This window comes from Peromyscus maniculatus, chromosome 12 (assembly GCF_049852395.1).
Source record: "Peromyscus maniculatus bairdii isolate BWxNUB_F1_BW_parent chromosome 12, HU_Pman_BW_mat_3.1, whole genome shotgun sequence".
In the NCBI taxonomy this organism is placed as follows: Eukaryota; Metazoa; Chordata; class Mammalia; order Rodentia; family Cricetidae; genus Peromyscus; species Peromyscus maniculatus.
Window position 1 is genome coordinate 25,123,844 of NC_134863.1, and position 70,818 is coordinate 25,194,661.

At 47.9% G+C, this 70,818-nt stretch overlaps 2 protein-coding genes across 5 annotated transcripts in view; both read left to right on the plus strand.

Annotated features, from left to right (window-relative positions):
- The first annotated feature begins 12,326 nt into the window (after positions 1-12,326).
- Muc13 (mucin 13, cell surface associated) lies at positions 12,327-36,385 on the plus strand. 3 transcript variants are annotated; one of them, XM_076548754.1, is made up of 12 exons: positions 12,327-12,716; positions 15,832-16,413; positions 19,006-19,128; positions 20,488-20,594; positions 23,087-23,148; positions 25,848-26,014; positions 29,461-29,580; positions 30,460-30,583; positions 31,180-31,217; positions 33,958-34,042; positions 35,366-35,576; positions 36,182-36,385. In XM_076548754.1, the coding sequence occupies exons 1-11, from the start codon at positions 12,668-12,670 to the stop codon at positions 35,574-35,576; spliced, it is 1,668 nt and encodes a 555-aa protein (XP_076404869.1). In that variant the 5' UTR covers positions 12,327-12,667; the 3' UTR covers positions 36,182-36,385. The 3 variants fall into 3 exon arrangements, with proteins under 3 accessions (XP_076404869.1, XP_076404870.1, XP_042115572.2); XM_076548755.1 differs by having other exon boundaries at positions 12,554-12,716; positions 15,835-16,413; XM_042259638.2 differs by lacking the exon at positions 12,327-12,716 and having other exon boundaries at positions 15,765-16,413.
- A 16,185-nt stretch (positions 36,386-52,570) lies between these two features.
- Positions 52,571-70,818, plus strand: part of Itgb5 (integrin subunit beta 5) — a 118,949-nt gene continuing 100,701 nt past the window's right edge. The window contains exons 1-2 of one of the 2 annotated variants that reach the window (XM_006974543.4): positions 52,571-52,930; positions 68,503-68,588. In XM_006974543.4, coding sequence (XP_006974605.2) covers positions 52,861-52,930; positions 68,503-68,588 — 156 coding nt within the window. In that variant the 5' untranslated portion in view covers positions 52,571-52,860. The remainder of the gene's footprint in view (positions 52,931-68,502; positions 68,589-70,818) is intronic. The other variant, XM_006974544.4, reaches the window with a different exon arrangement.

Sequence of the window (70,818 nt, forward strand, 5' to 3'; positions counted from 1 at the left end):
CTCTGTGGACCTGGGGATCGAACTTATGCAGTCAGGTTTTGCAGCAGTCACCTTTCCTGCTGAGCCACCTTGCCAGCCCCAACAGTTAGCTCAAATCACCCACAAAGAAAGAGGTTCCCAAGAAAGTTAAATCGAAGACGTCCATTTGGAAGAGACTTTTCATAGATGACTTGGAATAACAATCTAAGAAGTCTAGTTAAGGATTAGTGGAGTGCTGGAGAGATGGCTCAGTGGTTAACAGCACTGGCTGCTCTTCCAGAGGTCCTGGGTTCAATTCCCAGCACCCACGTGGCAGCTCACAGCCATCTATAACTAGCCCCATGGGATCCAATGCCTTCTTCCTGTGTGCAAATATACATTCAGAAAAAATACCCATGTACATTAAAAAAAAGATGAGTGGGACAGTTGTCCTTTGAGTTCAAGCTTTGAGTGTCTTTTTATGTCTCATTTTGTCATCCCAGGACACACGGCTGCAGGTAGTCGTGAGCTGGGTCGTAAGCATGGAAACGCGTGGGAGAGGACAGTCAAGTTCAGCTCAGCCCTTGGGCAGCTGCCTCTTTTACTGGTGTGAGGGGACATTTTTCTCTGGTGGTTTCCCTGTGGGATAGAGGGCCTCATCCCTGCCGCCCTCCCTACAAAGTGCCCTGGATCAGAGCTTCCCAACTTCAGGAAACTGTATTCTACCATCGGGATTCTTTATTTGGTTTTAGTTTTGTTTTAATTTTTATTCTACGTGCATTGGTGTTTCACCTGCATGCATATCCGATCACTTGGAACTGGATTACAGACAGTTGTGAGCTGCCATGTGGGTGCCGGGAATTGAACCCAGGACCTCTGGAAGAGCAGCCAGTGCTCTTAACCCCTGAGCCATCTCTCCAGCCCCTGGTTTTAATTTTTTTGAGACAGGGTCTTACTGCATGGCCCTGACTGGTCTTGAACTCATAGAAATTCCCCTGCCTCTGCCTCTGGAGTGCTGAGACTAATGGCATGTACCACCATATTTGGTTAACCTCAGGGTTCTTGACAAACTATGAATCATCTCTACACTCTGTTACATAATATTTTCCTTGAAATTCATTTGCAGTTTTAAAGAGCTAACTGAATTTTCTTATGATTTTTAACATAAATTACTTCGTGGGTATGCATGTATGAATGGATGGATATATGCATGTGTGCATGCATATCACAGCACATGTATGGAAGTCAGAGGACAACTTGCAGGAATCAGCTCTTTTCTTCTACCAAACTCAGATCACCAAGCTTGGCCGCAAGCTCCTTTGCTGGCTGAGCCATCTTGCTGGTCCCGTGAACTACTTTTAAAGTTTACATCACAACCACACATAGAAAAGAACTACTTTTCTCGTCCATAAATAGAAAGTGATTATAAAATAAAAATAATAAAAATAAAGTATTGAGTCTAGTCTTTTGACAGCCAAAGGCCCTGCCTGAGGCCAGATCTCTTATGAAGGGAACCACATCTGCATTCAAGATATACTTGTGTAGTCAGAAAAACTAAAATGAATTCAGAGGCATAGCTTCACACACAGACACATACACATATATACACATGACACAGACACACACGCACAAAGACACACACTCATGACACAGACATACTTACAGACACACGCACAAAGACACACATACACACTCATGACACATACACACACACATACACACTCACAGACACATGCACACACGCACACACGCACACGCACACTCTGAATCTATGTGACCCACTGCGGTGTGTACAGAGACACCTGAAAGTCACTGGGCGGGCAGTGCCGTGTGCCTCAGCTCTGGCTGGCACACAGACCAATCCTACTTTTCCAGGGTGGCTGGACTGGGCAAAGTGGACAGGAACAAACCAGAATGCCTATGAACCCTAAAAAGTACAAACGGCCTTCCATTTGTGATTTATCAACTTTCCTCCAGGGCCAGGCTGCACCCCAGCACAGGTTTTCATCCCTAGAACCACTCACTTCCTAAACTCCCCTCTCCCCTCACCTCTCCATACTCCCCTCTCCCCTCTGGCAGACAGCTTTTTTTTTTTTTTTTTTTTTTTTTTTAATATCTCAGTCAAGCTTCTCATAATTCCAGTTGGCAAGTGGAAGAGGAAGTAGTGAAAAACCAAACAGCTTCCTGGGGGAAGCCCCTTTACGGAACTTCTAGAAAGTTCCATTCTAGAAGATAGATAATAAGATGTAATTAAGTAGGGCATTGAGTCATTCACGGCGTGATAACAGTTTTTAAGAGCTGACTGACTCAGTAGGGTGCATAGATAAAATATATAGGCCAAACCCCTGCCCCCCTGGAAGGCCGAGGAACTGGGACACACAGCCAGGGGACAAGCCCCATCTGTTGACAGGTGCAGTAGATCACACCTATAAGACACACAAGTTTGGGGCCAGCCTAGGCTGAAGAATGGGTTCCAGGCTAACCTGGGCTACAGAGTAAGCTCCTGTCTCAACAAAGCAAAGCAAAGGGAAACAAAAACCCCACAGACTGGTGTCTGAGTCTCCCTCTAGACCTGTTAATCCCATGTGAGCAGACAAAAGCCACCATGAGCAAACTTAACGGGTCTTGCTGCTCCACAAGCCATATGTGGTGTCCATGCTTCCTTCCAGCATGTTCTGTCCATGCGCTGCTCTAGTACAACAGCACTGGCCACCCCTCCCACTAAGGGAAGGCTATTTCCTGGCAAAGAAAGGCTGTTTTTTTGTTTTTTTTTTTTAATAAGGGTTGAGGTCGAGGGTTTAGCGCAGTGTGGAGTATTTGCAGAACAAGGGCAAGGCTCTGGGTTCAAGCCTCAGCGCAGGAGGGGGAGGGGCGAATGCAGGGCTATTTTATACCATTTCTTGAATTCTCTTGAATCTGCTGTTGCGTGGGTTTTCATCAAAAGAATGTGAGCCGCCGAGTTGTGTCTCCTACCCTGGGTGGAGTCGGTTCGAAGATCATTAGGTTATCATCTAGCAGGAGGCGTGCCGGCAAAACAGTAAGAACAAACCCTTGTCCTCACCCTTGAAAGTTCATCCATGGACAAGCAAGATGGCCCAGGGTGGGCAAAGGGGCTTGTGGCCAAGGCTGTCAACCTGAGTTTGATCCCTGGGACCCACACGGCGAAAGGAGAGAACCGGTTCTCCAAAGTTGTCCTCTAGGTGTGTCCCCTCCCCCTGCCACCGCCACCAGTAAATGCAATTTTAAAAAGCTAGTCCATCTAAATGGGGCCGGGCCTGTGGTCCCAGCAATCCAGAGACAGAGGTGGGATCCTTGGGAGTTTGAAGTCAATGGGTCGACATAGAAAGTTCCAGGCCAGTGAGGGTTGCATTGTAAAACACACAAACACATACACACACACACACACACACACACACACACACACACACACACGGGCACAGGCACACATAATAACAAGTAACAATGGAGTCATATTTTATTCTTCTTTTAGCATTTGCATGCCTTTAAAATTTGTGGCTCCTCGGCTTGGCCGGTCGGTGGTGGCACACGCCTTTAATCCCAGCACTCGGGAGGCAGAGGCAGGCGGATCTCTGTGAGTTCGAGGCCAGCCTGGGCTACCAAGTGAGTCCCAGGAAAGGTACAAAGCTACACAGAGAAACCCTGTCTCAAAAATAAATAAATAAATAAATAAATAAATAAATAAATAAATAAATAAATAAATAAATATAAAAATAAAATAAAATAAAAACAAAAAAAATTTGTGAAAAGTTGGCTATTTCTCCCACCTGTTCACTCACTGACTGCATTTTCTCTTTTGTGAATTATTTGAGGGTAACAACCCCCTTTTGGAGAACATCACCCAAACGCCCAGGGAGCCCCAGCCTCTGCTCCTGGCCTTGCTCGCTTTGCATTCCTGCTCCCTGCACCCAGAACAAAGCCCACAGCATTCATCCACCCATTCTTTCATTTTCATAAATATTTACTGAGCGAATCCTGCCTGCCAGCTGTTCTGAGGGATGGAGATGGGGTGGGGGGTGAACAGGGCAGGAGCCACAGTCAACTAAACCAATAGAGAGAAAAGGCTACTGGATAGAGTCCACCGGGTGCAGCTAATCCTTTAGATAAGGCGGCATAGAAGACCTCTGCCATCCTCGAGCTGAGATACCAGTGACTCCTTAGACTGCAGAAGGCTGAAGTCCACCCAGCTCGCCCTGCAGGATCAGACCCAACCTGCCTCTGACATCACCTCTCCCGGTCCCCTAAACCTCCACAGGCCTCCTCAAACCCAGCAGCTCTGCTCTAGACTCCTGACCTTTGTACTGGCTGTTGCATCAGCCTGGAATGTTCTTCTGTTTCTCCTAAGGCCTCTTGAGTAGCAGGTCTAGCCTGCTATCAGTTCCTGTAAGAAGATCCCGCCGACCTTTCCACATAAGACAGCACTCCCGTCCCACACACCACTACCCCGTTGTGTGTCTTATTTCCTTCACAGCACGTAGCACTTGGAAATTCCTTCATTTCATTGCTTGTGTACTGCTGGTCCCCTCCCCTCCAGGGAGGCGGAGGTCTTGTTTATCGCTTAGTCTTGTACAGAGATGCTTTCAGTACCTGCTGGGAGCCAGGCATGTGGTGCGTGCCGCAATCCGAGCACTTGAGAGGTAGGGAAACAAGAGAAAGGTGAATGCATGGCCAGCTGCAGTAAATAGTAAATCCAAGGCCAGCCTGGGCTACATGAGGCCCTGTCTCCAAAAATGAAACAAGGGGCTGGAGAGATAGCTGTCTGTAAAGTGTTTGCCCTGTAAACATAAGGACCTGCTGCATGCACACACACACACATACATATACACATACACATATATACACACATACACATACCAACATACACATATATACACACATACACACACAACATACACACACACATACACACACACCATACACACACACACCAACATACATCATATACACACATACATATACACATATACACATATATACACACATACACATACCAACATACACACACACATACACACACATACAACATACACACACACACCAACATACATCATATACACACATACATACACACACATACATATACACATACACACACATACATACACACACATATACACACATACACACATAAAACCATCTCTTTTTCCTGTCTGGGTTCTAATTATGTGAGAAGACAAAAAGCACGGCAGAATGGCAGAGTAAGATATCATTTTTATTTAGTTGCTTCTTTTGAGCCCAGTGTGGTGGTGCACACCTATAGTCCCAGCAATCAGGAGACTGAGACAGGGGGATCATCAGCAGTTCAAGGCCAGCCTGGGCTACATAATGAAGACAAGACAACACAGCGAAAATAAGTAAACACAAACAGAGAAGTAGAGGGTCGGGGAACGGCTGAGTGGGTGAAGCATTTGCCCTGAACCCACGTACGAGCCAGTAGGCGCCGTGAACACCTACAATCCCAGCACTGGGGAGAGACGGGGACTGATCCCCCCCCACACACACCCTGGCAATCTGCCTAGCTAGACTAACCAGAATTGGCAAACTCTGGGCCCAGTGAGAGACTGACTCAGGAAATAAAACAAAGAATGATCAATGTAGACATCTACTGTTAACTTTATTCCTGTGCGTGAGCTCACAAGCAACACAACCCACATTCACACACATACACACATTCACACACACCCACATTCACACACACACACACACACACACACACATATACACACACATACACACACACATACATACATACACACCCACATTCACACACACCCACACTCACACACACACACTTTCACACACACATTCTCACACACCCACCCACACACACACATACACACACACATTCTCACACACCCACATACACACACACACACACACACACACACACACACACACACACACGCCTCTTCTTCCCCTCTTTCTTTTCTTCTTTTGATACGAAGTCTCACTGTGCAGGCCAGGCTGGCCCCCAGCGCCTAGCCCTTGGCTGGACTTCCCCATACTGAATTTTTACCGTCCTAGAACCGCAGTCCAGAACCCAGGGTCTGTCCCCACGGGGAAATGCGGGATCTGAGGTGAGTTTGCCCTTCTGAAACCACTTAGGGTAAAGTTAATAAAGAAATGCAGGAATCTGGGAGCCTAGTAGGAAGTGAGCCTCCTCCACATGGAAGAAGCAGCAACAGAAAGAATATTCCCCCCAGTGAGGGGTTCCGTAACTGTGGGATGTTGAAGTCTGGACTGTGTCCAGCTAGAAGGGGGCAGAAGACAAAGTGATCGCCAGTTCCCACTTTCAGGGCTTCATGGATTCCTCTGCTTTTCTTTTCGCAGGAGGGGGGTTGATTTTCATGACAGGGTCTCATTATCATAGCCCTGGCTGTCCTGGATCTCCCTCTGTAGCCCAGGCTGGCCTCGAACTCACAGAGATCCACCTGCCTCTGCCTCCCGAGTGCTGAGATTAAAGGCGTGCACCACCATGCCCAGCCTGCCCGATTGTCTTGTCTGTGTTTTTCCAAATAAAGTGAGGGAAGAGCCAGGGGACGGGTACTTGGCAGTCCTCCATCCTACCTGGTCATATTCTTTGTTCAGTGGCCGCAGAAATGAAAGAGAGGGTTATAGTAAACATTCCCACTGAGCAATATGGCGGCGGCATCAGACTCTGGCGCGGGAGTGTTGCAGGCTCCACTCCTTGGTAGCTTTTTGTTAACTATTTTTTTTAAGATTTATTGTTTTATTTGATGTGTATGAGTGTTTGCCTGTGTGTGTGTGTGTGTGTGTGTGTGTGTGTGTGTGTGTGTGTGTGTGTATGTATCACATGTGTGCTCTTTTTTAAAACTTATCTTCAATTTTTATTTTTTATTTTTAGGTGTGTGTTTTGTGTACATGTTGTGTATGTGTGTGGTATATAGGTATATATACCACAAATAGGTATGTTACATGCATGTGAGTTTGTGGGCACATGTGCCCCTGTGGGCACAGGCAGAGGCCAAATGTTGGGAGGAGAATGTTGAGTCTCTTCCTCTATTGCCCTCTGCCATGGTCCCTTGAGGCAGAGTCTCACTGAACCAGAAGCTTACGTTCTGGCTAGCCTGGCTGGTGGGCTACAAGCTCTTGTCTCTGCCCTCCAAAGCTGGGGTTACAGGCATGTGTGGCCATGCCCAGATTTTTACATGCATGTTGGAAATTTGAACTCAGATTCTCGTGCTTGCTATATAGTGAGACCCAATCTGATACAGACAGGGGTGGGGGTGGGGAGACATTAATGAGCTCTTGGGACTCCAAAACAAGAAGACAACAATTTTTGTTTGTTTGTTTTTGTATTTGTTTTTCGAGACAGGGTTTCTCTGTGTAGCTTTGTGCTTTTCCTGGAACTCACTCGGTAGCCCAGGCTGGCCTTGAACTCACAGAAATCCACCTGGCTCTGCCTCCCACCACCCAGCAATAATTAATTTAAAATAGGAAAATTTGGACTTGGATGTAGCTCAGTTGGTAGAGCCCTTGGCTAGCACACGTGAAACCCTGGGTTCAGTCCCAGACGCTGGATTAAACTAGACATGACGGCATGGTGATACACGCCTGTGGCCCCAGCACTTGGGAGATAGAGATAGGAAAATCAAAAGTTTAAGCCACATAGAGAATTCTAGACCAGCCTGTCTGGTGTGTGTGTGTGTGTGTGTGTGTGTGTGTGTGTGTGTGTGTGTGTGTGTGTTAAGTAAATAAAAATAGACAAATTATTGGAACAGATAGCTTAGAGAGGGAGAAGTAAATGCCTAATAAGCACATGGAAAAATGTTCAATATCCTTTATCACCCGGAGATACAAACTAAAACCAGAAAGGCTACCTACCAGTTAGAACATCTAGTACAGAAACCGACAGTATCAAGTGTTGGCAAGGACGGAGACCAACTGTAGTCCTCATATACTGCCAGTGGAAGTGTGAAATGGTACAAGTTAGAGCATCCTATTTATTAAAAATGAAAACAAGAAAACCCAGCCTAGAAACTACTCCAACAAGAAGAAAGGAGTTTATTTTGAAGACTGTGGCTTAGGGCTTTTTCTCATTAAAAAATAAAATAAAATAAAATAAACCATAGTGAATTCATAGCCTAGAATCCTCTACAGAATGTGGAACTATTGACAGACACTATATAAATGATTCTCAAAAGGAGTGTGCTGAAAGGCCAAAAGGAAAAAAATACATACAGCACGTGGGTAGGATACCATTTACGGAAAACTCTAGAAAATGCAAGTGACAGAAATGGGTCAGTGGCCTGGGGTTGGGGTGGAGGGGGGAACCAGAGTCTCTTGGTTGTATATCTGCAGAATTCATATGTCTACCCAGTGATCAAAACTCCCTTGTACAAATGAACTGGACAGAATCTAATGTTATAAATCAGATCCCAATAAAGTTCATCTGTAAAAAAGAGATAAAATTAAAAAAGAAAGGAGACAGCCGGGCAGTGGTGGTGTATGTCTTAAATCCCAGCACTCAGGAGATAGAGGCAGGTGGATCTCTATGAGTTTGAGGCCAGCCTGGTCTGCAGAGTGAGTTCCAGGGCAGCCAGGGCTACACAGAGGCACCCTGTCTTTAAAAAAACAAACAAACAAACAAACAAACAAACAAACCAAACAAACAGAAAAGAAAAGAAAAGGAAAGGAAGGAAGGAAGGAAGGAAAAAAGGAAGGAAGGAAAGAAGGAAGAAAAAAGAAAAGAAAGAAGGAGAACATGGAAAAAGGATGAAAAGGTGTTTTTTAACTCTGGTGCCATTCAAGCTGAGGATAACGGGCACAACATGGTGAGCCTTGGGTATCGGTGGCTATCAGGGTCTGATGCGCACTTGTTGAGAGTTCCAGGTCTTGTGTCCATGAACTGAACAGGAACACTCAGTCGCAGCAGACACCGAGTGACGTGAGATGGGTTAGCCACTCAGCCACACTGCTGTGCAAAGCATAGGGTCCTGTGTAACATAGGCAGGCAGGCTAGGTCATTGGATAGTGCAGGGTTTCTCGAACATGCTCTGTCTGATACGTGTAGTTCTACATGCAACTTCATACGTCCCATGTCTGATTAGCATTTGAATCTCCACGCAGGGGTGTGCTTTTTGGTATTGTTAACATGCTTTAGGCCCCCTTTAGACACTCTGGTGTGCTCTGTGCCTGAGCCAGTGGCCCCAGAATTTCTAGACAGCCCTGCTGGAGATGGAAGGGGTACGGGGGTGACTCCAGACTTCCTCTCCAACAGATGGCTTTTTCATGTCAATTTTGTAAGGCCTCCTGGACCTCACTCCCAACCCCAGGGTTTTACTTCACCTTGGGTGTAGAAAAACATTGTAAGGGCTGGAGAGATGGCTCAGCAGCTAAGAGAACTTCCTGCTCTTCCAGGGGACCCAGGTTTGGTTCCCAGTGTCCAGGTCAAGCAGCTCATAACCGCCTGTAAGTCCAGCACCAGGGCATCCTCTGAGGCTCCCCTGCTTATGTTTTGAGACAGGGTCTCTCACTGAACCTGGAGCTCGCCTTTTTGGCTAGGCTAGCTGGTCCTGAGTGATCCCCGGAAAGCCCAGGATCTGTGCCCCCACCCCCACACTGGGGTTATAAACCTGCACCCATGTGTCGTCTTTTAACGTGGATTCTGGGGTCTTGACTCAGGTCCTCATGCTGCTGACTAAGCCCTCTCCCCAGCCTCCTTATCATATTCTTTTTATTTTTATTTAATTAAATTAAATGAATTTATTCATTATTTTTGGTTTTTCGAGACAGGGTTTCTCCGTGTAGTTTTGGTGCCTGTCCTGGATCTCGCTCTGTAGCCCAGGCTGACCTCGAACTCACAGGGATCCACCTGGCTCTGCCTTTCTGAGTGCTGGGATTAAAGGTGTGTGCCACTGTCGCCCGGCTCTTCTTTATATTTTATATATATATATATTTTAAGGGCGTGTGTGTATGCCCACACATGAATGCAGGTGCCCACCGAGGCCAGAGGCATGGATTCCCCGGGGACTGGAGTTACAGGATCAGTTGAGAGCCACCTGACCTGCACACTGAGAACGGAACTCCAGTCATCGGCAAAAACAGGAAGTCCTTTTTTAAACCTCTAAATCATCTCTGCAGCCCCCTTTGTCATACTCTTGAGTGGAGACTTTGGGGACAATAGGAGCTTCTGGGTGTTAATATAAGTTTTAAATTGAGGACAGAGTTAAGATCCAGGTTAAAAACCCTGAGGATGGCTGGTGTGTCTTCTTCTGGGTGGGGCTGGAAATAAAGAAAGGATGGGATTAAGAAAGCCTAATCAGGTGACAGAGGTGACTCCGGGACTCAGGGGCTGGAGAGCAAAGGGTGGAGGAAGCCCATGGGGTGACAGGTGAGCACGCTCTGGTAGAGGTCTTTTCCTCTTCTGTGACCTGTCACCCAGCCGCCTTCCTGCCGTGGGTTTGAATGCTAGATCTGACGCCCTGAGTGGGATGTCGCTCTAGCCTCCTCTCGGCTCCCTGTCCCCCAGTTGTCTATGAAGGAACTGGGATAGACGAAGCCTAGTGTAGAAGACAGTCAATTTACTCTTGAGGAAACCGGTGCGCTCTCAGGGAAGAGAGTGGACAATGGCCACAGTGGTCACCGAGGCCATTGCCACCAGATATACACGAGGTGACAGTAATAACAACCGAGGGACCCACTGGGCCAACTCGTGTTGAGGAGGGCTTTTCTGAGGGTCAGTGTCCTACCCAGGTGGTCAACGGGACCATTAGGATTAAGTCTTTTATTTTAATTAATCAATTATGTATTTATGTATTTATTTATTTTTTATGGTAGGGTTTTGAGACAGGGTTTCTCTGTGTAGCCCTGGCTGTCCTGGAACCCACTCTGTAGACCAGGCTGGCCTCAAACTCACAGAGATCCATCCACCTGCCTCTGCTTCCTGGGTGCTAGGATTAAAGGTGGCGGCGTGTGCCACCACTGCCTGGCCCCACGTGGATTCAGTCTTAAGAGCAGGAACGCTCGTGTACCTGCGTTTCTTCTCTGGGAAGCCGTGTTTCTACCCAGGGCCAGAGACACAACCCAGAGCCGAGCACATGAAAAAGAGTGATCTGGCTGTCACAACAGCCGTGCTTTGCCAGGAGGAAGCGGCCTTTCCTTAACGGGCCTCAGCCAAGCTGCTACTCCCCTCCCTGTTTTTAATAGCAAGGAAGGAGTCCTTTTTATTTAGTGAGTTTAGTGATATAATGTTGTGTGTGTGTGAGAAAGAGACGGTGCCTTGAACTTCTGATCCCAATTACTGGAATTACAGTCCTGTGCCACCATGCCTAGTCCATGCCGGCAAGCCTTCTATTAATTGAGCCATATCTCCAGCTCCTCTCTTTCACATGCTACTTTAAATAGTAAGGAAAAGAGACTATGACGTTTTCTCCCCCTTTCACATGGTGGTTGTTCTGTTTCTGGTTTTGTTTGTTTGCTTTGTTTGTATGTGGGTGTTCCCCCACCCCCCACCCCCAAGACAGGGTTTCTCCATGTAGCTTTGGAGCCTGTCCCGGAACTCGCTCTGTAGACCAGGCTGGCCTCGACCTCACAGAGATCTGCCTGGCCCTGCCTCCCGAGTGCTGGGACTAAAGGCGTGCGCCACCACCGCCCAGCTGGTTTTTGTTGTTTTTAGAGACAGTCTCATTATGTAGCCCTGGATGGCCTGAAACTCTCTAGGTAGCCCAGGCTGGCCTCCAACTCACAGAGATCTGTCTGCCTCTTCTGCCTCCCAAGTCTTCTCTTTGCATGTGGGATTTCGAAGGAGAGGCAATTGTGATACTTTCCCCTTGTTAAAATCGGGAACACCTCAGATGGGGGCCCAAGCTGATTGTGGGAGAGGGAGTCCATCCCTCAGGGACCTTCAAGCTGCTTCTAATAGGAGCATGGCATATTGGGGTCTCTGTCCAGGTGAAGTGACTTGTGAGAGCCATGGAAGCTTAGAGGTGTGATTATAAAGTTTCTAGAGGAAACTGAAGGAAGCCCAGAGCGGGAGCCCACAGCAAAAGATAACAGAAGTCAAATCACAGACAGTTTGGGGAAACACCAAAGTACTTATCAGGGATGCTTGGAACCCCAGGGGGAGAAAACTGAGTTCCTTGTAGTCAACGGGGGTGGGGTGGGTGAGGGCCGAGGGGATGACGCGGTGGCAAAGGCAATTGCCACCAAGCCTGATGACCTGAGCTCCATCCCTTGAACCCACATGGGAAAGGTCAAGAACCGACCCCACACGCTGTCCTCTGACATCCATATGAGCACCATGGTGTGCACACACAAAATTGTAGTCTTCAAACAATTAAAAGGGGGTCGGAGGTGAGACCATCATTTACGTCTAGATAAGTGCTTAAAGGGACAGTGGGCTTGGTGATAGGTCAGCCATGCCCAAGATACGAGGGGATTAACTGATCGCACTCACCTCTCACCTTGCCAAGATTTCTAAATAGATCTCAGAAGTCCTGAGTTGTTCTGGACTTTGTGTCAAGGAAATCATCTTGAAGTTGGGTTCGGGTCATCCACCTCTGAGGCTGGAAGCAGCCTGTGGTATATGACCAGATTCTAACAGCAAATTGCCTTTGCCTGTATTGACGTCAGTTAATGACTGGACTTTGGACCCAAAAGACAGTTAAAACTCCAGCAGCCAAGGAGAGGACCCATTTCCTCCTTGGATTATCCAGCAAGAACAGCCACCATGAAAGCCTCCCTGCTTCTCTCTCTTGGTCTCCTTTTGGTGCTCTTGGGTAAGAAACCTTTTTTTTGTTTCTGTAACTTGATTACTTCAGGTGGCTTTGTGGTTTCTGAAACAAGGCAAGCAGGCTCAAGCCTGCCAGTTCTTGAATCTGCTGGCGGTCCTGACTTGGGACCATTTGGTAAAGGAAATTTCTTGTCCAGCTCAGCTCAAAGACGCTGGCATTTTTCGTTTGTGACCGAAAAGACAGAAGTAGCAAAAGACATCTAAGAGTGACTTTGGGACACAGCAGGGCGGAGGTTTGTCTGAGGTTGGCTAAAGATGACTCAGTATTTCAAGGGTCAGATATCTTACAATGGCAAGCTGGGACTATTCCTGGGATCATCAGAGAGCCAGGCCCAGGGGGAAGATACCTTTGTTGTCACCCTGGCTTGAAATTGGAGATCACTGGCCAAAAAGAGCAATCCCGGTGTGGGTTGGACCTCATACAGGTGCTCCTCTTCCGGACTGGGGAGTTATTTGGGTGTGAGTGGGTGAGGAATTTGCCCACCTGTCTGAGAGAGGACTCCAGATCCAGAAGCCAAATGCAAAAAAGGAATAAGGCATTTGACACAGTGGAAAGGGGAAGAGAAACTGAGCTTAGAGGGCCGTTTGTTTCGATTCCAGGCTGCCAAGGCTGACTGAGCTGTCTATATATCAGACCAACTTCAGCTTCTGGTTCATCTGGTTTGGAGTGCTGGGTTCTAGGCATGAGCCTACGTGCATGGCAAGATGTGGCTTTTTTAAAAAGTCATTTATTTACCTACGGGTGCCTGTGTGTGGAGGTCAGAGGACAGAAGTGGGTTCTTTCCTCTCACCGTTCGAGGGGGATTGAACTCGGGCTGTCAGCCTTGGCAGCGAGCTCTTTTTCTTCACTTATTGAGCTATTTCTCTGGCCCGAGATACGATTTTTTTTTTTTTTTTTTTGAGAGCTAGTTTCAATCTTGGGGTTGGGGAGTTGTCCTAACAGGAGGGCAGGCCTCACTAGATCTCCCCTGCCAAGCCTGCTCCAGCAGGCCCTGTGGCCAAACCTTCAGGCCCCAACAAGAACTGGCCAGATCTACATGGCTTCCAGGAGTCCACCATGCAGAAGGAATGCCTGCCTTCTTGTAAGACATAAGAACGGGATACTGAGAAGGGAATGCTTTTCTGGGAGGGCTTGGGGGAGTGGCTGGACGTCAGAGGATCCATTGTCATTGATCTCAAGATACCCTATACGTATAGTAAGGAGTCTTGGCCCAGAGAAGTCCCCCCAGCAGGGAACAGGAGCAGAGTCCACACATCAGAGGAAGGCAGGCAGGGATCCAAACACTGTGTAGTGAATGACGGGCTGCGGTTTCTTCCTGTGTGATCATAGAGGAGGCAGCCCTATCCTGAAGAGTGGCCGTCATGGCGAGAAACCGATAGATAGTGACCTTGGCGCTTAGTGTCATATCTGCCCTTGTATCCAATTTGTTGTTGTTGTTTTGTTTTGTTTTTCAAGACAGGGTTTCTCTGTGTAACAATCCTGGCTGTCCTGGAACTTTCTTTGTAGACCAGGTTGGCATCGAACTCACAGAGATCCACCTGCCTCAGCCTCCCGAGTGCTGGGATTGAAGGCTGCCACTCCTGGCCCTTGTGTCCAATTTTTAAACATTTGTGTTTTGCTCTTGTTTAAAAGTTGTCTTGGTGATGTAGACTGGCTGTAAGACGCTCAGGCCGCCCGGAAGTGTATGAAACGAAGCAAGTACCTGCCCTACCCTGCGTTGACCTGCCCCACCCAAGCATCCCACTGCCTAATAGACTACAGTGGACAGGCTTGATTTTGAAAATGAAAAATTTTTTTCATTCCTATGGAATCTTGAGAATTTGTCTAGTGTGTGGATGCATGAGTTCAGTGTCAGTCTTAGCGGCCAAGGACAGGAAGTGGTTTTGTGTGCACCTTCTATCTCGCCTACTTAAAAGTATCCTAAGTACTTACTGGACAATGAAGACGTTCTCACATGATTTCCTAAGTCCCTTCAGGAGGCACCGTTTGCCAGTGTTTTGCTTTCTCTGAGCTCTATGGCTGCTCTTTCCCACGGCATCTAGTGGGAACTAACATTTCTTACTATTGAAGGACTTCTGCCTGGCAGAGGCATGTTGTGGCTCCCAGCTAACATTAGCTATGATATGCCCTGGACAGTGTTGGTCCTGGAGTGTTCTGGAAAAGAGCCCATCCAGGGGATATTTTTATTAAGCCAATAGTTGGCACCCTATAGGTGCTCTGGAAGAAGTTTAATCAGGATTTAATGAAGTATTTTTATGTAATCTATGTAATTATTCTTTAAATACTTCCTTCTTAATTTCCCCTTCTATAGTCTATCAACAGAGAAAACTACCCCACAAAGGAGAACTGGGGCAATTACCTTAAAATATAGAAAGCCACAATAAATAAATAAATAAACAAACAAACAAATAAATAAATAGGCTCCTCTTCCTGGTAAGAGCAGCACCACCTGGTGGCACTTTCGATTGTCTTCTTCTGAATTGTCTGGGAATTTATTAAACACAGATTGGCAGTTTCCCAACTATAGATATAAATTTTGTTATTACCTGATACTAATCTCTTTTTTTTTTAATTGAGATAGAGTCTTCTTGTAGCTCAAGCTAGCCCTGAACTTTATAGATAGCAAAAGATAACCTTGAAGTCCAGAGCCTCTTCCCTCTGTCTCCAAAGTTCAAGGACTTACCTCAGTGTTCTTCGTTTTTGTTTTCATTTTTGAGACATGGTCTCATGTAGCCCAGGCTGGCCTCCACAGGCATATACCATCTCTCCTGACTTTGTACTCTTCATAATAAATGTTATCACACCAACTCCACACTAAGTTCTCCATACCTATCGTTAAGCTACATTATTAGTAAGTGTCACAGTTTTCAGTAACATTTTCCATTTTTGTCCGTTTAATTTTATTTATTTTTTAGAAGTGTTTAGAAGTAGTGATGTGTTTCCATTTTAACATAATCATATATATATATATATATATATATTCATTTTTCCAGAAAACTCTAAGTTGAGTGCTGATTAGAATTGACAGTAATTACCATTGTTTATCCAATGCACTGTCTTCTGACACTTGTCTTCTTTGTTCCTGCAACCAAAATCACAGCAGCTTCTGCCTCAAGTGTTCTGTCCTCTACGGCAACTCAGTCTACCAGTCCTGCAGCTCAGACCCCTACAACAACTGAGCCTACCAATACTACAGCTCAGACCCCTACAACAACTGAGCCTACCAATACTACAGCTCAGACCCCTACAGCAACTGAATCTACCAATACTACAGCTCAGACCCCTACAGCAACTGAATCTACCAATACTACAGCTCAGACCCCTACAGCAACTGAATCTACCAATACTACAGCTCAGACCCCTACAGCAACTGAGCCTACCAATACTACAGCTCAGACCCCTACAGCAACTGAATCTACCAATACTACAGCTCAGACCCCTACAGCAACTGAATCTACCAATACTACAGCTCAGACCCCTACAGCAACTGAATCTACCAATACTACAGCTCAGACCCCTACAGCAACTGAATCTACCAATACTACAGCTCAGACCCCTACAGCAACTGAGTCTGACAATAATTCAACTCTGACCCCTACAACAACTGAGTCTGACAATAATTCAACTCTGACCTCTGGGACAACTCAGTCTCCTAGTGTCTCCTCACAGACTACCACTCCAGGTAAGAGTGATCCCTAAAAATCTCCCCACTGGGGTGCACAGCACTGGGGCTGTGATGTGACATTGTGTTCTGGAGAGGAAGGGAAATAGCTAGGGAAAAACCTCAAACTTCCGTCATGGCAGAAGAGGCCCAAGGTGAGCAGTCAGTCACATTCTTTCCTTCCTGCTGCTCAAGCTCCATGCCGGCGGTGGAGTGTGTTTTTATGAGTTTGGTCTTTGTGAAGCTACCCATAGGAGAGTTGGAAGTAGCTTCAGGTTCTCTCAAAAGACTGGGTTTGACTAAGCGCTGGCTCATTGGCCACATTCGTCTTTAAGGAAGAAGTCAGCTCTACCCTGGAGTCAGTCAAGATGGCGGCTGATCACAATTTGGAAACTGAGTTTGAGTTTGAGCCCCAGGGTTAAGGAGCCAAACAATGGCTGTCCTCAAACAGTCGCTGGCTGACCAGGGCCCAAGCACAGCCACTTGTGTGGAATTGGCCATAAGCCAATGTTACTAAAAGAGAAACCACTTGGCTCATGTCTCCAAGCTTGATCTAGAGTATCGAAGTTTATCAGTGACAAACAGTATGTATTTTAGGCTGTGTGGACAACACAGGGTCTCTGTTAAAACTGTTAACTTCTGACATTTTAACATAAAAGCAGCCATGTCAATGTAAAAATGAGTGAACTTGGCTATATCCCAATAAAACTTTATTTATAAAAATAAAGGGTTGGTTAGTTATGGCTCATGAGCCATAATTTACCAACTTTGCCTAGAGGACTCCTCAGACTTCACAGTTGAGAGTTCAAATATACCGTGCCATTCTCAGAGAAGGAAAATGAGACTCCAAGGAAACAGCGACCTGCCCAAAGAGAGTGCGTTTGTGTCTCCCTATACTTTTGATCATTTTCCAAGTTTTCCTTGATAGAGCTAAGAAAACAGAACTCAGCCTGTCTATGACACTGCCTCCCCAATCTTCTAGGTAGAGCAGGGCAGGGGGTCACAGCCATGCGGACAGCTGTGGCGGACTCTGGCATGGGAGCTTCTCCAGGCCGCTCCTGCTTCCTCCACAGCAGCCCTGTGTGAGCTGCTGATGCTGGCTGGCACGAGGCAGATCGCTTCTCTGGGCTTCAGTGGAATCACTTAAGACTTTGTAATGAATGCCGGGCGGCGGTGGCTCATGCCTTAATCCCAACACTCAGGAAGCAGAGGCAGGTGGATCTCTGTGAGTTCGAGGCCAGCCTGGTCTACAGAGCGAGTTCCAGGACAGCCAGGGCTACACAGAGAAACCCTGTCTCAAAAAAAACAAAAGAAAAGACAAAAAAAAAAAAAAAAAAAAACGCTTTTTGAAAAATCTTCAGAATCTATGGAGATGAAGAAAATGGCAACCTATGGCTGAGTTCATAGGTTCAGTGGTAAAGCACTTGTCTAGGATGTATGAGGTCTGGTTTCAGTCCTCAGTACTGGAAAAAGAAAGGGGAGGGGAGGGGAAGGGAGGAAGGAAGGCAGGCCAACCAAGATCACCATTTGCTCACCTACAGAACATCCTCCTCCAATCTCACCCGCTCTCTGGAAGGAGGGCCTGAGACACATGTGCCTGGCCCAGAACCTAGGCCAAGGTTCAGGAGCCATCTATTATTTCTTTATGCTGCGTCCTCGCTCACAGAGCCAAGGGTGTAGAGCATCCTAGTTTCTCCTCTTAGAAAGCTCACTGGGTTGCCCAGGCCAGTCCACCCTGACTTGAAGCTGATCTTGGGAGAAGCTAAGCAGGGTGAGATTTGGTTCATACTTCAACAGGAGGAAGTTCACTGGTGAATCTGCATTGTCTCTCCCTTATTGTTCCCTTCCTCCCTCCGTTTCTTCTTTTTGAAGAAAAAGTCTTCTGTATACCAGGCTGGCCTCAAACTGCCAGAGATCCTGTGTCTACCTCGTAAGGGCTGGGATTAAACACATATGCCACCATGCCTGGCTTTCTTCATGAGTGTGTGCCGGCTCTGCTTATCAGAACAAGACATCTGGTTTCCCTTGGGAACTTCCTGCTGTCCTGCCCTGTATGGTGATGGCCACACCATTCTGTAAAAAGTGGCTTTGTTTTAAGAAGGTTTGGGGGAGCCCTACTCAGTGGCAGAGAAGCGGGTACTGAGTGTCCTTGAGCACTGGAGAGTTCTGAAGATCTTCCACTCCTTAGGATTGGAAAGCTGCCTTTCTTCACAAAGCAGGGCTCTGCCCACCAATCTCTAATCTCCACTGTCAGCGAGCACTCAGCTCCGAAACCACAACGCTGGGCTTCCCCAGAGACCGAAGCCAGCAGTCTGTTCCCAGCCCTTCTAAGAACGTATGCTAGAGTCATACAAAAAGGGTATGGAGGCCAGGCGGTGGTGACGCACACCTTTAGTCCCAGCACTGGGGAGGCAGAGGCAGGCAGATCTTGGTGAGTTCAAGGCCAGCCTGGTCAACATAGCAAGTTCCAGGACAGCCAGGGCTGCACAGTGAGACCGTGTCTTTAAAGAAAAACAAGTGTGTCTAGAGGGAGGGTGTGAAGAGCAGACATGAGTCACCAGGAGTTATTTGCTGAGTTTTATGGATTTATAATGTCTTCCTCCTCCGTCTAAGGTCCCCGTGATCCTTGTGTGATTGACCCCTGTAAAGGAACTGCTTCTTGTGTTAACCTGCATTCTGAGCGTGTCTGCTTGTGTTTAGAAGGCTATTACTATAAAACTTCATCGTGTGAGAAAGGTAAGTTACAAGAGATGAACACAGCAGAGCCCTGAATCTCATAACTAAAGCGGGCTTTAGGGGAATCTCAAAATGGTAGGAAAAGGGGCAGAGGAAAAATTGAAAGCAAAGAAGAGTGGCCAGGGAAGGCTTTTGTCCCAGCCAACCCTGGGGAGTAGAGATCGAGTAAGGCCGATTTGCAAGCAAGCTAGGTCTGGTATGGGCAGAACCTTCCCTCTGCTGCTCTGGAATGCACTAGATGCAAAATAAGAGCAAGTGTTGGCCGGGCGGTGGTGGCACACGCCTTTAATCCCAGCACTCGGGAGGCAGAGCCAGGCGGATCTCTGTGAGTTCGAGGCCAGCCTGGGCTACCAAGTGAGTTCCAGGAAAGGCGCAAAGCTACACAGAGAAACCCTGTCTCGAAAAACCAAAAAAAAAAAAAGCAAGTGTTGCCAGGGCCCCTGAAAACTGACTCCATGACGACGAGATTGTCCACGGTGTACCGTTACAACGCCAGGACACTGAGGCAGAAGAGGGTAGCAGGCTGGGCCCTGATCTGAGCTGTCCCAGCTCCAGACACGGACTTTGCATGCACCTCAGTACAGGCCGGCATAGGTCACCCGGTTCTGTGGAGCCCTGGCTGCCTGTCCAAACCAGCAGTTCTCCACCTTCCTGATGCTGTGACTCTTTCACAGTGCCTCATGTTGTGGGGGCCACCACCCGTAAAGTTATTTTCATTGCTACTTCATAACTGTCATTTTGTCATTGTTATGAATTGTAATGTAAATATCCTTAGGAGAGCCCTATGAAAGGGTCATTTGACCCCCAAAGGGTTCACCTCTCACAGGTTGAAAACCACTGGTCTAAATGACTCCTTTTTGTTCTGCGTCATGAATAAGAAATGACTTTTCTTGCTGGAGCAGGTCAGTGGTATAGTAAGTGAATGTCCTATGTTGCCCATAACAGTTAGAGATATGCCCCCAAAGTTTGTATTTTTAACACTAATTTCTGGGGATCTACTCTATATAAATGATACCCCCCCCCAAAAAAAAACCCTTTCTATTTTAAATAATGAGCGACAAGTTCAAGAATTAAAATTTAAAAAAAAAAAAAAAGCCACACATGGTAGCACATGTCTTAAATTCCAGCACTTGGGAAACAGACAAGGCAGTTCTCTGTAAGTTCGAGGGCAGCCTGGTCTACAAATGGAGTTCCAGACCAGCCAGTAGCCAGGACTACACAGTGAGACCATGTCTAAAGGGGGAAAAGGAAAAGAAAGAGAAAAAAGAGAGAAGAAAAGTAGCTTATGTTTTAAACACAGAATCGAAGGGGGTGCTGTTAACATTAAATGGTTCAGATAGGGTCTGCCTGTTTTTTCAGGAAAGACATTCCCTGGAGAGCTTACAGTGAAGGCGCCTGAATCATCTGACTTGGAAGATAAAAACTCGAAAGGCTATCAAGACTTTCATAACTACATTGTCAGCTTTGTAAGTGTCTCCCCACTTTCCCACCTGCGAAGCAGCTCCCTTCTCACCTGGGTCTGCAGGGGTGGGGGGTGGGGGTGGGGTGGGACCGGTCTTCACGCGGCCACAGGGCACAGTCGTCTGTTGTTGACCAAGTGAAATGTACCTCCTCCGGGTGGGCATGTAGGTCCCCTGGGATTCTTGGGCCTCCGAAGGATTGTGCAGCTGAGACAGAGCACCCAGCAGAGCCCAGCCTCCAGAAGCGGTGTTGAGACACTGTGCTGGGCTTCCCTGTTAGCAAAGCTATCCGTGTGGTTTTGAATAGACAAGAGCTCTCACAGTGTCTTAAGTTATTTCAGAGCAGGCTGGGGCTATGGCTTAGTGACAGAGTGCTTTTCCAGCATGAGAAAGGCCTCGGGTTTTACCCCATAGCAATAACAACTTAATTAGGAATTCATTATTTCAGACTAGGGAATATAGCTCAGTGGTAGACATTTTTCTTTTTCCTATGTTCAGATTTGCATAAATTTCCATACCAACATGGCTTATTTTTTACCTGTAATAGAGAAACTTTATCAGATACTTTCTCCTCTCCATTTTCAAAAACCATGACAAAAACATTTCACTTCATTTCTATTCTTGAGAGCGAGTGTGTTGGCAGGCAAGAGGTAAAGTTTGGAAAGACATTCTGGAGCCCATGGTTGCCAGGCCTGGGAAACTCTCCATAGCATTTAGCCAGCCAGTGTTTAGATACCTGAGATCAGCTAGGGCTGGGTTTTTCTGGGGGAGCCAGGGAGGTAGGAAGCATTCATATGGTTTCAAAGAGTGTTTTTGTTTATGTGCTTTTAGGGAGGGTTTTTGTGTTTGCTCTTTTAAAAATATTTTATTTGTTGTATGTGTGTGCATGCACACGGGCGTATGTCATAGTGTCTGTATCAGAGGACAACATTCAGGAGTTGGCCCTCCTTGCTGAGGTATGGTCTCTTGTTTCTGCCACACTTCGTTTTCCAGGCTAGCTAGCCTTTCCAAGAGGATCTCCTTCCTCTGCCTCCCATCTCACCATAAGAATGCTGGGATTCATTTGTGGTGATGGTCTTTAAGCCTAGCACTCGGGATGCAGAGACAGGCTGATTTCTCTGAGTGAGTTCCAGAGCAGGACAGCCAGGGCTGCTGTACAAAGAAACCCTGTCTCCAAAAACAAAGAAAAAAAAGAAAAAGAAAGCTGGGATTACAGATGTACACCACTGCATCCATCTTTCATTTTATAAGATTAATTTATTCATGTATTTTATGTACATGAGTGCTCTGTCTTCATGCATATCAGAAGAGGGCATCAGATCTCATTACAGGTGGTTTTGAGCCCCCATGTGGTTGCTGGGAATTGAACTCAGGACCTCTGGAAGAGCAGCCAGTGCTCTTAACCTCTGAGCCATCTCTCCAGCTCCTGCATCTGTCTATAATGTGGGTCCTAGGGGTTCAACTCAGATTTGTGAGGCGAGCACTTCGACCCGTTTTAGTATTTTGAGACAAGGTCTCACACTGAATTCCAGACTGGCCTGGAACTCACTATATAACTGGGGATGCCCTCAAATGATGAGTCCTCCTGTCTCAGCCTTTTGAATGCTAGCATTATAGGCATGAGGCACCATGCCTGGTGTCAATGATATTTTTAATTCAAAGGGGATATTTCAGAACCCCTTGGCATTCTCTGGAGCATAGTTAGGAAATCAGAGACCTTCTCCTTCTCAACAGACCTTGTGTGCCAGTCCCAGCTCAAGCCATGAGACCTCTCCCAGGGTCTATCCAGTTTGATCTAATTGGACTTTGCATAGAGATTATCTCTTCTGCACTGTGCCTGGGATACTAAGCTCAATGTTTCTATTTCTGTAAATAAGCTGAGGTTTAGGGACATAGACCTGTGATCCCAGCTACTTAGGAAGCTGAGGCAGGAGGATTACAAGTTCAAGGTTTGCCTGGACTGAAGAGTGAATTCCAAGCCAACCTAATCAACATATATTTTAGAAAGAGTTGGATTGGGCATATGGCTCAGTGGTATAACACTTGCCTAGCATGTACAGGGTCCTGGGTTCAGTTCCTAGAACCACAAAATAAACAGATACATAAATATATAATTGTAAAATGAAAAGGGCTCAACAGTGGAGTAGTTGCCTAATGTGAGTGTGGCTTGGCCGTTAGAATGCTCGCCTCTAGGTTTAATATCCAGCAGTGTTCCCTCTGGGTGTGGTGGTACATGCCTGGAATCCCAGCACTTCAGAGGTGGAGGCAGAGGAGGATCAGGAGTTTAAGGCCATCCTTGACTACATACTAAGTTGGAGGCCAACCTGGGCTACATGAAACCCTGTCTCAGGAAGGAAGAAAGGGTGGAGGGAGGAAAGAGGGAAAGGTGGGGGAAGAGGGAAGGGAAGGAGGGAGCCAAGAAGGAAATCAATGTTGAAGCCTAGAACATAATTTTTTAATTTTTTTCATCTTGTGATTACATCTATTCTCCTCCACAGCTTAAAAATACATTTAATAAGCCTGGTGATGGTTATGGACAGACTATAATTCTTAAAGTGAGGTAAGTTTGTGCGCCGGGCCAGTGAGCTACTTTGGAGGCAGCATTATCTCTGCCTCACTTCTCCTCCCCTCTCAAGGTCATGAGTCATCTTGTGTCGAGTCACAAGTCACGAAGAGGTGGCCGTGGGGGTGAGGAGATGGCCCAGTTGGTAAAGTGCTTGCCCTACAAGCACAAGGTGCTCAGTTCGGATCCCCAGGACCCACGTAAAAAGCCTCACTCAGTGGCCCATGTTTGGGAAGCTCCTCCGTGCTTGGGGAGCGGAGACAAATGTATCCCTGGAGCTCCTTGGCCATCAGCCTAGCCAAATTGGTGAGCTCCAGGTCCAGTGAGACTCTGTCTCCTAAGGTGGACTGTCCCTACCCCTTCACTGGCCGGCCTGCGGGTCTGTATAGAGCCGTGGCATTACAGGATGGGTTTGCTAAAGTCACCAAGGATAAAGGGTACTTTAGGAGACCACATGAGAATTTAGGGGGCAATGAGAGGGTAACACTGGCTACCACGTTCAGGAACGTTTGGTGATCCAGGACAAAAAAAAACGAGTACAGCACACCCAAATATGGGAGACAGCTCACGTAGCTGTCAGGGACGTCACCTTTCAGATTGCTTATGGTGAATGGAAGGGGTGTAACAGCCTGTGTCCATGAGCCACCAAGACACTGTGTGAAAGCCATAGGCTCAGGACTTGTCTGCTGCTGGCCCACAGGCTTCCCAGCAGGTTTGGCATGGCCAGGGCCCACAAAGGCAAGTGGGGGTATTTGTAGGGGAACACATTGTAGAAAGCGCTGGTGGCCAGCAGAGGCCTTCCCTGGCTGTTGGATTCTACTTGCCAGAATGGCAACTGGTAATAAAGTTCTGGGGCCCAGAAAGGAGCTGTGGATAGAGGCTTATCGGTCCATGGCAGTTCCAGATGACTCCTTGGTCATGATACAGTGAGGTACCTCGTGGGACAGACAGAATGTTGCAGATTACACGAGGGAGGAAGATGAAGATGTAAGAAACAGTTCTTGGGCCAGCGAGATGGCTTAGGGGGTAAAAGCACTTGCCGCCAACCTTGATGACCTGGGTTAGATCCCCAGAATTCTAGAAAGTTGTCCTCTGACCTCTATCTGTGTGCTGCAGCACTCATGGACACACACACACACACACACACACACACACACACACACACACACACACAAATAAATGTAAGTTATAAAAAATTATGTAAAGAACAATGTAACTCCAAATATGAAGGAAAATATGAATAAGAAAACTCATGCTACTATGAAAGAGAATCCAGTCTATGAACTGGCAGTGGTGGCGCACGCTTTTAAGCCCAGCACTTGTGAAGCAGAGGCAGGTGGATCTCTGTGAGTTCAAGGCCAGCCTGGTTTACAAAGTGAGTTCCAGGACAGCCAGGACTACACAGAGAAACCCTATCTAAAAACCCAAAAGAGAGAGAGGGGGGGAGGGAGGGAGGAGAGAGAGAGAGAGAGAGAGAGAGAGAGAGAGAGAGAGAGAGAGAGAAATGTGAAAGAGAGAGAGAATCCAGTCTATGAGAAAGAGCCCAAGAGAGAAGTTACAAAAGAAATGTGGGCTGGAGAGATGGGATCGGTGGTTATAATCACTGGCGGCTCTTCCAGAGGACCTGGGTTTGATTCCCCGCACCCATGTGGTGGCTCACTCCGGTTTCAGGGTATCTAATGCCCTCTTCTGGCCTCTGTGGACACCAGCCATGAGTGAAGCACACAGACATACGTGCAGGCAAAAGATACACACAAAATATAAAATAAAACTTATTGTAAAGAAAATGTACTGACCCCTCCCCCCCCAAAAAAAAAGAAATGCAATGACCCCCAAATGTCCCATGCCCAGAAAAAGATTGGGTAGTTCAAAATAAGGCAAGCTTCCTCAGAGCTTGGGAACAGCCTGCTAAGAGCTAAAGTAGTTTTATGATTTTTTTTCTCATAAACTTATTGACCAAGCAACTAAAAATGACAATATTAATGTGGAGAGCAAATGACAGTTGATGTCAGTCTCTGGCTTCCATGTGCATGCACACACGAACACACACATACACACACATACATATATACACACACATAAACACACACACACACACACACACACACGAACTCATACACACACACACACAACCATACACACAGGAACACATACATACACAAACACACACATACACACAAACACACAACACATACATACACACACATAAACACACACACACACAAGAACACACACACACACACACACACACACGAAGAGGTGGCTAGCCAGAGCACTACAGAAGGAACTGTGTGCCTCAATGGTGCCTCTAATATCATACGGACTCAGGCCGGCGTGAGCAGGGTGTGTCCTGGAGAAGGAAGGCTGTTGGTGGTTGCCCGGCATCTTGTTCACGTGGATCAAGTTTGTTCACATGAACTAGTCTGGTCGGATCCTTTGGTTACAAATCATACCTCTGTCAGTCCCTGACTTGAGGACTCCAAGTACCCTCCAATAGACTGCTGTTCTCATTGTAGCTTCTCTGAACACATGTCAAACAGAAGCCACCAGGCTGAAAATGCCACGCTGTATCACCCGGGCCTGCATATGTGGTCCACGGTTGTGGAGCCAGGCCAAGAACTCGGGAGATTTGGACATCGGGGAGGTTCACATACTGTGTATTGACTCATCATGGACATCTTTATTTCATTTTTTAGTGACTCCTCTTCACTGTCAGCAAGATCTGCAATGCGTGCTGCTCAAAAGACAGTCTACGTATCAGTAGTGAACATGTTTGAAGAAAGCACAACTCAAAATGAAAGTACTGTAGCTGCTGCCATTGACAGGGCAGTTCAGAGCAATGGAAACATGACAGGCTACACTAGTAAGTCCTGAAACTTGACTTCAAGTTTGCCTAAAGATCTCACCTTCTGCTAATCTTTCCATTATATGTGAGAAGGGAGCAGGCCAAGAGATGGAGTGCTGTCTCCAAATTTTCCTTTTTTTCTCTTTCTTTTCTTTTTTCTTTTTTCTTTCTCTCTCTTTCTCTCTTTCTCTCTTTCTCTCTTTCTCTTTCTCTCTCTCTCTCTTTCTTTCTTTCTTTCTTTCTTTCTTTCTTTCTTTCTTCCTTTCTTTCTTTCTTTCTTTCTTTCTCTCTTTTTAAACAAGGTTTTCTCTGTATAGCTCTGGCTGTCCTGGAACTCACTCTGTAGAACAGGCTGGCCTTGAACTCAGATCTCCACCTGCCTCTGCCTCCTGAGGGCTGGGATTAAAGGCATGACCTGCCACCACCCAGCTCTAAATTTCCTTTTTAAAAAGATTTTATTTAGTTAGTTATTTTTAATTGCATGTGTAGGCCTGTACACATGAGTGCAGATGCCCAAAGAGGCCAGAAGTGTCTGATCCCATGGGGTAACTAACAGATTATTGATGTGAGTGCTGAGAACTAAACTCCAGGCCTCTGGAAGAGCATCAAGTGCTCTTAACTGCTGAGCCCTCCCTACAGCCTCACAGTTTTGCTTTTTACTGACTAGAACCTCTCTGAGTTAGTTTGCAAAGCTAATCTCAATCTCTCTCTCTCTCTCTCTCTCTCTCTCTCTCTCTCTCTCTCTCTCTCTCTCTCTCTCTGTGTGTGTGTGTGTGTGTGTGTGTGTGTGTGTGTGTGTGTGTGTAAGGGGGGGGCTTGTATCTGGAAATCAACCCAGGTATTGTCTCTCAGGAGACATCCACCGTGAGTTCTGGCCATCCCCCTAGTGCTGGAGATTTAACTTAGAACCTCCTGGATGCTAGTCAGGTGTTCCACCACTGAGCTACTCCCAGAAGTCTACTTTTTTATTTATTTATTTTTCTAAAGATTTATTTATTTATTATGTATACAGTGTTCTGCCGGCATGCATGCCTACAGGCCAGAAGAGGGCACCAGATCTCATTATAGATGGTTTTGAACCACCACATGGTTGCTGGGAATTGAACTCGGGACCTCCAGAAGAGCAGCCAGTGCTCTTAACCTCTGAGCCATCTCTCCAGCCCAAAGTCTACCTTTTTAAAGACAAGGTCTCTCTCATCCTTGAATTCACTGATTAGGTTAGGCTGGCTGGCCAGTGAGCCCCAAAAGTCCCCCTAACCCCATTTCTCCAGAGCTAGAATTACAAGTGGGCTCCACCAGGCCTGGCTTTTTTTTTTTTTTTTTTTTTTTAAACAAGTGGGCTCCACCAGGCCTGGCTTTTTTTATGTGGGTATTCAGGGTTGAACTCAGGTCCTCAGGCTTCCCCAGCAAGTACTTTAGTGACTGAGCCGTTTCCCCAACCCATAATTTCTGTTTTTCAAAACATAAATAAATATGTTTGCTTAGAGTTTCCCAACACCCTTTCTCTTTCGTTGGGACTTTACAAAGATTCTTGACAGCATGTTAGGGCCTGTGACAAAGCTCTCCTAAGAGGCGTACCACAGCTATCCACCGATCTGTTTCTTCTTGGGCTCAGAATTTTGTCTAGAGTAGGAGCTCATATTACCATAGCCTCTGTGCCCTGGGCCTTGTACTGTTGGGGGCCAGACGGGACTTAGCACACACATGAAGAGTTGAGAGTCACCGTCAGCATGGACACGGAGCACAGGTGATCATCAGCTGAGAACAACTTACGCATTTCTCAGGATAATCTTGGGGATCCCCGCCCCCCCCCGCCGCCCAACTGCAGTTTCCTCGTTTTTCATACTCCCGAGTCATTGCTGTGCCTAGAAACCCTGGTACAACTGAAACTAGTCGGTGCCAGCTCTGAAAGGTGCTTTGTGGACCACCTCCCTGAACATCTCCAGTCATTTGGCTTAAATTAACTGAGAACCACAGGCTGACATCTAGAAATAGCCACAGAGCAACCTGCCCCAGATGGAAGCCAATGTCTCAGTTTTCCTGCTCTTCAGGTCTGGTCACAAAAATATATTCTCTTCTGGACCTTCTTTTTCTCTAGATTTTGGATTGGAGGTCATACTGGCTAATTTTATGTCAATCTGACACAAGCTAGAGTCATCTGAGAGGTGGGAACCTCAGCTGAGAAAGTGTGTCCATTAGATTGGACTGTAGGCAGCCTGTAGGGCGTTTTCTTAATCAGTGATTGATGGGGAAGGGCCCAGTCCATTGTGGATGCTACCACCCCTGGGCCCGTGGTCCCGGGTTCTATAAGAAAGCAGGCTGAGCAAGCCACGATGAGCAAGCCAGTAAGCAGCACCCCTCCACGGCTTCTGCATCAGCTCCTGCCTCCAGGTTCCTGCCCTGCTTGAGTTCCTGTCCTGACTTCCTTTGATGATAAACTGTGAGGTGGAAGCGTAAGCAGAATAATCCCTTTCCTCCCATCTTTGGTCACTGTATTTCATCACAGCTATGGTAACCCTAACTAGGACAGAGGTCTTTTCAAGCTGCAGGGGTTAGTTACGGCTCAGACTCTTCCTTAGAGGAACAACACTACTTACTTCTCTAGCTCCTTTATCCCCTGCTCCCTCCACTCTCAGACCCATCTTCTCTCCCTAGCACTTACCATCCACAGTTAGACGAGCATTTTTGGCTGTTCTCTCAAGGCATACTCCTGCTGAGAGTCTTCCAGAGCTTTCTGGCTTAGGGAATAAGTCAGGGGCTGGAGAGATGGGCAGTGGTCAGTAACACTTGCTGTTCAGTCGTGAAAACTGAACTGGAGCTTGTATCCCAGCAACCTTGTCAGGGGCCTAACAAATGCCTTTAACTCCAGCTCCAGAGAATCTGACAGCCTCGTCTGGCCTCGGTGGGAACCTGCACACATGGCGTGACTCACACTACACACACACACACACACACACACACACACACACACACACACACTTAAAAAATTTTAAACTTAGTGTCAAAAGCTGGGTTTAGTGGCACAAGCCTTTAATCCTAACACTTGAGAGGCAGAGGCAGGCAGATCTCCAAGTTCAAGGCCAGCTTGGTCCATAGATTAAGTTCCAGGACAGCCAGAGCTACACTGAGAAACCCTATCAAACAAACAAACAAACAAAAACCTAAACAACAACAACATAAAAAAAACCCTAAAACCTTAATGTCCTTAGCCTAACATTTAAATGTCACTGTATCTACAGATGAACAAAAGAATGAAGGCTTATCGAGGCTCCTGGTGTGGGCACTGTCAATCACTCAATCACGTGAACAAGGATTATTAGCACCGTTTCATAGGTGGAGGAATGTTGGACCCATCAAAAATCAAACGATACCGAATAGAGAGTAGAACGAGAGGGGGGGGGGACGCTTTCATGAATTATGCGGGCTTGCTCAATGTGTGCTTCACTTATTCATGCCCCTCACAGGACAAGATCTGTGTGACTATTACGGCTGTGAAAAGGACCAGAACAACTGCCAGAATGGTTTTCAATGCAAATGCAAACCTGGGCTGGCAAGGCCAAACCTACTGATTCCCTTTTGTTTTCGTAAGTGTCCCGCCTGCTCCCAAACGTCCCTCACAATTCTCACTTTCCCTCCTCTAGTATTTTCTTTCTTTCTTTCCTTTTTCTTTTTTCTTTCTTTCTTTCTTCCTTCCTTCCTTCCTTCCTTCCTTTCTTTCTTTCTTTCTTTCTTTCTTTCTTTCTTTCTTTCTTTCTTTCTTTCTTTCTTTCTTTCCTTTCTTCCTTCCTTCCTTCCTTCCTTCCTTCCTTCCTTCCTTCCTTCCTTCCTTTCTTTCTTTCTTTCTTTCTTTCTTTCTTTCTTTCTTTCTTTCTTCTTTTTTTTTGTGGGTGGAGGATGTTTCAAAACAAGGTTTCTCTGTGTATCCTGGCTGTCCTGGATCTCGCTCTGTAGACCAGGCTGGTCAAATTCACATAGATCTGCCTGTCTCAGCCTCCCGAGTGCTGGGATTAAAGGCATGCGCCACCACCACCACCTGGCTTCTTTTTTGTTTTCTATTTTCAAAATAAAAACATGACTGCTTGAGTTCCCGTGGGCTGGGAACTTCACAAGAGACACATCTTTATTTTACTTTTAAAAAAAAACCAATGTACAAAATTATAGGCTGTCACATGTCATCTTGAGGTTGAAGCGATCATCTCTGGGCTGGGGAGACGGCTCAGCCAGCAAGGGCGCTTGCTGAGCAAGCCTGAGTTTATTCCCCAAACCCAGGTAAAGGTGGAGGGAGAGAACTGACTCTGCCCATAAACTTGTCCTGTGACTTCACACATGTGCTGTGGAATATGCCCTCCTCCATCACACACACACACACACACACACACACACACACACACACACACACACACACACACTTTTTTTTAAGATATCGTTTCTGATCATGACCTTGAACTCCCTTTATTTTAAAGCTCAAGAGTGTCCTGAGACCTGCAAAGCAGAAGACAAGAAGCAATGCATAATAAAGAATAACGGAGCACTGGAGTGTGTGTGCATGCCAGGCTACCAGAAGACTACCGACGAGAAGTGTGAAGAGTAAGGAATCACTCCATCTTTTTCTTGTCACAGCAGGGCTAGGCCGGAACTTGCAGCACATAAGAAGGTTTAGTATCAGGAAGCTGGCGAGCTGGCATGGGTTGGCAGGGTTAGGGCATCTCTGGGTCATCATCATCCCAGAGTTCTGGAGCATCCTGTATCTCTAGAAACTGCAGTAGGTAGGACCTATCATACAACAGTTAGAAACGTGATAGGTGCCCATTACGAGATGAGGAAAGAAAACTGAGTATGAGCAGTAAGTCCTTGTTCACCAGTTGCCCCTTGGGAGGGTCTGTGCTACGCCATGCCCCTTGGGTTCAGCTTCGCCTGAATTGCCAAGCCTTCCTGGAGTTCAGAGGAGGCTATCTTTAGTCTGTGGCAAATGAAGTACCCTTTGGACTGAGTACACTTCACCGTACCAGCACCATGTGGAATAGTCTCTTGGGAAAATGGTAGCGTAAAGAAGAGAACAGGAAGGGTAAGGGAGGACAGAAGGGAAGGCAGATGGGAAGGGAGAAATGGAAATTAGGGTGGGAACTCCAGCACACGCCCCACGAGGGTCTTTAACCTGACTTCCTATTGTGAATGTGTTCCAGGTGTCCCTTCGGCTACAGCGGGATGGATTGCAAAGACCGTAAGTATAGACGCCCTAAGTTAGTAAACATCCAAGAAATACATGTGAACTACATCCAGAGTCCTGCTCACTCCACCAATGTCTTCCTTCATTCACTGAGAGAGAAACTCAGCTTGGAACTTGTCTCCTGGGCCCCGCCTCCCACATCCACACTTAGGTGATGGGCAGCAAGAGTTCTGCTGTTAGAAATAACAGAACTCGAACCCAGGGCTGAGCAGGTGCCTCTGAACCCACTCCAGACCAGAGAAGGGTAGCCTCAGTCATTATACTCAGTGTCTATATTATAGATGGTGCTTCCCAAAATGGTAGGTATTGGGGCACAACTTAGAAAGCAGGCATTTAAACGCTCAGGCTGGTCTTATCCAATCTTATTATTCAGTCGTTTATTTATTTCTTTTGGAGACAGGGTTTTACTGTGTAATCCTGGCTGGCCTGGAACTGGCTATGTAGAACAAGGCTGACCTCGATCTCACAGAAACTGGCCTGCCTCTGCCTCCCAAGCGTAGGATTAAAGGCCTTGCTGCCACCAGGCTGGGCCAGGTCTTATCAAGTCTTACTGTTTACTTGTTTGGATTGGCTGTTGCAAAACAGTGTATCATTCTCTTCCATGCCTTGTCCCCACCAGTCTGGGACAATGTTAACTTTAAATTTTAAATTACCTTTAAATTGTCATAATGTACAGAAGCCCAACAACCCAGGAGGCGGTGACTATGACCGTCTGCTCGGCAGCCATGAGAACAATGTGAGGAGAGTCTCTGTTCCGTTGTAAGAACGGATCTCCTAAGCCATTTCTCCCTCCCGGGTCTTCCCTTTCCACATCTAGAAATGAGAAGTTGGGTGTATACATAACCTGTCAGGTCCCTTCCCCGACTTCATGGTCTGTGATCCCAGGTCAGAGGTGACACTTGTGACAGTGATGTATCAGAGACAGAGGTCTGGAGTGGCATTGTCTAGTACAAACAGAATATGATCAACACACATCATTGTAAATTGTGAACGTTTCCAACAAAATTCTGAAAGTAAATGAGGTGAGCTTTCTTTTACTAACATATTCCACTTAATTCAAAATGTTTAAGTATGCAATCAGTTTCAGAGTATTAATTAGGGGCTGGAGAGGTGGCTCAGTGGTTAAGAGCACTTGCTGCTCTTGGAGAGGACCTGAGTTCAGTTCCCAGCACTCATGCTGAGTAGCACACAAGTGCCTGTAACTCTGGCTCCAGGGGACCTACCGGCCTTTTTGTGCACATATACATACACACATTCACATTCAGTTTGAAACGGGGGGGAAGGAATACTAATAAATTTTCCCTTTTTTGTTTTTGGTTTTGGTTTTTGAGACGAGGTTTTTCTGCGTAGTTCTAGCTGTCCTGGAACTCACTCTGTAGACCAGGCTGGCCGCAAACTCAGAGATTCACCTGCCTCTGCCTCCTGAGTGGTAGCATTAAAGGTGTGTGCCACCACCACCTGCCATTAATGAGTTTTCCAATGTTTTTCAGGTTAAGTGTTTGAAACTGGTGTGTATTTTATGTTCACAGGCTATTCTTATGGTCATATTCCAAGAGTCCACAGCAGCCAGGCATAGTGTTGAACATCTGTAATCTCAGTACTAGGGGTGCTGAGGCAGGAGGACCACTGAGTTTAAGCCCATCCTGGGCTATATAACAAAGGATCTATAGCGCTAGTCTGAGGTAGAAGAGTGTAGGCATTGACAGACTCCTTCCTCATAAGCCATTACCTGCCTCCTCTGCTGGCGACAAGTTCCATGCCCACCCGCTGGCCTGTGAAAAGGGAGAGCTATGGAGGGCAGGCAATGGTGGGAGAGATGGAGAGGGAGTGTAGAACTCAGTGAGGTCTTCCACCCCACACAGCCCAGGAAGACCCTGCCGCCATCAGCCTCTTTTGTGTTTGTGATTTTAGAGCTGGAAAGGCTGCATGTCATGATTGTGTGCTGCAGACAACCTAATGGTGAGGGTATGGCTAGGGTCGAGGACAAGGAAGGGCGGCAGCAGAGACGAGCACCTGCCCTGTGTGCCTCGTGCCTCTGCAGGGCTGGGAGACAGGAACCTGATGGAGCTCACACTGTGCAGGAGACAGCAGGACCCGATGGCTGGGGGCCATTCCTTCCTGCTTCACTTCTGTGGCTGAGACAAATACCCTGGCCAAAGGCGGTAGAAGAGAGAAAAGCTTGGCTAGGCGGCGGTGGCGCACGCCTTTAATCCCAGCACTCGGGAGGCAGAGCCAGGCGGATCTCTGTGAGTTCGAGGCCAGCCTGGTCTACAGTGAGATCCAGGACAGACACCAAAACTACACAGAGAAACCCTGTCTTGAAAAACAAACAGAGAGAGAGAGAGAGAGAGAGAGAGAGAAGCTTTGTTTGGTTTATAATTCCAGGTTACAGTCTATTATTTTGGGGAAATCAGGGCAGGAACTCAACCATTGCATCCACAGTCAAGAGCAAAAAGAGAATGAACACATGGATCCTTGCTTGCTACTCTCTTGCTCTCAGCTAGCTTTCTTCTCTCTTACTGTTCCGGACCCCCTGCCTAGGGAATGGTGCTCCCCACAGTGGACTGGGTCATCCTGTATCAGTTAACAGTCAAGACAAACCCCTGCCCCAGACATACCACATAGGCTAACCCAGTTCAGATAACGCCTCACGAAGACTCTCTTCCCAGGTTCGGTTGTGCCAAGTTGACAGGTAAGACTCACCAGGACCCTGCTCTTGTCTCTTCCCTTTCAGAATTCCAGCTCATCCTCACCATCGTGGGTACCATTGCTGGAGCCCTCATCCTCATCCTGCTGATCGCACTGATCGTCTCGGCAAGGTATGGGGGTGGGAAGACCCTGCTGGATACGCTGCCTTCCAAAACACTCTCATGGGTGAGGAGGAGGAAACAAGGGAGGCCTCTCTCCCACAACTGAATGGTTTTCCTTATTTAAATTATTGTCTTTCTTTTTGAAGGATTTACGGTTGTTATTTTTATGTATGTATAAGTTTGTATTTTATGCCAACATTTACTTACGGATGTTTGTAGAAGTACATGTGAGTACAGGAGCTCAAGGAATCCGGAAGAGGGTATCAGATCCTCTAGAGCTGGAGTGACAGACAGTTGTGAGCCACCCAACCTGGATACTAGGACCTGAACTCGGGTCCTCTCCAAGAGCAGTATGTGTTCTTAACCATTGAACATCACTCTAGCCCTTACTCAATTTTACCTTTTTAAGTGATGTTATATACACAGTTCTATATCCTTTATGATTTAATTTTTTTGTTCAGTTTTATTTTTGCTTCACACTAATCAGACCCAACAATCAGTTTTCTATGGTGTTAATAACTCTTCACTAGGGCCAGGTGTGGTAGTGGCACACTTTTAATCCCAGCACTTGGGAGGCAGAGGCAGGCGGATCTCTATGAGTTTGAGACCAGCCTGGAGTGAGTAGCAGGACAGCTATGGTTACGTAGAGAGACCCTGTCTCAACCAACAGAAAACCAACTTTCCATCAGCACCATTTAACTCAAGTTATGCACAGCTGTATACACCTGTATACTCAGTACTTGGAAAGTGGAGTCAGGAGGATTAGGAGTTTGGGGCCTTCCTCAACTACATAGCAAGTTTGTGGCCAGCCTTGACTACATGAGATCCTACCTCACAAAAAACAAAACCCAGGGCTGGGGCTGGGTCTGGGGCTCAGTTGGTGGAGGGTTTGCATAGTCTGCTGGGATTAAAGGTGTCCGCCACCGCCGCCGCTGCTGCCGCCGCCGCCACCACCACCACCACAACCACCACCACCACCACCTGGCTCCTTTTTCCTTTTCTAAGGCCTTGGTATGCTGAGCTCCTCCCACTCACTGAGAGGTCTCTGTAGACATTTATTCAGTCACGGTGTCTCTTTCACTTCTATTAGTTTCATATCCAACTAAAAAGCACACTTAATGCTAATGTGGGCCTGGGCATGGTGGCGCACCCTTTAATCCCAGCACTTGGGAGGCACAGGCAGGCGGGTCTCTGAAATCAAGGCGAGTCTGGTCTAGATAGTGAGTCCCAGGGCAGCCAAGGATGCAGGGATGCAGGGATCAGGGGGGAAAAAAATTCCTTCAAGAAACTTTGCTGCCATCCCTAGGTCCTAATTCATTTTCCTGATTATAGCTCAAAGAAGAAAAAGAAGGATATGGAGGAACAGAATTTGATTGACAATGACTTCCACAATGTACGGATGCAGCAAACCGGCTTCAGCAACTCCAGCTTCAGCAACTTCGGAGCAGACAACAGCATCTTCCCCAAAGTCAGGACGGGGACCCCCAAGCAGACCCAAAATCCCTATGGAAATCAGCGAAGCATGCCTCACCCTGACTACTAGGTGAGTATAGCCTCTGACTTTGCAGAATATAATGCCCAGACAAGGGAAAGCTGAAGCAGGGATGGAGAGGTGGTTACTTCCATTGCCTTGGTAAGACACCATGACCAAGACCCCTTGTAGAAGGAAGAGTTTACTGGAGGCTTACAGTTTCAGAGGGTGAGTGCATGGCCACCTTGGTGGAGAGTGTGGCAGCAGGCAGGTAGGCAGGCAGGCGGGGCACTGGAGCATGAGAGGTCACATCCTTAGGAGGCAAAGAGAACTAACTGGGAACGGGCTTTTTGAAACCTCAAATCCTGCCTCTAATGACACCCCTCCTCCATCAGGGCCACACCTCCAAATCCTTCCCAAACAGTTCCACTAACCAGGGACTAAATATTCAAACATGTGAGTCTATGGGGGCCATCCTCATTCAAACCACCAACTTAGGCTAGGCTACATAGATCCTGCCTCAAAACAAACAAACAAGTACCCTAAAGACATAAGGGAGAAGAGAGAGAAAGCTGGAGAAGACGAAAGTGATAATAACTGACAGATCTCAGTGTTTTCTTGTTGCAGTTTGGTAAATCTTTCCTAAGCCTCATCTCTGTATCTCTCCTCCTGTCTAGAATGATAAGAATTTGGAGTCCTCCCTAGCCCAGTCCACACAAGCTGTGATCTTGAGTGTTTAGAGGACAAGAGAAGTGGGCAGAAACAAAGGCCTGACCTCCAGGGTTCTCTCCACCCCATCTCTCAGCCCCTCTGAGTGTGGACCTGGGTGAAGAATGCAGCTTGCTGAGGACACCTATGAAATTAAATACACATAGACACTATGAGCCTTGTTAAGTGTTGATTTTCTCCAGTTAGGACAAAACGCTAATGGTAATTGGTGCAGGCTTTTCTTTCCTGGTGTGTCAACGGCATTTCCAATCTAGAGGGAGCACCCTCATAACCCATCCCTGGGCAGCGCCGCCCCTGAGCTCTGGACTCTGGCCACCCGTGAACAGCCAGTGGCTTGTGGTAGGGCAGGAGACAGAAGCATCTCCCAGCTTTCTCGGGAGGGCTATGGGAATCCAGGATCCTTCCGACGAGAATGAGAAGGCTTGGACTAGCTCTGTCCTCCATGGGGGCTTTCAAGTCTTTCAGGTGTTAGCTGGTAGGAGAAGAAAGGAGGCAAAACATGAGCCTAGGTAGTCGAGAGAGGCCAAGGAAGCTATGCGGGAAGGGCGAGTGAGGGAGAAGGGAGCAGGTGGCACCTGTTCCCTTGGTGTCCCTCCTCAGGAAGGAAATGGGCATGTCTCAGACCCTGAGAAAGCCATAAAAGCTTAGTGAAGGCCCTATGATAGCACAGGCCTTCTGTCTGGAGCTGTGCCGAAGGGTCCAGATGTCCACTCTATGATGCTGATTCCACGGGTTCTTCACTGGGCCTCAGCCTGCTCCACGATGGTGGCTTTTAGCAGTGCGCCGCCTCTCCCCGCCCCCCACCCCCACGGGATAAATACACTCAGCGGTCTTTTTAAATGTCAATTATGGCCCTGTGTCTGATGTCTGGTCCTTTCAAAAGGTACTTTTATTTGTTATTATTATTTGTGTGACTGTTCATTGTGAAAGACAATGAATGATGCAATAAAATATCTTTGGTACTCTGTGTCCTTTCTTGTTTGGGAGCTCTTGGTGGAATACACAGCAGTGAGCCTCGTTTTCTTTTGTTTCTGGTTTGAGCTAGGTCTCACGTATCCCAGACTGGCTTCAAACTTTCTAGATAGCAGAAAACGACCAGAGATTTCTGACCTTCCTGCCTCCACCTCTCTAGTGCTGGGATTACAGGTGTGTGCCACCATGCCTGAGTTATGTGGTGGGTAGGGATCATACCAGGGCTTCATGCATGCCAGACAAGCCCCGGATAGCAACCAAGCTAGTTCTTAGACCCTAGCTCGAGTCTCATTTCATTTTTCAAGGATTTGTTTTATTTTTAAGTGTGTGTGTGTGGGGGGGGGTAGGTAGGTAGGTAGGTGGGTGGGTATAGATAGCCGTGGATGCCAGAGGCATTGTATCCTCTAGAGCTAGAGTTAAGGGGAATGTGAGCTGTCTAAGATACTGAGAACTCAACTCAGGCCTTCTGTAAGAGCAGTAAGTACTCTTAACTGCTGAATCAGCTCCCTAGCTCTCCCTCTCCTCTCATTTTAAACCGAAAATGTGATTCGACAGCTGTGAGCAACTGGCATTCGCTGCCCTCTTTAGGGTTTGTGGATCACCCACGACAACATTTTTACCTGTCGCAGATCGTGTGGGCTGCTAGCCCCCAAACACAACTCTATGACAAGTAGCCAGGCTGTGGGCGGGACTCGTGCCACTCCTGCCTCCAGGGATTGGCCCAGACCAATCCGCGGAGTCCCAAGTAGACTCTGGGAGCAAAAGAACCTTTGTCCCAGACTCAGAATGTTTATTTAAAGTTCTTTCCCAAACTCCCCGTCTTGTGGCTGGTGAGATGATGTGGCTGGTAAAGGCGCTTGCTGCCAAACCTGACAACCTGGGTTTGATCCCCAGGACCCCCACGTGGTAAAAAGAGAACTGACTCCCACAAGTTGTTCTCTGGCCTTCATACTTAGGAGACAGAGGCAGGTGGATCTCTGAGTTCAAGGCCAGCCTGGTCTACACAGTGAAACTATATATATATAAACTTCTCTGTCCTGGGTCAGGCTTGTCCCCAACTCTGACACAGGAAGAAAGGAGACAGATAATGATGTTAGAAAGCAGATAGTGTCCTTGAGAACAGCTAGAGGGGAAACCGTGTCCCCTAGAGGTTACTATCATTTATCCCTTGGTGTAAAAATGCCTGTGGTGGGAAGAGGAAGCTGGAAACTCATCCATGGAGAGAAAGCTCAGTCAGGAACTCTAGCTGGCTGCCTCAACCTCCCTAGTCGACTTCTGGCTGGCTGTTGAAGTCATTGACTTGATGTGTGAACTACAGTTTTCCAGAGGAGGAGGGAGGGAGAGGCAGAGGATAACTGTAACAGTAATTTTTAATTTAATTTATTTTTTTTGTTTTTGTTTTTGTTTTTGTTTTTTTTCAAGACAGGGTTTCTCTGTGTAGCTTTGGAACCTGTCCTGGAACTCACTCTGTAGACCAGGCTGGCCTCAAACTCACAGAGATCCACCTGCCTCTGCCTCCCAAGTGCTGGGATTAAAGGCGTGCGCCACCACCGCCTGGTAACAGTAATTTTTTAAAGACTCATGTCGGGAAGAATCCTGTGACAGAGGGGTCTGGGTGCTCAGTGAATCACAGGGGGGTGGGAGCTACCTGATAAATAGGTGCTGAGAACCAAACTCCAGTCTTCCAGAAGAGCAGCACATGTTTTTAACTTCCCGGCCATCTCTCCAACCCCCATAAAGCACATTCCTTAGCTACTAGTGCCCACAGTAGAGAAACACTGGGAGAAAACTGGCTGGCTAATGCAATCATCAATTAACAATGTCAGTGTACATGCAGGAATAAAGTCAGCCAAACACTGTGATGCCTTCACAGACTTCTCTTCCATGCACACGACCTCCCTCGTTTGCGGGCAGCTCCAGATTTTAGCAGGCTCTCTGAGCCCCGTTTCTAAACCGTTCTACCTGTTTGCCTCTGACTCACAACGTGCCAGCTCCCAGCACGTCTCAAACATCCTTGAGTTCATGGGCCATTCTTCAGAGACACGCTGTTGGGGTAGGAATACAAATAGTCTTCTGAAGGGACTGGAGAGATGGCTCAGCGGTTAAGAGCACCGCCTGCTCTTCCAGAGGACCTGGGTTCAATTCCCAGCATCCACATGGCAGCTCACAACTGTCTGTAACTCCAGTTCTAGGGAATCTGACACTCTCACACCAATGCACATAAAATAAAGTTAAATAAATTGTATATATATAAATAGTCTTCTGAAGACCAGATGTGGTGGTGCACACCTTTAATCTTAGCACTTGGGAGGCAGAGACATGCAGATTTCTGTGAGTTCCAGGCTAGCCCCAACACCCTATCTCAAAAACAAACAAACAAACAGAGTCTGTAGTCCAGGCTGGCCTCAAACTTAATTTATAACCAAAGATAACCATGAACTTCCGGTCCTCCTGCCTCCGTCCCAATGCTGGGATTGTAGGTGTGCACCTGTTGAACAGGACTTTTCTGATCCAAACTGCCACCATCTTCAAGAGTTCTGCTGAGCCTGCTTGCAAAAATTCATCACACCTGATGACTATTTACCATCCTTCATAGAAGAAGGGGATGGGGAGGGGATGGGACCCTCACTTGTCTCACCCAAGTACCCACCACCACCCTATGTAATTCTGCCCTAATTGCGTGTGGTCTTGGGGCACCAGGCCAGAGAGTATAGATGGGGAAAGATGAGGAAAGGGGACTCCATCCATCTCCACAGCTGTGGGGAAGTTGTCATCTCTGTGGGCTGCAGACCTTCCAGTGGGCTGCTTCCCCCCTGCCACCATCCCCACCCCATCTCCCCACCCCCCACAACCCCATCACCACCACCCTGCCCAAGACAGGATTTCTCTGTATAGTCCTAGCTGCCCTGGAATGTGTTCCGTAGACCAGGCTGGCCTCAAACTTAGAGATCTTCCCGCCTCTGCCTCCCGAGTGCAGATTGAAGATGGGCTCCACCACTGCCCACCTCCAGCTTGGCTGCTTTAAGGTCACCATGCTGCTGCCCATAACCCCTCACCCATTGCTCTGTAAGTACGCCTAATTAACTCATTGGCTCCCCCTGGTGGGCTTCTGTGGAATCACACCTGGGGCTGTCATTGGGCTCTTAGGAGGGAAGGTGCTTTAGTAATAGCACAGCTCTGCTTGGCTTGGTCCCTGGGACAACATAAAGGACCAGGGATGCTACATTTTGATCTTGGATAGTCCCCAAAGGCTTAAAGGCTTGGCTGCAGTTTGTGCTGCTGCTACTACAAGTACTTGGGACTTCCAAACAAGGCCTGGCAGAAGGGAGTTTGTTGTGGAATATTATTTTCAAGATGTGTTATATTCGTTTATGCTGTGGAACATTTGTTTAATGATGCAAAGGTGTGTTGCATTCTTTTATGTTGCATTTGTTTAACTCTGTGAAGCTGTGTTACATTGCCTGTCTAAAACACCTGATTGGTCTAATAAAGAGCTGAATGACCAATAGCGAGGTAGGAGAGAGAATAGGCAGGGCTGGCAGGCAGAGAGAATAAATAGAGGGAGGAGTGAGAAAAGGAGGAGGACACCAGGGGACAGCCACCCAGCCACCCAGCCACACAGCCACACAGCCACACAGCCACACAGCCACACAGCCACACAGCCACACAGCCACACAGCCACACAGCAACCCACGGAGTAAGAAGGAAAGAAAGGTATGTAGAATATAGAAAGGTAACAGCCCAAAGGCAAAAAATAGATGGGATAATTAAGAAAAGCTGGCTAGAAACAAGCCAAGCTAAGGCTGGGCATTCATAAAAAAGACTAAGTCTCTATGTATTTATTTGGGAGCTGGGTGGCAGGCCCCCAAAGAGCAAAGAGAAAAAAAAAAGCTTCACAAGTTAGTCACTGAGGTGTGCCCTTGAAGAGGAGACTGAGATGCCAGCCCCCTCCTTCCTCTCGATTTTGCTTCCTGGCTGCCATGAGTTGAGAAGGGCGTCCACTCCTGCCATGATGTCCTGTGCTGGACAGGCCCGAAGCAACAGAGCTAAGCGCCACAGACCAGAACCTCGGAAACTGTGAACCAAAACACATCTTTGCTTCTTTTATATCAGTGGCTTTTTGCTTTTTTGTTTTTCGAGACAAGGTTTCTCTGTGTGGCTCTAGCTGGCTTGGGACTCCCTATGTAAACCAGGATATTCTTGAACTTGCAGAGATCTGCCTGCCTTTGCCTTCCAAATGCTGGGACTAATAAGAAGAGCATGCTGCACCATGCCCAGCCAATTAATTTTTTTTCAGTTGTGTGTGTGTGTGTGTGTGTGTGTGTATACAGACAGGCAGGCAGGTGTGTACCACAACATACACATGGAGATCAGAGAACAGTCGGTTCTGTCGTTCCACTATCACATGGATCCTAGGGGTCGTTCTCAGGTCATCAGACTTGCTCCACGAGCACCTTATGGGAGGAGCCATCTTGTTGGACTCCCTTTTCTAAAGTTGATTTATCCAGTTTCGGCAATGGAAAGTGGATGAACATGGGTGGGATCCAGACATTCAGATACCAGCACATTAAAAAAAAAAAATCATCTGAATAGATCAGGAAACCATCCTTCCCCTGGCCAGGTTTTCCTAACCACACAGCCCCAGAAGTACAGTTCCCTCCTGTCCCAGCTTGTTCCTAGAGTCTAGGAAATTTCATGGTCAGTAGATGGCGCTGTCTCCTATCACTTGCAGAAAACGCCACTAGAGGAGCCGGCTTCCAAAAAGGCTTCTTTCTTTCTAATTGCTGATTTCCTTCCTTCCTTCCTTCCTTCCTTCCTTCCTTCCTTCCTTCCTTCCTTCCTTCCTTCCTTCCCTCCCTCCCTCCCTCCCTCCCTCCCTCCCTCCCTCCCTCCCTCCCTCCCTCCCTCCCTCCCTCCCTCCCTCCCTCCCTCGCTTTTTTGTTTGATGTTTGCTTTGGGACGGGGTCTCAGGCCAAGCTGACCCTGAAGTTGCTATATAGCCAGAGGATGACTGACCCGCCTGGCCACTACCTCCCAAGTGCTGGGATCACAGGTGTGTACTACCACATCCAAGTATAATCATTAACTTTATTTTTTAAGTGTGTGTTGTGTTGTGTGTGTGTGTGTGTGTGTGTGTGTGTGCGCTCAGGAGCATGTGTGCTCCAATGCCATAGCATGCATGTGAGGGTCAGAGAGCATCTTTGGGGAGTCAGTTATCTCTTTCCATTGTGAATTCCAGGTACTGAAATCAGATTTTCACACTTGCAAGGCCGTAGCTTCTGCCCATTGAGGCATCTTTGGGCCCTTAGATAGAGTTTATGCAGTAGTGGAGATCAAACCCAGGGCTTCACACTTGCTACGCACACACTGTACCAACTGAGCTATATCTCCAGCCTACTTCGTTGTTATGTTTTTTTGTTTGTTTTGGGTTTTTTTGAGACAAGGTCTCACTGTATAAACTGTAGTATCCTGAAACTCACTCTGTAGTTGAGGCTGGCCTTGAACTTGTGATATTCCTACCTCTAACTCTATATTGTTGGGACTTCAGGAGTGTGCCACCATGCCTGGCTCAGCTGGATTTTATTGAAACATTTGCATCATTTTCACTAGAGCGTTAGAAATCCTTCACTGTCTCGTCTGTTGGTCTTCTAACATAACTGAGTGTTCTCGGTGCTGGAGGTTGAACCTGGACTGTCAATCATTTTCACTAAGCACTGGCTCCATCACGGAGCTACAGCCCCACCCAGTACTGAGCAAGGCTGCCGTGACATCAGTGGCACAGGAAACTAGGAACAGCCAGGTGGTGGTGGTGTATGCCTTTAATCCCGGCACTCAGGAGGCAGAGCCAGGTGGATCTCTGTGAGTTCCAGGACAGGCTCCAAAGCTACACAGAGAAACCCTGTCTCGAAAAACCAAAAACCAAAACAAAACAAAAAACAAAAAACTAGGCACAACCATTTATATGATAAACATTTTATTTTGTGGTAATTTTATGAAATAAAGAAAGAGGTAAGGCTATTTTCATGGGGAAATCCTTCAGTTAAGAAGGAAGACAAAAGGTTCCCAGTGAGAAATTTCTGTCTTTCATCAGCTTTTATGAGGTGAGCAAGGGCTGCTGGGATTTTCCAGTATTCTCTGGGTACTCTGGTTTGGCCTCCGTTGACAATCCACAGCACCGTAAGAAGGTCAGAGAGAAGCCTGGGGGAACCTGGGGGGCACATGTGGAGTCTCCACCTCAGAGCTGGGAAGTAATCTCTTCTGTTCAAGGGCAAAGGCTTGGTGCAAACCAAACAAACTGCCATTCTTCAGGCCTGGGGATACATTTCCACAGTGCCCTGGCAATTCCAGAAAGCTCTGTTGCTTCCAGATGAAAAGCAGTGGTAATAGCCAGCCTATTACAGGGCGCTCCTGGAATCCAGGTACAATTCTTAGTGTCCTGAATGTAACTTTCTTTACTTCTCATGACATTTTGACCTAGGCAGCCTTATTACTCCCACTCAGAAGCTGGGTAAGGCGAGGTAAATAACGTAAGTCAGAAGGCTAGTAAAAAGCCTGGCCAGGATTTGAGCCCAGACTGTCCAGCTTTACAGCCCACCTTTATATCATTTATGCCAAATTATCCATGTAGGTGACTTTGGAGACCCACACTGAACTGGACAGTGTCCTGTATTTCCTGGGCCTAAATGATGGATACAGTGGAGGAAATGAGAAGTTTATATTCCCAGAGTTCATGAGCTCATGAGCCTTTAGTCCTGAAGCTGAACAGAGCTGCCCAGGGGTTGAGAGACTTATTGCTCTTGCGGAAGACCTGGATTAAATTCCCAGCACCCATGAGGTAGCTTGTCTGTAACTTCAATCCCAGGGATTTCATACCCTCTTTTGATCTCTATAAGAACCAGGATTGCATGTGGTACATACACATACATGCAGTCAAAACATTCAGTTATACAAAGTAATAAACAAATCTTAAAAACAAAATCATCTACAAATTTTTTTTTTCTTTTTGAGACAGGGTTTCCTATGTCTGTCCTGGAACTCACCATGTAGACCAGGCTGGCCTCGAACTCACAGAGATCCACCTGCCTCTGCCTCCCGAGTGCTAGGATTAAAGACTGTCTGGCTCAATATTGTTTGTTGTTTATTACCTCAGGTCTAGCTCCCCTCTGTGGACCTTCCAGATCTTTCCCACACTCTCCCTCTACCCCCTGACCAATTGTGGTGTCCTGCCCCGTACGGTGATGGAAAGATCTTTGAAGTTTCTTCCTCTTTCAGTGGAAACAACAATGTCTTCATAAGCCCCTGCCAGGAAGGGGCTTCTCCAAGGGCCATGCCCCTCCACCCCCATCTTAGTTCTCTGCCATGCAGAAAGGCCTCTGTGGTATTCGAGGAATGTAAAGAGCATGCCAGGGCAAAGAATGTCCTGGAACATAAAAGCCAATCAATAAAATCAAGGCTAAAAGAAGACATCTTTGGGGGTTTTGCTATTTGTGAAACGATTGAGAGTAGCCCTGTCTTCCAAGTCCCGCTTCTTCTGACTCCATCTCTTGAATGCTAGGATTATAGGTGTGTGCCACCATGAACAACTGGGAAAGCATCTTCGAGCCAGTTCTGAATCAGACTCTTCACTGTAGTGGTTTGGATGAAAACGGCCCCCATCGGCTCCTAGGGAGTGGTGCTGTTAGGAGGTGTGGCCTTGTTGGAGGAAGTGTGTCACTGTGGGGGTGGGCTCTGAGGTTTCAAATGCTCAAGCCAGACCCTGTATCACTCTCCCGTCCTGCTGCCTGTGGATCCAGATGTAGAACTCTGCTACTCTCCAGCACCACGTCTGCCTGCATGCTACCATGCTCCCCGCCATGTCGACCATGGACTAAACCTCTGAAAGAGTTGCCATGGTCATGGTGTCTCTTCACTGCACTAGAACTTCGACTAAGACAATCGCCACATAAAAATATTTATGTGTGAGCATGCGTGTGTGTGTGTGTGTGCGCGCGCGCGTGTGTATGTGTGTGTGTGTGTGTGTGTTGTCACAGGTGTGCTACGGCACTCTTGTAGAGGTCAGAAGACAACTACAGGGAATCAGTTCTCTCCTGTCACCTTAGGAGAACCTGAGATTGAACTGGGGGGGGGGTGGTCATTAGGCCTGCGCACAAGGCCTCTACCAGCTAAGCCCTCTCCCTGGTCCCCATTTTCTTAGTGAAAACAATTAAGGAATACAATTACCCCTCCAACCCATACACGTTCTCATTTTATCGTAGGACATCTGCCATTTTCCAAGGTCATCTTTTTCTGTTATTAACCTAAGTTTCAAGCTTAGGGGAAAAAAAATATTCCAGTATGGTTTTTAAGTAGACATTGGGACAATGGATCCATGTGAATATTTTAGTCATGTGCTCTGTATGTAGTTCTCTTCGAGACCTGTCTCCAGAAGCTTCCACACTGGTGATTGGGAGTCTTGTCTTCTGCTTCTATCCAGCAGGAAGGGAAGCATGGAGGATCTAGAGAGAGAAGCTCTTAGCTGTCTGGCCTGGCAGTGACTTGGAAGGCTAAGTCCTGAGTCAAGACCCCCCATCTTTATTCACTGCAAAGGAGGAGGGGACAGAGAGACTTAAGAAAAAGACTCAAGTCCAGCTTGGATCCAGTAGATGAGTTTATTAGCATCATTTACAGGAGTGCAGGTAATGTACAGGCAGCTGTACCACAGAAAAGTCTGACCCCTGCCCACCAAGCTCCTGTTTTATTTATTTTTTGGTTTTGCTTTTTGAGACAAGAGTTTCTCTGTATAGTCCTGGCAGTCCTGGAACTCTGTAGACCAGGCTGACCTTGAACTCCTAGATCTGCCTGCCTCTCCTCCCGATGTGCTGGGTTTAAAGGCGTGCACCACTACTGTCCAAGCTCCTGTTTTATGTCGCTGTAAGTTTACTGCGGAACTGATACAAAATTGGGTTCTGCATGCTGCCTAGGGTTAAAGCAGTTGGGTGTCTCCCTAGGGGTATCTCCGGCTCAGACAACACAGTGCCCAGCCAATTTAGACAGTCTAACTTAAGTATGCTCCATCCTTGCCTTTATCAGGGACTCAGATGGGCTGTAATGACTGTCCCATGAGAGAGAGGGCCAGTTTCACAGCAGTCTGGCACATAGGACCACCAAGTGACAGCTTCCTGGGAGATGGAGTCACTCTGGCTGGGAATTGGACGACTAACCCCATTACCACTCACTAATTTAACCTGTCTGATTTTCTGAAACAATCACAAGCCCAATTAAATGAGAATGTTATTGTACTTTAGAGGACATTAGGGTATGATGGTCCTTTTAATCAAACTCCCGGTCATGTTGAAGACTGTGGTGGTTTTGAATGAGAATGACCCCCAGAGACTCATATATTTGAATACTTGGTCCCCAGTTGGTGAAACTGTGTGGGAAGGATTAGGAGGTGTGGTTTTGTTGCAGGAGGTGTGTCACTGGTGGGGTGGGCTTTTAGGGCTCAAAGATTCATGCCATTCCCAGTGTTCTCTCTTCCTCCTACTTTCTGATCAAGATGTGAGCTGTCGGCTGTTTCTGCCCCATGCCTTTGCTCTGCCATCATGGACTCTGATCCTCAGAATCTGTAAGTCCAAACTAAATACTTTGCTCTTTATGTTGTCTTGGTCGTGGTGTTTTGTCACAGCAATAGAAAATTAAAGCCGGGTGGTGGTGGTGTACGCCTTTAATCCCAGCACTCGGGAGGCAGAGGCAGGTGGATCTCTGTGAGTTCAAGGCCAGCCTGGGCTACAGAGTGAGTTCCAGGAAAGGCGCAAAGCTACACAGAGAACCCTGTCTCAAAAAAAAAAAATTAATACAAACATGTATTTACTTATGTGTATGTGTGCATGGCTGTGGGTGTGGGATCCTCTACAGTTGGGGGTTACAGGTGGTTATGAGCTGCCCAGCCTGGGTGCTGGGAACGTAACTCCAGTCTTCCCTAAGAGCAGTAAGCATTCATCCACTGAGTCATCCCTCTCCAGCCCCAGATGAACTCCAATGATATGGAGACTGTCATGGTCTCTCTACAGATCAGAAACTCCATTCAGGGGGAGCCAGCTATGAAAGAGTGCAAGAGTGGGCCTTGGGCTGAGAGGACCTCCACACTGCTGCTTCTTGTCACGTCTCTGAGTCCCAGTGTCCAGTGTGCAAAGGTTTTACCCTGTGGGGTTGTGTGAGTTCACACAATAAAGACCTACTGGGGCACCGTCCTTTGAGGGTCTCTGAATGGGGTGACAGGCCAGATTCTTCTGAGTCAGTCACTTACTCCAGGTGACTGTGGGACTAAGGACAGAGGCACTATCCTATAGGTGGAGGACCTGCCTCGTAGGCCTGAGGCCTTGGGTTCATCCCTCATAACCCCCACATAAACATGAGATCAGCTTTCTCCCTTTCTCTGTCTATTTCTTTCCGTTCATTTTACTTTTTTTTTAATTGAAGTAACTGGAAACTGGTCTGCGCCCTTTAGGCACTGTGAGAAAATGTCTAGAAAAAGTAAAACAAATTATGACTGCTTCGTTGGATTGGAAAGAGAAGAATAGATAAAGACTCCAACAGGGATTTCTTCTAGGTTGAAGGCCTGGTGACAATAAAATAAAATAAAAATAAAAATATTTTGTACACACAAGCACAGGCCCTAACATAGACACACATAATTATACACATGAATAAAAATAATAATCCTTTTTTTTAAAAAAAAGATTTTGAGCCAGGTAGTGCCAGTGGCGCACGCCTTTAATCCCAGCACTCAGGAGACAGAGGCAGGTGGATCTCTGAGTTCTGAGGCCAGATTAGTCTACAGAGTGAGTTCCAGGACAGCCAGAGCTGTTACATAGAGGAACCCTGTTTTGGAACCCCCCCACCAAAAAAAAAAAAGACAGAAAGGAAGAGAGAAGAGAGAGAGAGAGAGAGAGAGAGAGAGAGAGAGAGAGAGAGAGAGAGAGAGAGAGAGAGAGAGAGAGAGAGAGAGAGAACAGGAAAAAAGATACTGTGTTTTTTGGTTTTGTTTTTTTTTTTTTTTGGATCTATTGTTTAATGTGTCTTGCCATATCTCTATCTTGTATATTTATGTACCACACACATGCAGTGCCTGTGGAGGCCAGAAGAGGGCGCTGGATCCCCTGGAACTAGAGTTACAGATGGTTGTTAGCTGCCATGTGGGTGACCCGAACCAAACCTGGGTCCTCTTCAAGAGCAGCCAGTGCCCCTTACCCACTGGGCCAGCTCTCCAGCCCTTTATTAGAACAGCACGGTGAGCCAGGTGTGGTGGTGCACGTCTTTAATCCCAGCATTCCAGAGGCAGAGGCAGGAGGGATCTCTGAGTTCGAGGCCAGCCTGGTCTACAGAGTGAGTCCCAGGACAGCCAGCACTACACAGAGAAACCCTGTCTTGAAAAACAAACCAAACAAAAAAAGGAGGCCAGATGGGGGTATGAGATCCCAGAACTGGAGTTCCAGGCAGTGGCAATCCACCTGTTGTGGGTGCTAGGAGCTGAATCCTCCAAAAGAGCAACCAGTGCTCTTAAAAGCTGAGCCTTCTTACCTGCCCTGGGTCTTGTTGTTTAAATATTTCAGTTCACACTGGGTGTGGCAGTGCACTGCTGTAACACCACCAACAGTGATGCAGAGATAGGAGTTTTACAAGTTTACAGAATAATGAAATTTTGCCTCAAACAAACAAACAAACAAACAAACAAACAGAACTCAGAAAATCATTTCCTAAAGGCAAGCACACATTCCCTTTGGAATATATGATCTTAAAATTATTTTCAAAACTGACCTTTTGAAAACCCGCTCTCGTGAAGATGAAATAATTACAATTTCCAGAATTGATCATGATATGAACAGAGAGGTGGGAAACATGCAACTTACTTGTTGTTGTAAATAAATTTAAAATTCTTGTGTGTTGGCGGGGGCAGGGGGTGGGGGCGGCTGCTCCTCCGCCCCCTCCCTCGGAAAGAGTCTCATTCTCTAGTCCGGGCTGACCTCACACGCACAGCCTCTCCTGCCTTAGCTTACTGAGTGCCGGGCTACCTCCATGAGCGCTTGGTCCAGCTCATGTGTGTACGTCTTAATAGTCATTTGACGTAACTACTGTGTACATGCTTAACGCCAAACCAACACACGAATGATTACTGACAGTTCACACCATAGACTGTTTTCGTCCACGTGTAAGACACTGTGCTTACAGATTCATCTGTTACCTACTTTTTTTTTTTTTTTCGGTTTTTTTCGAGACAGGGTCTCTCTGTGTAGCTTTGCGCCTTTCCTGGAACTCACTTGGTAGCCCAGGCTGGCCTCAAACTCACAGAGATCCGCCTGCCTCTGCCTCCCGAGTGCTGGGATTAAAGGCGTGTGCCACCACCGCCGGCTCATCCGTTATCTAAATGCTACTTTTAGCTCAGAGGTCCTGAAAGCTGACATGGGGATTAGTTTTATCTAATAATCATGGTGTATAAGGAGAGAGAGAGAGAGAAAAAAAAAGTATGTTAGAATGTTGAGTATTTTTCCTTTAGGTTGTCAGGTTGGCCTTGAACTTGTGATGTAGCCAAGGATGACCTTCTTGCTTCTATCCTCCAGTGCTGAGATCATAAGCATATGCCTCATACACACCAGCTTTAATCTGGTATTTTTCAAATAAATTGAGCTCAACATTAAAAAACAAAAAAAAGTATACCCCCAAGGGGCAATGTTGGCCAACACTTTTAATCCCAGCACTCTGGAGGCAGAGGCAGGCAGATCTTTGAGTTCAAGGCCAGCATGGTCTACAGAGCACCGTCCAGGACAAACAGTAACACAAGGAAACACTGGAAAAAAACCAAAAAGCCCAAAACAAAGCAAACAAACAAAAAAGCATAGCCATGTTTCATAGGCAACCTCTATGAAAGAATCTTTTGAAAAAAAGATTTATTTTTATTTTGTGTGTATGGGCATTTTGCCTGCATGTATGTCTGTGTGTGGTGTGTCCACAAGTGTCTGCAGAGTTCAAAAGAGGGTGTCAAGCCTCAGACAGTCGTGAGCAGCCATGTGGGTACTGGGAATTGTGAATGAACCCAGGTCATCTAGAAGAGCAGCCATGGCTTTTAATCACTGAGCTGTATCTCCAGTCTCCTAACTATTCTTTTCATGGTAAAAGACACATAATGTAAAATGTATCATTTTATCCATTTTAAGTGGACCATGCTGATATTAATATCCACTTCTAGAACTTTCCCATAATCCCCACCTGCAACTCTGTTCTCATGAATAACTCCCCTGTAACATCTGTTTTACTTGTTTCTATCAACTTTTCTGTTCTAGACCCTTTATACAAGTAGACTGTCTGGGCATGGTGGCACACCCCTGGAATCTTAACACTCAAGAGGTGGAAGCAGGAGAATCAAGAATTCAAAGTCATCTTCGTCAGTTACAGAGTTCAAGGCCAGCCTGGACTAGATGAGACACCCCCCCCACACACACACACACATACTCAAAACACACAGACAAACACACACATACACACACACAAATACATGATATTTGTCCCTTTGGGTCTGATTTATGTTACATAGCATGTTTTCAATGTTTAAAGTGTCCAAATTCCATTCCTTTATTTTATTGGTTTTTTTTTTTTTTTTTTTTTTTTTTAGACAGGTTCTCTCTACATAGCTCTGGCTGTCTTGGAACTCACTACATAGATCAGGCTAGCCTCCAATGTACAGATCTGCCTGCCTTTGGCTCCAGAGTGCTGGAATTAAAGGTGTGAGCAGCTGCGTCCATCTCCATTTCTTTTTAAGATCCAAAAAATAGATTGTCATATGTATATCTGACTATTTACCTGTGAACACTTGGATGAAGGATCCTTGAAGAGGGGAGAAAAAGCATGAACTACACAGCAGAAGTTCTGAATTAGAAAAGGCATTTCCAAACCAGCTTTAAAGCAGCTTGGATTGCTTGGGAGTCGTGGCTTATGGCAGGTCTGGGCAGGCTGGGGACCCAGAGAATCACCAGGTAAGACAGGAGGGGACTGGTGAGAATTAGGGCAAGTTGGATCATAGCACTTTCCAGGTGCAGTTTAGGTAAGTGGTGGTCTGTGCCAGGTGTGGGACAAAGTGAGGTATTTGAGCAGCGATGAAGTACCCATTCTGGGTGCCGAGAAGATGGGGTATTACAGGGCCTGGACTTAAAGATTGCATGGCATAGGAAAACTACAGTTGTACTTAAAGCAGCGTTCAGCCAGCTTTCAGGACTCAACACTCCATCTAGCTGACCCATCCTACATTTTCCTGCCAGACAAATCAACACTCAGCACTGGATATCTTCCAGTTCAAACTCTTTGATCAGTTCCCGTAACTTAGAATCACTACCTCTCAGCTGGGGTTAAGTGTAGCCTCTAGGCCAATGCCCTGAGGCGCAGGTCATTCCAAGATAAACCTAGGCTGCTTCTGCAGCATGATTTTACTGGACAGTGGTTGGCCTCAAGTATGACTTTTAAGTCAAAACAAAAGATATCACAGAGGAATTCTAAGGGTGAATTTTGAAGTTTGCTATGGATTGCTTCATTTTGCCTCCCCACACTACACTACAAACCGACTTCTGCCAGTACCATCCAGGCAGAGTTTGGGAGGTGGGCACAAACAAAGCTCAAGATCCAAATCCTCAGGTAGGTTTTGTACCCAACCCTCCAAGTCCTGACCGTCCAGCTGGTTCTTGACCTGCAAAGGTTAGGCTGCCTTACTTAAATCCTTCTCGATTTCTGGGCAAAAGATCCCAGCAGTCATTTCCTCCATCATGTTAACCCTTTGTGCCCCGGTTTCCTCATCTAAATAACAGTACGGATGTTAGGAGTACTCAAGGAGTGAGGCCGCATACAGGCGGCACTTAGCACAAAGCCTGCTCAGCAGTGTGCCCTCGGTTCCACCTGCGCCTCTACGTTCCACGTGTCCTCCCTTGCCCATCCGGAGCGTGGCGTCCTGGTTGAATACGCCGGTCGCCTCTGTCCCATCTCGGGCGAGGCCCGGGCTGGCATGCGCTTCTGGCATGACGAAATGGCCTGGCAGATCCAAGCGGTACCTGGCCCTCGCTCCTGAAGTCCTACTGAGATTGCTTTGGTGCAAGTAATCTCTGCCGGCCTAACGGAGCGCGCCCCGCCTCCTCCCGTAGCTGCTAAGACCTGGGAGGGAGCCCCAAACTAGAAGTTTCGAAACGGGGACCCCACGCTCCCCACCCCCCAAGTGCGTCGGATGTGACAGCCACCTGGGCACCCCTGGACCTAGGCGTGCCGACGGATCCCCGGCGCAGGGCGGAGCTGGTCCAGCCCGGAGCTCGCCCCGCCCCGTCCCGCCTAGCCGTAAACTGACCGAGTGGCGGCCCGCGGGAGAGAGGGGAGGAGAAAGCCGAGGAGAGTGGGGCCCGGCGGCCGAGGGAGAAGGGAAGGGGCGCCGAGAGCGGGCGCGCGGGGACTCAGCGAGGGTGCGTCCCGCGAGGCGACAATTCCGGGCGTCCCAGCCGGCCAGCAAGAAGGATGGTGGCGGCGGGGCGCGGGCCAGCCCGGCCGCGGGCGCCGTGAGCCCGAGTGCAAGCGCCCGGCATGCGGCTGCGGTCCCCGGCCTCGGCCCCGCTCCGTCCCCGCTGCGCGCCCCCGCCGAGCGGCGCGCACCATGCCGCGGGTGCCCGCGACCCTCTACGCCTGTCTGCTCGGGCTCTGCGCGCTCGTGCCGCGCCTCGCAGGTAAGCCGCGCCGTCCGCTGCGCGCTCGGGAACTTTGCTCGCCCGCGGCCGCTTGCAGGGGCCGAGGGTGCGGTGCACCCCGGGACGCTCCCCGGTGGGACGGCGGGGCTCGGGCTTCGGATCTGCGTGCGCTGCCAGGTTCCCTCCCGGGCTGAGGAGGAGCCTTCCCTTCCTGTGTAAACAGCCGGCGTCTGGTGGCCGAGCCCGAGGGCGCCGGGGACTCGGGAGGGAAGGCCTCCCCGCCCGGTGCTGGGGCCCCAGCTCTGCGCTCGCCTGCACAAAGCGGCCCTTGTGGCCCGCGGGGAGTGATGTGGGGGCCAAAGTGCGGCGGCCCGGCCACTCCGGAGGGCTGTGGATAGTGCAACTTTCTCTACGCCTGGTCCAAGTGGAAAGTTGTCAGCTCTCTCCGCAAGTCCAAAGTTATGGCCCCACCTGGGACTCCGCCATCTGATCCTTTTCTCGTACGGCGATTCACAAACAGTGGTCTGACTGCGGAGGGGCTGCGGCTGGCACTGTTTTAGCCGGACGTTCCCTTGTCCTGGCGGCGATGGAGGGGCCCCCAGATACCTGCGTTAAGTTTTCAGACTTGTAAGTGGCAGTTAAGAAGTCCCTAGAGGAAGGATGCTGCTAGTCGGCGCTGGCTGCCAGGAACAGGAGCTTGCCCTACCTCCTCCAAACCAGCCCACTCAAAGCAGGCGTTTCCGAACTTTCTCCTTTCCTTCGGAAGTAATTGTGTATTGATTAAGGGTGCGCTAGGCACTTTCAAGCCCGAGGTCCTTGTTTTGTCTTTCGGAGCCCAGCCGTTGCCTGGCTGCTTGAGGGGAGAACTCTGTTCCCCTACCGCGTCTCATTTACATGAAGGAGGTTGAGGTTTCCATCTGAGAGCGGGGAGCGGGTCGAGGAAACAAAAACGCCGTTCAGGCCCCAGTCCAAACTTAATAGTGTAGCAAGGCTGCTTTTATGGGAAAATAAGTAGATCAGTGAGTCCCACCCCCTCCCCCCCAATCTGGCAACGAGTGCCCATCTTTGGTGTTCACGAGTCCCCCAGGGAAACGCAAAGAGAGATGTAGCTTGAATCACCACCCTCTGGAATATATCCTTGTCAACTGGCTTCACTTTAGGACAGTCTTTTAGTTTGAAGTTTATGCTCTTTTTATTGTTCCGTGGAATTTTTTTTTCTTTTAGCTTTTTTTTTTTTTTTTTTTTTTCTTTTTGGTGATGGTGTTTTAAAATTTTTTGTCAGAATAAACATACAGCCACCTTATATTAGCTTCGCGAAATTCAAGTTTGGGAATAGCTTTAGTTTCCTCCCAGTTAGACATTCTTTGATTCTCAGGAAAACTCCAAACATTTGCCATGGCAAAGACTTGAATCTTTTGAGTTTCCAGCAGCCTGTCTTATCTTATTTACTTCCCCTCCCCCAACTCTTCCCAGATTCACCTCCCTTCCCTACCCGCCCCCAACTTTGTGTCCATTTAAAAGAACACAAGGAGACCATCTTTGTGCTGCCTAAATACCCTTGACCCTGTGGTCTTCAACTTGATCCTGCTCTGTTTACCTGGGGCTACAGTCCTAGAGAAAACTCCACTCCCACCAGTTAACTCTGGTCAATAGCTCCCTGGCTAGGGTTTTGCTTTTTTTAAAAAATGTATCCCACCTGGCCTGTAACTCTGTGTAGACCAGGCTGGTCTCCAGTTTGCAGAGACCCATTTGCCCTCACCTCCCAAGTGTTGGGATTAAAGGGGCGCCCCACCCCTTGAGGTGCCCTTCAGATAATCAGAGGCGTTGGGTTTTTCACTTGCATGTCATTTTATCTCTTTTGGACGTTCCCGTGCCTTCCAACAGGATTTTCATCCCGGAGACGGGCCCTGGAAGGCCACATGCCTTTCCCCCGGAGGGCTTCAGGGTGTGTGTGAGTGCTGAGCCTAGGCCCAGGGCTGCTTGGTCATTGTACCTTATCTTGGAGCCTGGGCGGTTTACATCGTGCCTTCACAGTGAAGTTTTGTCCATTGTCCTGTGATCACAGGTCACAGGTGTTTATCTTGTGCTGCCCACCCCCCAAAGTCAGTAAAATGGTGGTAGAGCGCCAGCCTCCAGGGTGGGCCACCTCCTCCTCAGAGTGCCCTGGCCCGCGCTTTGCAAGGTCAGACGGAGCAGCTCATGTGGGTAATTCGACTTAGCTTCCCAGGGTTGCTGACCCACCTTGGCCCTTTGTTTCCTGTCCCGCCATCCCCACCCCACCCCCACCCCCCCTTTTTTTTTTCTTGAAAGGTGGCAGGAACTTTCTCCTGTTGGTATCTCTCGCTGACGGGAACATCATTTAGAAAGGAAAATCATAGTTCCCTGGGGAAAGAGATGGGGTTGTGAAGTCTGGTGCCCATGTGGGTGTTCCTAGACCAGCGAGCGAATCCGGCAGGCAACAGACCTTAAGTTTAAGGGGCTCACTGTAATAATAAGCCTTTGCTGCTCTGCCGCCCCACCCTCGCCCCCACCAAGAGTATCTCCTTAATTATTCCTGGGGCCAAGAGACTCCAGGCTGGAACCCGACACACAAGATCTCACGAACCCAGGGAAGGGTTGCACTGAGGGGGCCTCCCGTGCCCACTTCCGCTCTAAGGCAGAGAGGGGAGTTTGGTCTCACCCCCCCCCCCCGCCCCCCATGCATGACCGGAGTTATGTTTGCTGCCGTGGTTATTATTTTATAAGCCATCAAACGTTCTTTTAGCGGATGGCCCTGCAAACTAGAATGCTCCCGAACACCAAGAGACCTTTGTTGCATTTCGAGAATGCAAGTTGGCAGCTCCGGTCCTCTTCACCCTGTCCCTGGCCCACCGCGGCTGTGGGCGGATGCTGGGGTGGGGGCGGGGCTGCTGGAATTTGGCTGGATTGGCAGCTCCCTTGAGGTAACCGGGCCCAGGACCCTGAAATGCGAAGGGTGGCCTCGGTTCAGAGGCAACTATTTACCCTCTGGGATTTACATTTTAACTCCACCGTCCTCAGTCAGGGGGGGCTTTTCATGAAGGGGACTGAGGCAGAAGAGGGCAGGGTCTAATTAGCCCTAATTAGTATTCCTCCCTGCTTGTTTCTCCATGCTTATTTAGCTACTGCGGCAACGAGGAATTAAAATATCTAAGTAGCTTGGCAAGTCGCCCTTTGTGCCTGCCTGGCCCCGGTAACAACTTTTTTCTTCTTCAGCCTGGTCATGGAAATGGCGTAGCAAGTTTTAAGTTCTAACGAGATCAGCAGTGTGGGTTAATTACACACAGTACTTAAATGATAGGGTGGCTTTTCCGAGGCTGTGTGCTGCTGGGGCTGTGGGCTGGGGTCTTTACACAGGTGTTTTCACTTGGCTGGCCGAGAGCTTTGGAAGGCCTCAGGGGGTTGGTTTGTTTCCCTTCCCTCCAGTAGGGGGAAATTGGTTGGCTTTGAAGCAGCGGTTCTCAACCTGTGGGTCACGACCCCCCGGAGGGCGCGCGGGACCCTTTTACAAGGGTGGCCTAAGGCCATTGGAAAACACAGAGATTTTTACATAATGATTCACAAACGGTAGCCAGAATTACAGTTGTGAAGTAGCAGCGAAAATTTAATTTTGTGGTTTTGTGTGTGTGTGTGTGGGGGGGGGGTGTCACCGCAACTTGAGGGACTGTGTTCAAGGTTGGTAGCCTTAGGACGGTTGGGAACCGCTGCATTACAGGGTGATAGGCACCCCGTTTGTCGGTGAGGATTCTTTTTGCTTTGGTAGGGTGCAGGTCTGGGTCTGGATGAGCTGCTTTAGGGCCTCCAGCTGACTCACCCAAGAGGCTGGCTGGGTGCTGCAGCGTGGAGCTGGCCTGACGGGATCCCTTCCGCAGCCTTGCCAGAGTTGTTCAGATGTGTTCCCTGTCTCTGGCAAAGCCACTTCTGCACCCATCCGACCCCTTTGGTTACCCTTCATCCCCCAGTCAGAGTTGAAACTGCTCAGATCGCAGCCATCTGCTTGGAGCCTTACAGGTTTCCGGTCCTGCTGGAAGTCCCGTGGCCTCCTGCCTTCTCCACCACCGGCTCCTCACAGACTTCCCATGGTCCCACTGGCCCTGCTGCCTCCTGCCTGGACTGTCTTCCAGGTAGCTACTGTCCGGCTGCTTCCCTCACCCCCACAGGCCTTGTCGTGGTGTCTTCCGTTCAGCCCTTTTCCTCCAGCTGCTGCTTCGTTCCCTGTGTCCTTTTTCCTTCCTTGATTTCCCTCCACCGACTGTCCTGACCTGTCTGTCCTCCATGTCTCTCAACCGCCCCTCCCCCCCCCAGACCTCTCTTTGAAGTCAGGGTCTCTATGGGCAGCTGCTGTTAGGAGGGAGCGTTCTTGGGGAGGGGGACCACATCACAAGGTGTCAAGATTCATTGAGCTGGAATCCATGATAAAGGCCCGGTGGCTTGCTTCAACCCCTGAACTGTGTGTGCTGGGGAGGCTGGGTGACCCTCATCGTGACCTTCCTTTCCCTGTTACCAGTATCTTACATTATCAGAGTCTTACGTTAATTAGTGCTGTGTGTCTGTCACAGTGGGTGAACCATATTGACACACCCTGATTAGCCTGGTTAGTCCACACTGCTCAGACTGAGTTTTTACCCTTTTCTGTTCTGGGATCCCGTTGGGGCACAACATTGCATGGAACTGTCATGCTGTCTTGGGCACCTACCTCTTGGCTGTGATAGTTCGGATGGTTGGTTTTGACAGAGTGCTGTTCCGTTTATTTTCCAGACATTGCTCTTGTTTGTCGACACTGACGGTTTTTTCTCTTGATTGGGCCGAGTTTTAAGTTTGGGGAGGAACGTTCTAGGGGGTAACTGGTTGCCTCCTCGTTTCTTTCTCTTTTTGAGACAAGGATGCGTTCATCCCAGGCTGGCCTCAAGCTCTCAGGTCCTTGATCTCATTCCTGCCTCCACCTCCTGGGCACTGAGCTAAATACTCCATTTTGCAGCGCTGGATCGTTAGATTCGGGTTAAATCCCTGGGTTTAACACTGTACCAAGTAGCCACATCCCCAGCCTCGACTGCCTTAGCTGAGCCGGCTCCCGGGTTAAGAGCACATCCTGCTCTTGCAGAGGACCCTAGTTTGATTCCCAGCATCCACCATGAGGTGGCTCACAACTCCCTGTAACTCCAGCTCCAAGGGATCCGATGTTTTTGGCTTCTGAGGGCAACAGCATGCATGTGCACACACCCACATACAGATCCGTACAAGCAATTAAAAGTAATATAATTGTTAAAAAAATCTTTTTTATTTAAAAAATGTGGTGTATGTGTGCACAGGTGTGTGCGCGTGTGTGTGTGTGTGTGTGTGTGTGTGTGTGTGTGTGTGTGTGTGTATGCATGCCAGTGGGCATACGTGTAGAGAGGCCAGAGGAGGAAATTGGCTATCTTCCCCCACTGCCTTCTGTCTATCTGACTTCCTTCTCAGTGAGGCTGGGTCTCTCACTGAACCTGAAGGTCACTGTTAGACTGAGCTGCCTGCCTCTGCCTCCCAGTGCTGTTTTTTCAGCAAGCATGTGTGGCTGTGCTCAGCTTTTATGTGGGTTCTGGGGTTTCAAACACATGTCCTCATGTGTGCATAACAAATGCTACCACCACTGGGCCACCTCTAGGGCCTCTGCTCTCCGTTTGGTAAAGTGTGTGTGTGTGTGTGTGTGTGTGTGTGTGTGTGTGTGTGCGCGCGCGCGCGTGCGCGCGCGCATGCGCGCGCGCGCGAGGTATATATGGAGATGAGAGGGTGACTTTCAGGAGTCAGCTCTCTCTGCCTTGTTCCTGCTGCGGCGTGTACTGGAGGTGCTGGAGGCCCATGAGCTTCTGAGAATTCCGTCTCTGCCTCCTATCTCAGGCTGGGAGTGCTGGGGTTACAGACGTGTGCCACCACATCTAGCTTGTTTATTTTCGTCTGGGGATTGAGTTCAGGTCATTAGGTTTGCACAGCGATACCTTTTACTTGCTGAGCCAACCTCAGTTGCCTCCCCTGGTTTTGAGTACGTCATGCCCTGGCATAATTTCTCTTTTCTGCTCTAACACGGAACTCTTCCGTGAGCCATCCGTGTGCAGAGAGAGGCCATGCCAACCGTCCCTGTACGGTTCCAGTTCTGGTGTATGTGCTGTCAAGGTGAGCACCTCACACAGTTTTTCTGAGTAGAAGAGGGATAAGGAGAGAAGACACCTGTCTTTTCTCATCACCCAGTAGCCCAGGATAGTCCCCTGATGGCCCCTGTCCTGCACAGATGGTCCCTGTTAGATCCTTATACATCAGTGTTTCTGTAACATGTTATACTTACCCATCCTCTATTTTTTATTCAAAAGCAGCATTAAATATACTTCTGTATCTTGTTTTATTTTATTTTATTATTTATTTTTGAGACAGGGTTTCTCTACACGGCCCTGGCTGTCCTGGAACTCACTCTGTAGTCCAGGCTCTCCTCGAACTCAGAGCTCCTCCTGCCTCTGCCTCCCTAGTGCTGAGATTAAAGGCCTGTGCCACCACTGCCCAGCTGCTTTTTATTTTTAACTTAGCCATGCATTGGGGGTAAACTTCATATCAGGGTCTTCATTCGTTTTTTTATAGCTACAGAGTATATCATTGTATGAATTACTGTTTTCAAAAGTGAAGAAGGTACTCGATCCGAATTTGAGGCCAGCTTTGGCTACATAGTGACTTGGAAGGTATCCAGGCCTATGAGACCCCAACAAACGAATCGATCAATAAAAAAATGCGAAGTCTTATCTGTAAAGCTGGTGTTGGGGTCTTTGGTAGATGTCTGATGTTCAGAAAGACAGAAGATAGGACGTACTGAGGTAGCATCTTGCTAGGACACACTTGAATTTTGTGGGGCCATCTTTAGACATGACAGTTTAGTTGCTGGATTCCCTGCTGGAAACCCTGTGTCTTATATGACAAATGTGAAGGGCACAGAAGCCGGAAGGGTCATGCTAATTTGGTACCGGCTTTTACTCACTTCCGTTATCTCGTGGAATGTTTTGAGTCAGGCAATTGCTGCCGCTGGCTGTCTGCGTCAGTAATGGTTATCCAACTTGGGAAGCTCAGGGTGGGCAGAAGTGAGAGGGGCTGGCTGGAGCAGACGGGGTCTGGAGGGTCCGGCTGAAAGTTAGGCCAGAGGGCTGCCTTGAGCTGTTGGCTCTGGAGGGGCCGGGGAGGAAGGGTTGGATTAGGAAAAACACTTCACGCGTCTTGGACGAGCGATAGGCCGGACATGGACTGCCTGGAGGTGATTGATGAGAGAGGGGCTGAGTCAATGAGTTTTGGAAGGAGAGCGTATTTTTAGATCATCTTTTGTAATAAACCCCGAACGTGACTCGAAGTTAGAGCTTCAGAGAGTTGAGGCTGAGCCGAGACTATTGGCTGTAAATGACCAAGAAAAGATGAGGCTGCCGGCCGGCCGGGCCGAGAGTGCCTATCTCTGTGACCTAGACACAACATTGCGACATCGGTGAACTCTGGCTTGCTTGGTCTTGTAGCATTCATTGCTTCCTTCCTTTTCAAAATGCGTAGTGGTGCCAGTGACTCATGCAGCCAGATCCAAACTCTGAAATATTAATAGGTGGAGAGCAGAGATGCCAAGGGAAGTGACTCTGTCCCTGGGATGTGCATGGCACACAGCTTTGATGCGGGGGAGGGGGGGGGCCTGGGGAGCTGCTTGCTATCTGGTCCTGGGCACCCCTCAAGCTCCCAGGAACAGCACCTGTGGCGAGGGCTGTAGCTCTAACCCCCCCAGTCCAGGGCTCAGAGATTAGGAGGCATGTAACGCAGAGTGTCTGGAATCTGGATCTGTCCCAAGGGCGGCCTAATTTTAGGGCAGTTGAATGTCGTAAAACCACTTCATTATCGAGTGTGAATATGGAGTATTAATAGAAATAACTACTAAAGCACAGTCACTTGATGTTTTTATGGCTGTTCCGTACGGCTTTTGTTTTTTCTTGTGCTTTTTTTTTTTTTTTTTGGTTTTTGTTTTTGAGACAGACTCTCACTCTAGCCCAGGCTGGCCTGGAATTTGCGCTCTGTACCACTTATGACAGACAGTCCTTCCGGCTCCACCTCCAGAATGCTGAGATTACAGGCATGAGCCACCATGCCCAGCTGGCTGTTCGTCTGTTGTCATACTAGGTATCTGTTGTGTTATGGAGCTCTTATTAATAATAGTCCAGGTCTTTGGAGGTGAGAGACCAGAAGACTGAGGTCTATCTAGCCTAGCTCAGAAAAAAAGAAATTGTCCTGCCAGGCCCTGGGTCCTCAGCCTGGACTCCTGGGGTTCAGGTAATCGGGAAGTGCTAGCTGTGAATTCATGTGGTTTTGAGCTGAACCCTGAGTGAGGGCTCTGACCACAGACTGCTTTTCAAAACCACGGTGTGGCTAGCAGTCTCCGTGGAGCTCAGCTGGCCACAGCCTCCCTGTGTCCCAGAGAGCACAGGGACCACCAGATGGACACCCTGTATCGGCGCTTGACAACTGGGACCCCTGTGGACCTTCTTCTGGTCACCAGCACTCCTTGTTCCCAGTCACTTCGTCAGCTTTCCTTAGGTTTCATGTGCAAAATGTGGCAGCTTAGTTAGCTTGCCTCGGAACACTCCCAGCTCCTAGGCTCTGAAGTTACCTTACATTGCAGAGATGTGTGTGTGTGTGTGTGTGTGTGTGTGTGTGTGTGTGTGTGTGTGTGTGTGTGTAGCTTTTTCCAGACAGGGTTTCTCTGTATAGTCCTGGTTGTGCTGGAACTCACTCTGTAGACCAGGCTGGCCTCAAGGGATCCACTTGCCTCTGCCTCCTGAGTGCTGGGATTAAAGGCGTGTGCCACCACTGCCCAGCTTCTTATTTTCTTAAAAAACAAAACAAAACAACAACACCAAAAAACCCCGGAGGGCTTGAGTTGAATTTATACGTGATACGGTTGAGGAGAGGCAGAGAAAAGCAACTTTTGTTTTAGATCTGTTTTTTTCCTTCCCTCTGATAGTTTGACAGGTAAGGGGATTTGGCCAAAACCAGAACTTTTTGCAGCCTACACACCTGTTCTCAAGTGCTTAGGTATCTATTTGGAAATTACTGCTTTAAAACTGGAAAGGAACTGGGTGGTGGTGGCGTAGGCCTTTAACTCTAGCACTCAGGAGGCAGAGGCAGGCCAATCTTTGAGTTTGAAGTCAACCTAGTCTACAAAGAGAGTTCCAGGACAGCCAAGGCTGCACAGAGAAACCTTGTCTCGGAAAAACAAACAAAAACACAACCTGGCAAGGAAGTTGGGCAACCTGGCGCAGGCCTGTACTCCCAACACTGGGAAGGCTGAAGCAGGAGGATCAGGGATTCAAGGTCAGCTTCAGCTGCATGGGATTTTTATCTCAAAAAACTAGACAAAAGTAGAAAGGAGGCCGGGCGGTGGTGGCGCACGCCTTTAGTCCCTGCACTCAGGAGGCAGGGGCAGGCAGATGTCTGTGAGTTTGAGGCCAGCATGGTCTACAGAGCAAGTTTCAGGACAGACTCCAAAGCTACACAGAAAAACCCCTTCTCAAAAAACAAAACAAAACAACAAAACAAAACAAAATAAAAAGGCTCTGTCAGTGAGAACAGGAATGGCACATGGCCCAGTTCCCGTTACTTAAGATTTAGGACCTTGGTCTGTCTAGTTTTCTCACCCCCCCTGTGGCTCCTCCTGCCTGTGGCTCCTCCTGCTGGTGATGGTCCTGTGTGAAGGATGAAGTTGGGCCCCTATGAGCTCCAGTTGCAGCCTGGCATCGAGAGGGTGCCCGTCTGACAGGAATGCTGGCCCTCTGCTCCAGTTCCTGGAGTGTGAGATGGGGGACGAACGCCAGGAGGACAGCTGCTGTGGGTCAGCTGCTGTGGGTGAGGGGGTCCAGAGTTCAGGGTCAGGATCCCGCCTGGCAGAAGCCACTGTTCTCTCCGACTCTGGGTGGCAGTGTCACTTCTTACCGCTTCTTAACCCACTCCACCTGCACCCTGTTCCTGCTCCTTTGCCATTTAGGGTGTTTGTGGGTTTTTGCAGCCAAGTGGCTGAGGAGAAGCAGAATGTTAAAACTATAAATTAGGGAACTGCTGGGGTTCCTTTCCCCTTCTATTTTGATACTTCTCTCTTACTCTTTACAGTTTCAGTTGTTTTTCCCGTTCAGTCGGAGGTATGATTGACAAGTATCGGAAAGAAAAAGTATAGATTACATTATACAGTGATGTTTTAATATATATGTACAGTACGAAATTACGCCACAAGCTAAAGAGTTGCTTATTCGTGTGTGTGTGTGTGTGTGTGTGTGTGTGTGTGTGTGTGTGTGTGAGAGAGAGAGAGAGAGAGAGAGAGAGAGAGAGAGAGAGAGAGAGAGAGAGGGAGGAGAGCATTTATGATTAACTCTGGGAATGGAGAGATGGCATTTGCTACTCTTGTAGAGGACTCAGAATTGGTTCCCAGTACCCACATGCAACCCTCTGTTACTGCAGTTCCAGGGAGTCTGGCGCCCTCTTTTGGCTTCCATGAGTGATGCACACACGTGGTGCATATACAGACATGGAAGCACATTTAAAAAAATGAGTAACTCCTGAAAAAGTATTTCTTATCCGCTTATCAGTGCACAGTGTATTATTTTGCCTGTAGTCGCCATACTGTACAGTAAGTAGGTCTCTAGAACGTGTTCACCCCATCTACAGTTTGGTACTTTTGACTAACAATCTCGCTCCCCACCTTGTGCGCTTTGGCAACCACCATTCCGTTCTCTGCTTCTGTAAGCTTGACTTTCAGATTCCATGAGCTTGCTGCGTGCAGCAATATCCTTCGATGACCGGATTTCACTTTTAAAAACTTAACATTTCATTATATGTACAGACTAAATTTTCCTTATCATTGATTATATATATTTTTAAATTAAGAAAAAAAATTGAGGCAGGTTCTCACTACTTAGCCTGACTCTACCTCCCAAATGTTGGGATTAAAGGCATGTGCCTTCCTGCCCAGCAAAAATAAAAATAAATAAAATTGTATATTTATGTGTGCGGGTATGGGCGGGTGTGGGCACCTCAGTGCATGTGCCTTCAGAGGCCAGAGACATCACATTCCTTAGAGCTGAGGTTATAGGTGATGGTGAGCTGCCCAGCCTGGGTTCTGGGAACCAAAGAGGGTCTTCAGCAGGAGCAGTATGAACTTTTAACTGCTGGCTCATCTCTCCATCCCCTTGGGGTCTTACATAATTCAGGCCAGCTTTGGACTTGCTGTAGATGAGGTTAACCTTGACTTTTCGACCTTCTCGCTCCCTTTTCCCTAGTACTGGGTGCACCTGTGTGCACCACCTCACCTGGCGTAGGAAGTGTTGATGGAGCCCAGAACTTGCTGCACACCAGGCAAGCACTGAGCCGAGTTACATCCCTAGCACTGAGTCTATAATCCGTGTTGAGTTGCCTTTTGCATGTGGGCTGAGTTAAGGGTATAGTTTCATCCTGTTGTGCGTGGGTGGCCACTTGTCTCCACACTGCTTACTGGAGAGACCAAACTTTTATTGTGGTTGTTAGCGCCATTGCTGGAAATCTGTGGACCGTAAATGTGAGGTTTTACTTTATGGGCTCTGTTTTGTTCCATTGTATCTGCTTTTTTATTTTTTTTTTTGGGGGGGGGGGGTGGGGTGGGCCAGGGGCAGAGGTGGAGCTGGTTTTGAGGCAGGATGAAACAGGCAGGGAAAATTCTGGGTACAAGAGGAGGATGGGCGCCCCTCACTCAGGAATCTGGTTGAAGCCACAGGAAAGCAAGAACAATTACCAGCTGCCTAAGGCTTTCCTCTTCCCATCTGCAAACCTGCAGTGTTCTAGGAATCTCACCAGAAAACCCATTTGCAGAGAAAGGACTTCTAAAAGCCTTGTGTAACCCTAGGGGCTTCTGGTTTTCCTTTATCAGATTATAATCCCGCCAGATTCATTTAAGAGACAAAGAGGGGCTGGAGAGACAATGGCGTAGTGATGAAGAGCATTTGTGACTCTTCCAGAGGACCCAGGTTTTAGGTCCTAGTATCCACATGGAGGCTAACAACTATTGGTAACTCCTGTTCCAGGGGGTCTGACACCCTCAGGCATGGATTCTGTGCACATACATCCATGCAGGCAAGACACTCATATACGAAAGAAAAATAAGTCTTTTCAGTAACCTCTTTTTCATAATTTATTTTTATTTCTCTTATGTGCATTGGTGTTTTGCCTGAATGCATGCCTGTGTGAGTGGTGTCAGATTTTGGAGTTACAGACAGTTGTGAGCGGCCATGTGGGTGCTGGGAATTGAACCCGAGTCCTCTGGAAGAGCAGTCAGTGCTCTTAACCGCTGAGCCATCTCTCCAGCCCCCAGTAACCTCTTGAAGTACCTTGAGAGACACCAAAATGATCTATATTGGTCATACTAAGACAATTTACAGCTTGCTCTCCGTGGAGGAGTCCATACTTATACTTGGGTGTGTCTTTCTTCTTACCTAAGCTTATATTAAAGTATCTTCAATAATAATCTCCCAACTCTGCTTGATAAACTGGCTAGTCCTGAAATTCTCTCCAGTGTTGAAGCCATGAATGCTGGTTTGGCCCAAGCCAAGGCCCCAAAAGATTAGGGAGCTCCAGTTGCTGAGGGTGACAGTGGGAGCCGAGTCTCCGTCTCCTCCCCGCTGACATTTTGATTAGTGTAGATTGGTAGTATGAAGCTGGGGAGTACGATACCTCCAGCTTTTGTTCTTTTTGTTCAAGACTGCTTCGCCTCTTTGAGATAAATTTTAGGATTTCTTAAAACAATTTCAGTGGAAAATGCATAGGACTTGGATAGGAGCTGCATGACCCTGCAGGTCTCTTTGGGTAGCATCTGTCTTTTGAACAATTATTCATTCTTCCAACCCATGTACATGTCTGTACCAGGGTTTTTCTTTGGGGTCATCAACCAGCCCCCAAATTGTAACACAGGGACTTACTAGTTTTGAATGCTTGACCTTAGCTTAGCTCTTTTCTGGCTGGTTCTTGTAACTTAAGCTCTTTCTCTTTCTCTACCTTTTGCCTCGAGGCTTTTTACTTTTTTCCCCTTCTGTATGATATTTCACTTTCACTGTCTCTCACTGGCTGGTGGCTGCCTGACTTCTGGCTCTGGATGTCTCTCTCATTCTCTCCTCCTCCTCTTGCTTCTCTTTTCTCTGGAGCCTAGATTTCTCCTATTTATTCTCTGCCCACCAGCCCCTTCTATCCTTTCTCTGCCTATTGGATGTTCAGCTCTTTATTAGACCAATCAGGTGCCTTAGGTAGAGTGAGACAAATGCAACACATCCTTACAGAATTAAACAAATGCAGCAGAAACAAAAGTAACACACCTTTACACAGTTAAAGTAATATTCTGCAGCAAAAATGAATGTAACACATCTTTGCCTAGTTAAAATAATATTGTATAACACATGTCACTTCATTTTTTTTTCTCCCAAGACAGGGCTTCTCTGTGTAGCCTTGACTGTCCTGGAACTCGCACTGTAGACCAGGCTGGCCTCAAACTCAGAGATCCACCCGTCCCCGTCCCCCCCCCCCCCAGTATTGGAATCACTGCCCGGTGTCACTCAATTTTTTTAAAGCCTGTTTAACGTGTATGACTGTTTTGCTGCATGTATGTACATGTACCATTTGTGTGCCTGGTTCCTGCAGAGATCAGAAGGTGGCCCTGGATTTCTAGAACTAGAATTACAGATGGTTGTGGGCTGCCGGGTCCTCTTCAAGAGCAGCCGTTGCTCTTAACTGCCCAGCCTTCTCTCTGGCCCCTCTCTCCTTTTTTCTTTCTTTATTTCTTCTTCTTTTTAGATTGGAAATCCCCTTCATTATTGAAATTTATTTCTGAGTTGGTTGCTTGTGTTTTGATGTTTTATATGGAATCGTGTTCTTTATTTTTCAGATAGCCTGCTATCAGTGTATAGAACTGTACCGATTATTTACAATATTGGTTTTTAATTTTTTTATTTACTTTTGTGTGTGTGTGTGTGTGTGTGTGTGCAAGCATGCTGCCGTGTGTATGTAGAGGTCAGAGGACAACTTCGGGGTTGGGTCCCTCATCCCACCTGTATGTGGATTCCAGAGATTGAATTTGGGTCATCGTGTCCGGCAGGTGACCTTTACCCACCGACTGAGCTTTCATGTGGGTCTCTCTCTATAACTATGTTCATGATGTTTAGTGGGACTTGGGAACACTCCCCTATTTCCCTGTATTTCCTTCACCATCACATTGAATTTTGTTTTCTTTTCCTCCCTTAAGAGCTGAACTGTTGTCAGGCATGTTGACACAGTCTTGCAATCATAGCGGTCGGGAGGCTGAGGGAAGAGGATGGGGAGCTGGGGTCAGAGATAAAAAAGTCAGCAAAACCCAACAAAAGCCTCCAACCTTCTTCCTTCATCCTCCTCCATCCGGTGTGCTGGGGTCAGAGATAAAAAAGTCAGCAAAACCCAACAAAAGCCTCCAACCTTCTTCCTCCATCCTCCTCCATCCGGTGTGCACTTCCCCTGTCCTCTTTAGGAAGCAGTGACCAGGCCGCCATGGGTCTGTTAGAGATTAATTAGGTCATTCTCATTCAGAGACAAATTCCGGAGCTGCACACAAGCTCGGCTCTTGGCCCGAGGCCACCTGTGCTTTGCTGAGAGGAAGGGAGAGACGGGCAGGGTCAACTCCACCAAGGACACCTGTGCTGTTGGTGCAGAAGGGGAGGGAGGAGAGAGAGCAGCAGATTTCATCTCACTGCCACAGTCAAGACCTCTCCCCTAGATGAGTGGGACGGGACGGGAGAGGGGAGGCTGGCCTGGCTCTGAAGTTTCCTTCTAATATTAGCTTCCAACTTCTTCCTTCCTTCCTTTCTTTTTTTTTTTTTTTTTTTTTTGGTTTTTCAAGACAGGGTTTCTCTGTGTAGCTTTGCACCTTTCCTGGATCTCGCCCTGTAGAGGCTGGCCTCGAACTCACAGAGATCCTCCTGGCTCTGCCTCCCAAGTGCTGGGATTAAAGGCGTGTGTCACTACTGCCTGGCTCCAACTTTTTTATAATCAGGAATGTGTGCTAAATTAAAATTGTAAAGTCCTCTATCGCCTCACACCCATCCTGTCCCTCTCCCAGGGACTCAGACTTCATTAGTGCTTTATTATTATTATTATTATTATAATTATTTTGTTTTGTTTTTGGAGACAGGGTTTCTCTGTATAGTTTTGGTGCCTGTCCTGGAAACTCACTCTGTAGACCAGGCTGGCCTTGAACTCACAGAGATCCTCCTGGCTCTGCCTCCCGAGTGCAGGAATTAAAGGCGTGCGCCGCCGCCGCCGCCGCCGCCGCCGCCGCCGCCGCCGCCGCCGCCACCACCACCACCGCCCGGCTTTATTATTATTAATTATTATTAGTGTGTGTATGCACAAAGACCAGGAGAGGGCATCCGATTCCCCACCTGATGTGGGTGCTGGGAACCAAACTCTGGTCCTCTGGGAGAGCAGCCAGTGCTCTTAACCACTAAGCCATCTCTCCAGACCGGTTAATGATGCTTCTGGCCAGGAACTAATCGGTGTATCTTCATCTTGCTTTGAAGGGCTCAACATATGCTCTAGCGGAAGTGCCGCCTCGTGTGAAGAATGTCTGTCAATTCACCCCGAATGTGCCTGGTGCTCCAAAGAGGTATGTGTGATGAGGAGGGGGAAAAGGACGGGGGCGGGCTGGGGGGGACCACAGCACACAAATGGACCCCAGAAGCTGAGCAGGTGCTGGCTCATTCACATGTCTGACTTGTTCTAGATATTTGCCTATGAGAGTTTTACTGCAGAATTAGATCTTCAGCCCCGCTTCCCCCACCCCCACCCCCCACCTCGCCTCTCCAGGTTTTTTGTTGTTGTTGCTGAGACAGTCTCATCAAGTTGCCTGGGCTGGCTCTGAATTGGCTCCCTAGCCTAGGCAAGCCTTGAATTTGCAGCCCTCTTAACCTCCCCATCTCCAGTACCTGAGGTTATATCCCGTGCCACCGGGCCCATCTCAAAGCTTCCTTTTCTGGGTTCTTTCTTTCTCGTTTTGTTTGCGTGTGGTGCTGAAACTGAAGGCCTTGTGTACCTAGGCAAGTGCGTTAGCGTTGAGCAATGTTCTAGCCTCGGAAGACGGGGTTGCTCACTGGGTCACACTTTACTTAGTTTTTCATTATCGGGGATTGGATTCAGGGTCTTGATCTACCACTGAGAGTTAAGTCCCCAGCCCACAGGTTCTGGTGGTTCTGGTCACCTTGTGGTGTTGAATGTTAACCGGAGAAACCAGATTGTGTTCTCTTTGACGTGGGAACCAGTGAGGACTCTGCTGTAGGCTCCTGATCTTTGGGCGAGCATTTTGAGGAAGAGCCGAGCTTGGGAAGTGAGTCTCTTGTGTAACAACTCAGGCCTTGGGCTAGTGGTGTCCATAAATACCATAATGTAAAGTGACGACTCTGCCTTTAAAGGAAGTTAAAAAAAAAAGTTTATGCAGAGTCACTGTGGCCTAGGAACAAGAATTCCAGGATGTTCTACGATGGACAAGTTAAATGGACTTTTGTAGTCACAGAACAAAAGGAAGTCAGACGTACATTTGCTGCTCACATTGGTGGTAGGCATCTGGCAGGTTCTGCCACAGAACTGGGGATCTCTTTCATAGGTTTTCTTTTTCTTTACTTTCATTTATTAATTTATTTTTCTTTTCACATTTTTAGTTAGAGGCAGAGTCTCACTATGTAGCTCTGACTATCCTGGAACTCACTATGTAGACTGGGCTGGCCTTGAACTCACAGAGATCTGCCTACCCGCCGAGTGATGGTATTAAAGACATGCGCCACCATGCCTGGCCCTTATTTTTTTTTAATTTTTTTTTTTTTTAATGTGTATGTGTGTGGGTTTGTTCATGTGAGTGCAGAGGCCAGAGCCATCAGATCCTCTGGAGCTGGAGTCACAGGCGGGTGTAAGCTGCCCAACATGGTTCTGGGACTCTGGGTAGAATGCTCTTACCAGCTGAGCCACCTCTCCAGCCCTGTGGGGTTCCTCTTTTCTTTTGTAGGGTCTGGGATAGTTAGTCTTAATTGTCAGTTTGGTAGAGCCTAGGATCACCTGAGAGCAGGGTCCCTGGGCATGCCTCTGGGGAGTTCTCTCGATGACATGGATTGAGTGAAGAAGATCCACCCGCTGTGGTTGGAACCATTCCCTGCCTGGGATCCTGGACTGTATGTGTAACTTGAGAAGGGGAGATGAGTGACAGCATACTTGGATCAGTCTCTGCTTTGTGATTGTGAGTGTCATGTGACCAGCCGCCTCAAGCCCTCCCTGCTGCGACTTCCTCACCGTGATGCATGGCACCCTAGAACTGTGATGGGTTGTTCCCAGAACTGTGAGCTAGAGTAAGCCTTTTCTCCCCTAACTTGCTTTTATTAGAGTCTTTCCTCACAGCACTAGGAAAAGAAACTGAGACAGGGTCTCTAGCCCAGGCTGGCCTCAAGCTCCCCATGGAGGTGAGGATGGCTGTGGACTTCTGATCTTCCTACTTCTATTTCCTGAGTGCTGGGACCACGGTCTGTGCTGCTACCCTTGGTCGATGTGGTGCTGGGGGTTGAAACCAGGACCTAGTCTGTGTTAGGCCAGCGCTCCGCCAACTGCGCTGTATCCCCAGCTCTGTCATAGATTTTTGATGCTACAGCATCCTTAGTTTTAGGATAGGTGGAGCCCTGAGTCCGCCACACTTAGCGATGAAGTTTGTTTTGAAGTTGGATTGAGTACTATGGTTAAATAGATTTTAAAGGTCCCAAGGCTGCCCAGGATAGTTTTGATTCTTGACTTACAGCAGTGTGGCTCTCCTGAATCCTCTTGTTCTAGTCAGGTTGTGGGGCCCTTATTAAACATGCAGC

What these genes read in the sequence shown, in the direction of transcription:
- Muc13 (XM_042259638.2), top strand. Translation starts at nt 15,780, where the DNA reads ATGCACTGTCTTCTGACACTTGTCTTCTTTGTTCCTGCAACCAAAATC. An exon ending in CTCACAGACTACCACTCCAG is followed by an intron (nt 16,414 to 19,005) that starts GTAAGAGTGATC and finishes CCTCCGTCTAAG; the next exon opens with GTCCCCGTGATCCTTGTGTG. An exon ending in ACTATAATTCTTAAAGTGAG is followed by an intron (nt 23,149 to 25,847) that starts GTAAGTTTGTGC and finishes TTCATTTTTTAG; the next exon opens with TGACTCCTCTTCACTGTCAG.